Here is a 72,089-nt window from a genome sequence, read left to right as displayed (position 1 = left end):
ATCAGCCACAAATCTCTTAATAATACGATGATGACGCTTACGTTTTCGTGAAATATCTAATGTTTTCATGCCTCGTCCAAGGCATTGAACTATTTAACTCTTTTTGGCAGCAGAGAGATCCTTTTTCTTCCCCATTTTGCATGGAAATGGTGCTCTGCTTAATAATGTGGAACACCCTCTTTTAATAGTTTTTCCTTAAATTGGGCTCACCTGGCAATCTAATTATCACAGGTGTCCGAGATTGTTTTTAGTGATCAAAAGAGCCCTGAGACACCATGAGTGCCATCCATGAGTTAAACTGAAAAACAAAATATTTAATCTTTGTGACACTTAAATAGAATTTGCAGAATAATTTGGAACGGGGTGTACTAGCGTGAGCACTTGCAAAATGTAAAATAATGTTCCTATCAGTAGGTTTGACAAACAAATCCGTTTGCAATGTAGAACCTCTCTTAACCCCTTAAGGACCAAACTTCTGGAATAAAAGGGAATCATGACGTGTCACACACGTCATGTGTCCTTAAGGGGTTAAAGACTGTCTAAGAAATTTTTAGAATTAGTATTAGTAATAAATTAGTATTGTGGTTAGACCATAGAAACTGAATATCCCTGGCAAAGGAATACAAAACTTCAAAAAGGTAAACAAAGACTTGATAGTACCATGCCACACCACCAAAAATGTTAGCTATATATATATATATATCTGAACCAATACATCATAAATGTGCATGAAAAAGCGAGTGAAGATAAATTAACTCTTCCTCAAAATAATTCGTGAAAATATTAAAGTTTGTGGGTGCTGCACTTGATCTCAGTTCTGTCGATCTGGAAATAAAAATTTCCTGAAATTCATTCTGGTGATCCAGCATCAGGGTCATGGGCAACCATGGCTTATTGATGCACATGGGGAACAAAGGTTAGGCCGTCGGGTCCAATCACACAATGCTAGTAGTTAAAATTGCTGAAAAAAATGAATACTGGCCATGAAAGAAAGGTGTCAGTCCCACAGTTCATCGCAGCTTGCAGTGTATGGGTCTACGTAGCTGCAGACCAGTCAGAGTGCCCCTGTCCACTGCGTAAAGCACCTTCATTGGGGAAGTGAGTGTCAGAACTGGACCATAAAGCAATGAAAGAAGGTTGCCTAGTACAATGAATCAGGTTTTTCTTTAGATCAGGTCGATAGCTGGGTGCGTGTGCTTCATATACCTGGAGAAAAGATGGCAGCGGGATGCAATATGGAAAGAAGGCAGTTCGTCGTAGGCAGTGTTATGCTCCGGGCAATATTCTGCTGGGAAACCTTGGGTCCTGGCATTCTTGTGGATTTTACTTTGTCACATACCAACTACTTAGAGACTATAGTAGATTAAGTATCTGCCTTTATGACAATAGTGTTCCCTGATGGCAGTGGCTTCTATTAGCAGGACAATGCACCCTGACACACTGCAACAATTGTTCAGAAATGGTTTGAGGAACACGATTAAGAGTTCAAGGTGTTGCCTTGGCCTTCAATTCCCCAGATCTCCATCTGATTTAGCAACTGTGGCATGTGCTTGTACAATAAATCCGATCCATGGAGGCCCCACCTCACAACCTGACGGATCTGCTGCTAATATCTTGGTGCCAGATACCACAGGACACGTTCAGGGGTCTTGTGGAGTCCATGCCTCAATGCATCAGACCTGTTTAGGCAGCACAAGGAGGGCCTACAAAATGTTAGGCAGGTGGTTTTAATGTTGTGGCTGATCTGTGTATAATGCTTGCAATTGTTCTACATTAATAATAGCCTGCTTTGTATTGCTTTGTAGCACAAAGTGTATGAGCACCAATTTATTGGTGAAAACCGAGATATATATTTTCCTATGGAGGCTGCCTGTGCAGCCCTTTCGATCTCCTTTATTGTACGCAATTGTATATCTGTGGTTAATTTCACTTGCTGTGTTATCCTCTCCCCAGGGTCAAGCACCGACTAATACTAGATATAGAAGTTTCATTTTAAAATTTTGTAGAATTTTTACAAATTGTTTGAGAGTCCTCTTGTGGAAGATCATTTGGGCAAAGACCCCCATTAAATAATTCATCAAGAAAAAAAATATATATATAAATATATATTTCCCACAAATATCCATGGAAGCACTACAGATGGTTATAGATCCTCCTACTCCGAAATTGGACAATAAAAGAGACTCCACACTCTACATTCTCAGTCTTTTTTTCCTTTCCACTTTATTTAGACACAGGAGGTTTTGTACCTACTACTTTTTCCTTTTGTGTCCTACTTGAGTCTATGGTACCCACAGCCCACAGGGAGTTCAACCTCTCTCCCCTCAGAAGCTTCCCAATGCTATTTGGGGTCTCCTTCCTTATTTATGCTTTTTCTGGCACTTTCATTTTGTCACTTGCAGCTTTGGCCTACCAGATCTCTCGAGCCTTTCTGTGGAACGCAACCTCTTTCATGGTTCAGATCATCTTCCGGTATCCATTTAATAGTGTGTTCCAGCTCCTCAAGGTGCTTGTTGTTGCTCTGCATGAGTTCTATTTTTATTGCCCGTGGTTATCTTCCTATTCTCTTGATCTGCTAGAATAGGTTCTGGTATGGATTTATATTAAATTGTGTATGGAGGGTGGGTATGTAAATAGCCACATTAATTTATATTGTTAAACTTTTTGGGTTGGTTTGTTTTCTTTGTTTCTCTTTTTGCATATTGAAGCTAGAAATGTTATTTTCATTTTCTAGCTGCCCATTTCGAGATGGAGTCCCCCAGCCATTCTTACAAAAAAAAAAAAAAAAGGTCACAATCATGAGGTTCTGAGTAAATCCCCCACTTATTCCTGATTTTAATGAAATGCTTAAAAGTGCACATTCCTCCTGACATTTGGCTTCTCGGTTCTGCTCACAGATCATCCATCTCTTAAAAAAAAAAAAAAAGAAGGATAAGACCCCTTGTTTGAATGCTGTGATGATAACGTTATTTCAGGGGAAATACTTTGTATCATCTCTTTAAGAGCAGCTGCTGGTCCTTCAGAACCTGATCCTGATGTTCTATGTGGGGGAGCTCCCTGTACCCGGGTACCTCTGCCAAGTTCGCATCCTAGCTGGAACAGGGAAACCTGAGGCGCTTCTGCCCTAGTTGCCGTAGCTTGACTTGGGCCCTTCTGGAGCTTTTCCACCTAACCTGGTTGCAGCTCTCCTTCTCCAGGAACCTATTGTCCCCTCTACCTATTCCACTGCAGCCCTTCTTCCAGGCAGGTATCCACTTCTGCCTGTAATGTAATTTCTATTGCCTTTACAAAAGCACTTGCTACTCTCAGGTCTAGCTCTCTTGATTTATCCCAGGGCTAGAGGGATCGTGCAGCCAGCAGGTACGACAACTGTGTGGCTGGTATCCCTAAAATCCACACAGGTCACCGTTCCAAAAGGAACTAGCCCATATGTTCGTTAAATCAAACTTGCTGTGACAAACTTAATAAAATACAGTTAACAAAATCATATCAGAAAACATACAGGAACTTATAACATATTTATAAAGGAGGTGGAGAAGACAATAACAAGCACTAAATATCTCTTCTGCCTGCAGAATATGCAATATGCAAATCTACCTGAATATGTAAATCACTAAATCTTGGTATTCAGGTATTGCATACAACAGGTGCAACCAACAGATGGCACTACACAGGCCTACAGCCAACGTAGTCGATAGCAAGCATCAGTAGGACAGTAGAGCAGACAAAACATCCAACAATACACCAATACACTATACACACCCTGCACCTATAATGGGGGGCACAGGGTGACTTTGACATAGGAGAAGTCCAGGGTCCTACATAAAATGTTCGTATGAAACTCCAGGTGATGGTGACTACCATCACATTCTAAATTATAATCGACAAGCGTAATTGGAAGGCTTACACCAGGAAAACCCACAGATTCTTTAGCCCTTATTGGAAGCCAGAATATAGTTTGGATGTAAAGATGCCATCGCCGTCCCCTGTACCTGGTGGTAAAAGGTATTGTTGAAAAGAAAGAAGTTGTGGGTTAGTATAAACCAAAGTAGTGGCATGACAAAGGTGTTCTGTCTCTGATATGGTGACCTTCTGGAGTCCACAAATAATTGTACATTCCCCAATTCCAAATCATGAGAGATAGAGGCCTTCATGTGAAGACTGCAGAGAATAGATCACTGGGACACCTTGAATGATGATAAACATCTCAGAGTGTCTTTGGTGTCCCTTAGGTATTATAGAATTCCCTCCACTTCTCAGAATTTTATCAACATATATGCTACCCTTATAAGTATAAACTATTAGACCAGATACTATGGGTTTACCATTAAGGGTAGTGTATTGTTTATGGACCTTTGGGAGGCAATAGAATGTGGAGATTGTAGGATTTTTTTTTCATACAGATTGTACTCCTCCTTCGAAATTAGTTTTTCATCAAATGCCCCATCAAGCAATATTTTATATTAAATAAAATATTTTTAAGAACTGAAATGTTGAATCCATCTTGAGTATTTTGTACGTACTTTTGTCTCTTAGGATATTCTCTGCAATCTGGACGTAATGAGATCTATTAAGTACAATGACATTACCACCCTTGTCAGCTGGCTTAATGATGACATCCTCATTGTTTCTCAACTCCTGTGAGCCCTTCCACTAGTCCTCTGAGAGATTACCATGTAGAATGTACGATAACTATTCCATAGTGATCAGACAAATCAAATTACTTGATGATTCCATGAACAGATCTATGTTTTTAGATTCTCTACGATGCAGAGTGGCTTTGCTCCTGGGCTTTAGTGTGGTGTATGGTTTCACGGTATCTGTGTCATTACTGTCAAGCAAATTCACCAAATCCTGAGGGCACTCAAACTCGTAACTTAAAACCCAGATCTTTAGCTCTTTCTTTATTATGAAGTTTATGAAAGTTATGATGTACCAGGCATCTTGCAAACAAGTGTTTATCCTTGATCCAATAAAATTGACTAAAACATGGTAGCAGGAAAAATGAAAGTCCCTTAAGAAGGACCCTATTTTGTGCCATAGCAAAAGTTATATTTGAGAGGTTCTTTTATCTAAAACGGTCTGCATTTATGTCTTCTCTGTCTGGTTGAGGGTTTATAACAACTACTGGGGAACGTCCCCCCCCCAAAAAAGAGACTCCTTTCTTTAGCATCCCCCTTGAGTGAAGGGGAACCTATCTCCTTATGTGCCTTTTGTGGAGTTCCTGAAGTTTCATATTCAGATGTCGTGTTATCTGAATCCACCCTGTTTTTTTCCTTTTTTTTTTTAAATTATAGTTCCAATACACTATCCCCAATTTATAGCCATTACTATCTCTAATGAACTTATGATGCTTTCATGCTGATCTGTCACGTATTTATGGAGCACATCCACTCTGTTTCCTCCTTGATGATAGGTCCTTGCTGCCTGCTATGCAAGGACCTATCATCATTTGTGCTCAAAATATCTTAGTATAGAGAAAGTGACACTAGGTCAGAGAGGGGGAACTGAAGAGATTGTCATTGGATCCACAGACTCAATACTTTAGCACCATATGGACTTAGGGGTTTCATATTTACCCCCTGTATTCGTTCATAGCCTTGTTATAATCTATCATTTGATGAATTGTATATATAACATGAGTATTTATTTTCTCTTTCCTTTTTTGTTTGTTTCTTTATTGATATTTGGGACTAGTGATGTACCGAACTGTCCGCCGGCGGACAGTTCCCGGCGAAATTAGCTTGTTCGCGTTCGCCGCGGCGGGCGGACACATGCGCAGTTCGATCCGCCCCCTATTCGTCATCATTGGGCAAACTTTGACCCTGTGCCTCTCGGTCAGCAGACACATTACAGCCAATCAGCAGCACTCCCTCCCTTCCACACCCTCCAACCTCCCTCCCAGCATCCATTTTCGATTCATTCGGAAGATGCATGCTTAGTGAGAGGAGGGAAAGTTTAGCTGCTGCTGATTACATAGGGAAATTGATAGCTAGGCTAGGGTATTCAGTGTCCACTACAATCCTGAAGGACTCATCTGATCTCTGCTGTAAGGACAGCACCCCAAAAAGCCCTTTTTAGGGCTAGAACATCAGGCTGCTTTTTTTTTTTTTCCTGTGTAATGTAATTGCAGATGCCTGCCTGCCAGCCTGTGTGTCAGGCTCACAGCATATACTGTGCCCACTTGCCCAGTGCCACCACTCATATCTGTTTTAACAATCGGTTAAGCTTTAGATTTAAAATAAATAATTTTTTTTCACTGTAATAGAAGAGCAGTTAGTTGTCTGCAAGCATCTGGGTGTCAGGCCTACTTCAGCGTGTGCCCTGCACAACCCTGCCAGCGTGCTTTGACAGTTGCCAATCATATCTGGTGTCTCTTTAGCGTGCTTTTACAAAGAAAAAAGGTTTCCAGTGTAAGCTAATAGCAGCCAGTCAGTGTCCTTCAAGCGGCTCTGTCAGGCCTTCCTTCAGCGTGTGCCCTGCACAACCCTGCCAGCGTGCATTGACAGTTGCCAATCATATCTGCTGTCTCTTTAGCGTGCTTTTACAAAGAAAAAAGGTTTCCAGTGTAAGCTAATAGCAGCCAGTCAGTGTCCTTCAAGCGGCTCTGTCAGGCCTTCCTTCAGCGTGTGCCCTGCACAACCCTGCCAGCGTACTTTGACAGTTGCCAATCATATCTGGTGTCTCTATAGCGTGCTTTTACAAAGAAAAAAGGTTTCCAGTGTAAGCTAATAGCAGCCAGTCAGTGTCCTTCAAGCGGCTCTGTCAGGCCTTCCTTCAGCGTGTGCCCTGCACAACCCTGCCAGCGTGCTTTGACAGTTGCCAATCATATCTTGTGTCTCTTTTTAGCGTGCTTTTACAAAGAAAAAAGGTTTCCAGTGTAAGCTAATAGCAGCCAGTCAGTGTCCTTCAAGCGGCTCTGTCAGGCCTTCCATCAGCGTGTGCCCTGCACAACCCTGCCAGCGTGCTTTGACAGTTGCCAATCATATCTGGTGTCTCTATAGCGTGCTTTTACAAAGAAAAAAGGTTTCCAGTGTAAGCTAATAGCAGCCAGTCAGTGTCCTTCAAGCGGCTCTGTCAGGCCTTCCTTCAGCGTGTGCCCTGCACAACCCTGCCAGCGTGCTTTGACAGTTGCCAATCATATCTGGTGTCTCTTTAGCGTGCTTTTACAAAGAAAAAAGGTTTCCAGTGTAAGCTAATAGCAGCCAGTCAGTGTCCTTCAAGCGGCTCTGTCAGGCCTTCCTTCAGCGTGTGACCTGCACAACCCTGCCAGCGTGCTTTGACAGTTGCCAATCATATCTGCTGTCTCTTTAGCGTGCTTTTACAAAGAAAAAAGGTTTCCAGTGTAAGCTAATAGCAGCCAGTCAGTGTCCTTCAAGCGGCTCTGTCAGGCCTTCCTTCAGCGTGTGCCCTGCACAACACTGCCAGCGTGCTTTGACAGTTGCCAATCATATCTGGTGTCTCTTTAGCGTGCTTTTACAAAGAAAAAAGGTTTCCAGTGTAAGCTAATAGCAGCCAGTCAGTGTCCTTCAAGCGGCTCTGTCAGGCCTTCCTTCAGCGTGTGCCCTGCACAACCCTGCCAGCGTGCTTTGACAGTTGCCAATCATATCTGGTGTCTCTTTAGCGTGCTTTTACAAAGAAAAAAGGTTTCCAGTGTAAGCTAATAGCAGCCAGTCAGTGTCCTTCAAGCGGCTCTGTCAGGCCTTCCATCAGCGTGTGCCCTGCACAACCCTGCCAGCGTGCTTTGACAGTTGCCAATCATATCTGGTGTCTCTATAGCGTGCTTTTACAAAGAAAAAAGGTTTCCAGTGTAAGCTAATAGCAGCCAGTCAGTGTCCTTCAAGCGGCTCTGTCAGGCCTTCCTTCAGCGTGTGCCCTGCACAACCCTGCCAGCGTACTTTGACAGTTGCCACTCATATCTGGTGTCTCTATAGCGTGCTTTTAAAACCAAAACTTTGTTTCCACTGTAATAGAAGAGCAGTTGCCTGCCTGCCAGCTTCTGTGTGAGTTTCACAGTGGATACTGTGCCCTCTTGCCCAGTGCCACCACTCATATCTGTTTTTACAATAGCTTAAGCTTTAGATTTAAAATAAATAATTTTTTTCACTGTAATAGAAGAGCAGTTAGTTGTCTGCAAGCGTCTGGGTGTCAGGCCTACTTCAGCGTGTGCTCTGCAGACCTGTGCCAGTGTGCTTTGACAGTTGCCACTCATATCTTGTGTCTCTATAGCGTGCTTTTACAACCAAAATTTGTTTTTCACTGTTATAGATTGAATAGCAGTTACTTGTCTTCAAGAGGGTGTCTCAGGCCTACTTCAGCGTGTGCTCTGCAGACCTGTGCCAGTGTGCTTTGACAGTTGCCACTCATATCTTGTGTCTCTATAGCGTGCTTTTACAACCAAAATTTGTTTTTCACTGTTATAGATTGAATAGCAGTTACTTGTCTTCAAGCGGGTGTCTCAGGCCTACAGTGTGTGCTCTGCAGAACTGTTACAGTTCACATTGCCAATCATATCTGGTCTCACAGTAGCTTGCACGCATAGTACCACTAATCCCCCAAAAAATGACAGGCAGAGGCAGGCCACCCCGCAGGGGCCGTCGTGGTCGTGGTGCTGTGATTCCCTTTTGCCCTAGAATAATGCCCAGTTTTCAGAAGCCACGTACCCTGAACTTGAAAAGTTCTGAGGACATAGTTGACTGGCTAACACAGGACACCCAATCTTGTACAGCCTCCGCTCGGAACCTTGACGCACCATCCTCCTCCAGCTTAGCTTCAGGCACCTCTCAAGATAGCACTCACCCGCCTGCCGCCACCACCAAAACTAGCACCACAGCCGCTTTACTTGGTATGTCAGAGGAGTTATTCACACACCCGTTTGAAGAAATGAGTGATGCGCAACCATTATTGCTAGAGGATGTAGATAACAGGGATATGTCTCAGGCAGGCAGCATTAAACACATGGAGGTACGGTGTGATGATGATGATGTTGTACCCGCTGCTGCTTCCTTTTCTGAATTGTCAGATACAAGCGAAGCGGTTGATGATGACGATGCGTCCATGGATGTCACGTGGGTGCCCGCTAGAAGAGAAGAAGAACAGGGCGAAAGATCAGATGGGGAGACAGAGAGGAGGAGGAGGAGACCAGTTGGAAGCAGGGGGGGGTCGTCGCAAGGAGCTAGTGGCACAGTCAGACAGCATGCATCGGCACCCGGGGTCAGCCCGACAGCACGCCAATCAACGCATGCTGTGTCCACCACCAGAATGCCGTCATTGCAGAGCTCAGCAGTGTGGCTTTTTTTTTGTGTGTCTGCCTCTGACAACAGCGATGCCATTTGCAACCTGTGCCAAAGGAAACTGAGTCGTGGGAGGTCCAACACCCACCTAGGTACAACTGCTTTGCGTAGGCACATGATCTCACATCACAAACGCCTATGGGATCAACACATGAGTACAAGCAGCACGCCTACTCTAAGCCGCCATCCTCCTCCTGGTCCAGCATCTTCAGCCACGTCAACCACTGCTGTCCTTCTTGCCCCCTCTCAACCATCCGCCACTCCGTCTCCCGCCTTGAGCAGTTCCCGCTCACCTGCCCACAGTCATGTGTCTGTCAAGGACATGTTTGAGCGTAAGAAGCCAATGTCACCAAGTCACCCCCTTGCCCAGCGTCTGACAACTGGCTTGTCCGACCTATTAGCCCGCCAGCTTTTACCATACAATCTGGTTGAGTCTGAGGCGTTCAAAAAATTTGTAGCTATTGGGACACCGCAGTGGAAGGTACCCGGCCGGAATTTCTTTTCACAAAAGGCAATCCCCAACTTGTACTCGATTGTGCAAAAGGAAGTCATGGCATGTCTGGCACACAGTGTTGGGGCAAGGGTCCATCTGACCACTACCTGGTCTGCAAAGCATGGTCAGGGCAGGTATATCACCTACACTGCGCATTGGGTAAACCTGCTGACGGCTGACAAGCAAGGAATGCGTGGCATTGCAGAGGAGTTGGTGACACCGCCACGAATTGCAGGCAGTCCTGCTGCCACCTCCTCTACTCCTCCTACTCCATCCTCTTCCATAACCTCCTCGGCTGAGTCCTCTTGTGCCGCTGCTTCTTGCTCCACATCAACGGCACCCCCCCAGCTCCCCAGGTACTATTCCACATCCCGGATACGGCAGTGTCACGCCGTCTTGGGTTTGACTTGCTTGAAAGCAGATAGTCACACCGGACAAGCACTCCTGTCCGCCCTGAACGCACAGGTGGAAAAGTGGCTGACTCCGCAGCAACTGGATATCGGCAAAGTGGTGTGTGACAACGGAAAAAATTTGATAGCGGCATTGAAGTTGGGCAAGTTGACACATGTGCCGTGCATGGCACAGGTGTGTAATCTGATCGTACAACGCTTTGTGCATAAGTACACAGGCTTACAGGATGTCCTGAAGCAGGCCAGGAAGGTGTGTGGCCATTTCAGGCGTTCCTACACGGCCATGGCTCACTTTGCCGATATCCAGCGGCGAAACAACATGCCAGTGAGGCACTTGATTTGCGACAGCCCTACACGTTGGAATTCAACACTCCTAATGTTCGACCGCCTGCTCCAACAAGAAAAAGCTGTTAATGAATATTTGTATGACCGGGGTGCTAGGACAGCCTCTGGGGAGCTGGGAATTTTTTTGCCACGTTACTGGACGCTCATGCGCAATGCCTGTAGGCTCATGCGTCCTTTTGAGGAGGTGACAAACCTAGTCAGTCGCACCGAAGGCACCATCAGCGACATCATACCATTTGTTTTCTTCATGGAGCGTGCCCTGCGAAGAGTGCTGGATCAGGCTGTAGATGAGCGTGAAGAGGAAGAGTTGTGGTCACCATCACCACCAGAAACAGCCTTATCAGCATCGCTTGCTGGACCTGCGGCAACGCTGGAAGAGGATTGTGAGGAAGAGGAGTCAGAGGAGGATTGTAGCTTTGAGGAGGAGGAGGAGGAGCAAGACCAAACACAACAGGCATCCCAGGGTGCTCGTTGTCACCTATCTGGTACCCGTGGTGTTGTACGTGGCTGGGGGGAAGAACATACCTTCAATGACATCAGTGAGGAGGAGGAACGGGAAAAGAGTAGCTCGGCATCCAACCTTGTGCAAATGGGGTCTTTCATGCTGTCCTGCCTGTTGAGGGACCCTCGTATAAAAAGGCTGAAGGAGGGGGGCGGAGCTTAGCTTCCTAGCAGGGTGGACGTGCTCCACGAGTGCTCCTGCTCACCGACGACTAAAACAGGGGATAAACCCCGATCCATCGCTCACTCACTGCTGGGAAGGAGCTTACTGAGTGGGGGAGGCCCAGGGAATCGTTTTGATGTCAGACACACACCCGTACTCCATCGGGTCCCTACAATCCCGGCCTGAGGCCTAACCGCGACCGAGCCAGGGAGAGGCGGCCGCTCTCCTGGATGGTAACCTCGCAGGTGATACCCACACAGCACTCACCTCCAACCCCCCCCCCTCTGGACCGGCGGGGGTCATCCCGGTCCCGGCTGGGGATGCCCACCCCCACATCACGACCAACACGAGAGATAACGACTGAAACGAGGAGAAGCTCCTAGACCCCTGGTCAAGATGGCGGCACAAGCACGGTCTCACAGAAACCGCATACTCCACACGCCACCCCAGCACATAGGGGTGTTCTTTGACAAGATATGTGCCAGCCTGTGGACTACGCTACACACTCAGAGACCGGCCTACATGAGGGCGATACGGGAGGTGGCAGCGTGGATTCGCCCGGCAACACGACGCCATTTTGGCGGGAATCCCCCTCCACGCAAACACAAGCGAGGTAAAGCCCAATTAAAGCGACGGCTCCAGCACCCGAGCCGATTGTTGCCAGCCAAGCCCCTGAACCAGCAGACCGGCACACCCCGGACCGTCTATCGGTCACCACTCTCATTCCGGCAGGCAGGGGCGGAAAGAAGGCATATGATTAAACTCACAGACCCCCGGGACTCCTACTCCCATAATCACAATTTGGACGCTCTAGGATCCAACAGCCCACAGCATCCTGCCTCACCTCGGGTCCCCATCACAGATGACCGGATTAACAGCACTATGAGCCAGCGGCAAAGCGACTACACTCCCCTCCATAGACTGGGCATCGGTTGAGCGGGAGGAAAGACCCGGACCGCCTGCTGGCCGGCTCCGGTGATGATGCCGACATAGACGACCCTGCAAAACACACTTAACCTGGTGGACGCGTAAAAAGAGCTGACTTTTATAATTTTGCATTAATTTTATAACACTGCAACAGCTTATCATTTTGTTTACACACGAGTCAATTTCAGTCGAGGCCTGCTACCTCACATGTATTATCATAGGCGCTCAACTAGTTCTCGATCTCTCTTGTGGGTGCTGTTTGCGGTCTTAGACTGCCCTTACCACATACCATGGCACTGCAAGCGATGGTTTGGGCATTGAGACCCGTCATATGATGTATAAAGCGAGAGTGCAAGGTTGCACGCAGTATGTATAGTGCAGCCTGGAATACCTGACATAAATAACCATGCATAGTCTACATTATGAGCTTAACCGAATATTAGCTTGTGACAATCCAGTGCCTAGAAAATGGCTAGGGTAGAGTGCACCACCTATTAACTCGCTGCTTTGTCTTTCCTGCAGTCATGTACAAAACACAACGATGAAAACCCTATGATATTGTGTCCATAATTGCAGTACTTCAACTCTGTGTCTCTCCTATGTCTCTGCCTGCTAATGTTAAAAACCAGTTATTCTTCAGTTCAAAAATTCAACTACTAGTATTGTCTAACTACCTAATCTCAATGTCAGTATGTGTCCGGATCCTCAATGCTTTATGTTGCCTGTTACACTGACATAAGCTGTAGTTTAACCCTGAACCAAGCATGACACGTATAACAAAAAATGTGCAGATGTAACCTATGTCGATTAATGGCTGGCACCTGCTGTTGTGGCAGTGCCGGCATGTTTGTAATCACTATGCACGCCAAAATAAAGAATTAAAAAAAAAAAAAAAAAAAAAAAAGGCTGAAGGAGAACGACCTGTACTGGGTGTCCACCCTACTAGACCCCCGGTATAAGCAGAAAGTGGCGGAAATGTTACCCAATTACAACAAGTCGGAAAGGATGCAGCATTTGCAAAATAAATTAAAAAGTATGCTTTACACAGCGTATAAGGGTGATGTCACAGCACAACGGGAATCTAACAGGGGGAGAGGTGGAAGTCATCCTCCTCCTCCTCCTCCCACGACCACGCCGGCAAGGACAGGACGCTTTAAAGACGTCTTGTTGATGGAGGACATGCGGACCTTTTTAAGTCCTATGCATCGCCACAGCCCTTCGGGATCCACCCTCAGAGAGCGACTCGACCGACAGGTAGCAGACTACCTTGCCTTAACTGCAGATATCGACACTCTGAGGAGCGATGAACCCCTTGACTACTGGGTGTGCAGGCTTGACCTGTGGCCTGAGCTATCCCAATTTGCGATAGAACTTCTGGCTTGCCCCGCTTCAAGTGTCCTGTCAGAAAGGACCTTCAGTGCAGCAGGAGGTATTGTCACTGAGAAGAGAAGTCGCCTAGGTCAAAAAAGTCTAGATTACCTCACCTTTATTAAGATGAATGAGGGATGGATCCCGAAGGGACTGACACTGGGCGATACATTCGATTAAAAAAGGCCTGATGAGATGAGCTGCCTTGGGCTAAAAATTGTCCACACGCTGCTGTATTTTAGCTCTGAATGACGTTTGACTTGCGTGACTTATGCGCCACCAACTAGGGTTCAAGCCGCCATGTTTTAGGGCACTTTCTGCCTGTGAAACAAACATCAATTTTTCTGGACGCTGCTACAGCAGCGGCTGCAACAATACCAAATTTTTCAGGCATGTGTACATGCCTCATTTTTAGGCCCACTGGTGCAAGTGGACTGATTACAATTACAGGGCCTCTAAAGAGTTCTGTATTGTTATTTGTCGTCACTACCTTCCCGCGTCGGGAGTGGGTCATTTGCGCCCCTGCTGCCTTCCTTGCATGTGGTAGCTGTTTGTCAGGGATTTGTCAATCCATATCTGCCAAGTGACCCTATGTAGGGGGAACAGTCCCTATTCTGCTCTGTGTCAGTGTGTATCATGGTCTCTGTGGACAAGGAACAGTCTCTATTCTGCTCTGTGTCAGTGTGTATCAGGGGTTTTGAGGACAGGTGTCAATCCATATCTGCCAAGTGACCCTATGTAGGGGGAACAGTCTCTATTCTGCTCTGTGTCAGTGTGTATCCGGGATCATTAGGACAGGTCTCAATCCATATCTGCCAAGTGACCCTATGTAGGAGGAACAGTCTCTATTCTGCTCTGTGTCAGTGTGTATCAGGGATCATTAGGACAGGTGTCAATCCATATCTGCCAAGTGACCCTATGTAGGAGGAACAGTCTCTATTCTGCTCTGTGTCAGTGTGTATCAGGGATCATTAGGACAGGTGTCAATCCATATCTGCCAAGTGACCCTATGTAGGAGGAACAGTCCCTATTCTGCTCTGTGTCAGTGTGTATCAGGGATCATTAGGATAGGTGTCAATCCATATCTGCCAAGTGACCCTATGTAGGGGGAACAGTCTCTATTCTGCTCTGTGTCAGTGTGTATCAGGGATCATTAGGACAGGTGTCAATCCATATCTGCCAAGTGACCCTATGTAGGAGGAACAGTCCCTATTCTGCTCTGTGTCAGTGTGTATCAGGGATCATTAGGACAGGTGTCAATCCATATCTGCCAAGTGACCCTATGTAGGAGGAACAGTCCCTATTCTGCTCTGTGTCAGTGTGTATCAGGGATCATTAGGATAGGTGTCAATCCATATCTGCCAAGTGACCCTATGTAGGGGGAACAGTCTCTATTCTGCTCTGTGTCAGTGTGTATCAGGGATCATTAGGATAGGTGTCAATCCATATCTGCCAAGTGACCCTATGTAGGAGGAACAGTCCCTATTCTGCTCTGTGTCAGTGTGTATCAGGGATCATTAGGATAGGTGTCAATCCATATCTGCCAAGTGACCCTATGTAGGGGGAACAGTCCCTATTCTGCTCTGTGTCAGTGTGTATCAGGGATCATTAGGATAGGTGTCAATCCATATCTGCCAAGTGACCCTATGTAGGGGGAACAGTCCCTATTCTGCTCTGTGTCAGTGTGTATCATGGTCTCTGTGGACAAGGAACAGTCTCTATTCTGCTCTGTGTCAGTGTGTATCAGGGGTTTTGAGGACAGGTGTCAATCTATATCTGCCAAGTGACCCTATGTAGGGGGAACAGTCTCTATTCTGCTCTGTGTCAGTGTGTATCAGGGGTTTTGAGGACAGGTGTCAATCCATATCTGCCAAGTGACCCTATGTAGGGGGAACAGTCTCTATTCTGCTCTGTGTCAGTGTGTATCAGGGGTTTTGAGGACAGGTGTCAATCCATATCTGCCAAGTGACCCTATGTAGGGGGAACAGTCTCTATTCTGCTCTGTGTCAGTGTGTATCAGGGCTGGGCTTTGAGGACAGGTGTCAATGTTAGGTGATGTCTGCCCTTTATGGATTAACCCCTTAAGGACACATGACATGTGTGACATGTCATGATTCCCTTTTATTCCAGAAGTTTGGTCCTTAAGGGGTTAAAAGCAGACTCTGCATCAACTGTGCAATTTTCCATGGGAGTTTTGCCATGGATCCCCCTCTGGCATGCCACAGTCCAGGTGTTAGTCCCCTTGAAACAACTTTTCCATCACTATTGTGGCCAGAAAGAGTCCCTGTTGTTTTTAAAATTCGCCTGCCCATTGAAGTCAATGGCGGTTCGCGAACATTTGCGGAAGTTCGCGTTCGCCGTTCGCGAACCGAAAATTCCGGGTTCGCGACAACACTATTTGGGACTATACACATGTACTTTTTGAACCCGAGTAGCCACTTAATATGATAGAGTGGATTTTGGATCAAGGTTATACCAATAAATTGGTAGTATAGTATACATTAGCTTTGCCTCAATTTCCATATGGTTCTTATATGCATAAAAGGCTAGTTTCCATGACATACCCTTTAAGTGGTTTCTGATCCAATTCTATAGACTAACATTTTTTAGGTTTTTATTCCCCCGAAATATATTTTTGTATTGTTTTGCATTATTTAAATTCTCTGTTAAGGTTTTCTCTGTTTGTAATAGTAAATACTAAATCCTATATACTATATAGTCAGTATCTATGAAATGGAAAGATCAAATTGTGCCTTAACATCTGATTTTGGGAATTGTTCCATTTGCGTGATCAGGCACTTTGCGGCGTGGCTTGGTGCGCGGACAAGATGGGTGCTTGAGACCTCTGCTCCCAACACCGGATCCCTGAGAAAACAGCTGACAGCGAGATACCTGGTCCAAATGGTTCGCACTAAGAGGCCCTGCACTCCCCAGCTAACCCTCCACGTTCCGACAGCGCTCCGGGCCGGACCGATGGACGAGTTCCAGTCAAGCAAAACTGTCTGACACGGCACATGGACGTCTCCTCACAGCCTGAAAGCCCGGGACTCTCCAAGACAGACTCACACTACACGATGGCGCAACTGAGAGCAGACCTGCGGGCAATCTCTCAGGCTATGTTTACCAAGGCAGATGCAAGGGTTATGGAGGCCTCCCTCAAAAGGCACAATCCGGGTCGAACTGGTGGCGATCCGCGAGGAGTGGGCAGGTTGGCTAGGTTGCTTTACCATAAATATTTTAATATCCTTCCCCCCCCTTTTTCCTCTCCATTCCCTTCCTCTCTAGCTACGTGTCACGGACCCACTGTAAATATGCCCTCATTAAACTTAGGAAATGTAATTTGGCAATTATGAAAGATATGCTTCACTTCATGTTCCAATACACTGAAGACACACGTTAAAACAGTGGTTCCCAAACTTTTTAGGTTCAAGGCGCCCTTAATATTTCAGTATTTTTCGAAGTATTATTAGTAGATTACTGGAGAACACTCCACCCAGAGACAAGGGATTACACATATTACTCAGCTGTTCATTATGTCTTACACTTCCTTCCTACCTCTTCCTTCCCCAAGCCTACCTACCATTACTCCAAGACTCGATATGGGGAACATCACTTGGTCGGACTATGCCCCGGTGTCGCTAAGGACGTCCTCCCTCCTCTTAAACTGAGGGAATGCATATGGAGACTGAATGAATCGTTACTGGAAGAGGTACGCACCACTATATAGGAAGCTTTAACAACCTACTTTCATGAAAATACTAATCTGGACTACCATGTGGGAGGCTCATAAGAGTGTGATTCAAGGTGATCTAATCTATTGGAGCAAATAGGAAAAAAGATCCAGAAGATTTTAGATAAAATCTCGACGATGGAACTGTGCCACAAACAAACGTTAGCTGAGACAGACCTACGTTAACTCCTATCGCATTGGAAAGACCTTGCGTCACTTTTCACATAGCAACATTTCTCTATGCTGCAAAAATCTAGGCAATTCTTCTACGAACACTTGAAGAAATGTGGACGCCTATTGGCCAGAATACTTAAAAAACGACAAGAGGTTTCATATCCATAAGCTGCGAATGGGGCCCTTTCGACATTCCGAGCATCCGTCAGAAATGGCAGAGCTATTCCACAACTATTACAAGGGACTTTATAATATCTCTAACGCAACAGACCCACAACATTCGGCCAGGCGCCTTCAGGAGATGGAGACCTACCTCTTGACACACGTTACTAAGACGATATCAACAGAGGCGACAACTTTGCTAGATAGGAAAATAACTGTAGAGGAACCCCAGGGGCCCATCAAGTCCTCCAAAATGGGCAGAACACCGGACCGGATGGCTTCCCCCTACAGTATTACAAGAAATTTGGGGAGGTCTTTCTACCATCACTTGTGGCCTCCTTTAACTCATTGCTCCAAGAGGGCAGATTAGGTAAAGAGTTACTTCTGGCACACATCACCATACTACCTGAGGAGGGCAAAGACCCAGAGCTATGTGCCAGTTACCGACCAATCTATTTACTCAACTCCAACTGCAAGCTACTGGCAAAAATATTAGCGTTGCGACTGAGAGACATCCTCCTGTCCCTGATACATCCACATCAAAGTGGCAACTCTATCAGAGTCCTAAATCTCATGCACTTAGCCACATCCTCTCGCCGTCCCCTAGTCATACTATCGACTGACGTGGAACAGGCTTTTGACAGGGTGGACTTTGCGGTACATGTTACAGAAGATGAGCTTTAGAGATCCCTTCTGTAAGTGGATCCATGCTCTCTATTCTGAACCTGCTGCCAGAGTGCGAGTCAATGGCAGACTGTCAACCCCTGTGCGGATTAACAATGGGACACACCAGGGCTGCTCACTCTGCCCAATCCTTTTTGTCCTCACACTGGAACCTTTCCTAAATGCGATTATATCTAACCCCTCGATCCACGGCCTTAGATTTACAGGAATAGAGCATTAGGTCTCCGCCACACAGATGACCTTCTCTTCTATGTAGAACAACCGTTGGTCTCACTCCCGAACATCATAGTTGAATTCAATGACTACGGGAACATCAGTAACTTCAAACTAAACTTTGACAAGTCGGAGGCGCTGAACGTAACAGTCCCAATTCGGGAAGTGGAACACACAAAGACAGAATATAAATTCCGATGGCGCACAAGTCGCATCAAATACTTAGGGATATTGGTCTTTTGAAATCTACAACTGTACCTACTTAACTTTCAACCCTTACTCTCCCGCCTAAAATTCAGACATGAAAACTTGGACCATGCTTCATTCCTCCTGGACAGGGTGCATCAACTCCATCAAAATGAATGTACTACCCCGGATCTTGTACCTGTTCCAGACAATCCCGACCAGCTTGCCGTCCGCCTATTTACGATCACTTAACTCGGCCTTGATAAAGTTTATATGGAAAGGGCATAGACCGTGTCTACATTTAAGGCACCTGATGAGACCAAAATGCGAGAGCGGACTGGGCCTACCAGGCCTACTGGGTTATTATAGGGCAACACACCTCTCTAGGAGTGTGACGTGGCACGACAAAAACACTCAGAGGATCTGGAAGAATTTGTGAACGGAAGTAGCAAGTGGGAGTATCCCAGGTGTGGTGTGGCTGCCTGAGGATGCAGCCAGAAGATTGAGACGTGAACAACCCTTTATCGGGGCAACCTTGCAGATTTGGAACCAAACCCGTTTTCAGCTCTCCCTCACAGCACTAACCGGCCCAATGTAACCTGTTACAGGCAACCCAGCTTTCCCGACTGGACAAGAGATGCGGAACCTATAGTTTCTGGGGAAGGGACAACACATCCGCCTCTCTGAACTGTGCAGAGGAGACGCACTGATATCTCTCTGGGAACTCTTGTCAGACTGCGAGCCTGCTATGATCGAATGCTTCAGGTACCACCAACTAAATCCCTTCCACAAGTCAGTAGCCCGCAAACTGCAACTAGCGAGACCCCTGCTCCTATTTGAGGACATTGCTCTAAAGGAGAGGGCCTCCACCGTAGTATCTCAGCCCTATATGCCCTTCTGCACATGGCATAAAAAACTCCACCTATGAAGTTCCAATCTAACTGGGAAGAAACCTTATGCACCTCATTCACTCCCCAGGAATGGGACAAGATGGCCTTGTGCAAAACTCACAACTCTAGATGTGCGAGATACCAAGAAATGAATGATAAAATATTCATCCAGTGGTATGATACACCACAGAAGATCCATAGGTATCTCCCTGAGGCTTCTGAAGTCTGTTGGAGGTGTGAGGAAGGGTGAGGTATCTCCTTTACATAATCTGGTCCTGCCCACGCATAAAGCCGTACTGGGAAAGAATCTATGAGGCGCTACGGAAGGTAGCTGATGAGGAGGTGGCTTTTGATCTGGCACATATCCTACTTAACAAATCGGCCCCGCCCATTTTGAAATACAAGAAGACGGTATTGCGTAATTTACTCATGGCAGCTAAATCGCTGATTCCGGTTCTGTGGCGTTGGACAGAACAGCCAACGTTTAAAACGTGGCTCCAAAGAGTGGAGATCATCAGGCAAGTGGAAGCGGAAATTGCAGCAGTAAATGGAAGACTGGAGAAACATGAGATCTGGAGGACGTGGACGTTCTACCTGTGCACAAGGGACGAACCCGGTGATCAACCCACAAGGTGATGTCACTTCCTGGAGATGCTGGCCCTGAAAACACGTGAGACAGGGTGGACTGGCACGGCGTACGGGACAGGGGCCACATACTTCGCCCTATCCCCTTTCATCCTGACCCCACAACCCTTCTATTTTTCCTGTCCCCCCCCTTTTTTTTCCCTCTCTCCTCCTTATACCCTCTGCCCTTCTTTCGCCTCCTTACCTTTCCCACAAGGTGGCGACCTTCCCTCCCTACTTACCCCCCCTTATTTATCTCTCTACCTCAACTATCATATCATACTTAACTAATTTGGAACATTCCCCATACACATCTAGTCAGCCAAAGCAGACACAACAAGGTAGACAGGTGGTTCCATGAATCTAGCACAATTCTTCACTCTTCCCTCAAGCGCTCAGACTATCGAAGAACTAAGTGGCACACGACTTGGACCCACACTAGAATCTGTCCTCGAAAACCCACAGGTTAGAGTTACACAAAAACACGTCCAACAGCAGTACACGAAACACCCCTGGGGACATATCAAGGGACAACCTAAACCATGAAGGCTAAGCTCCCTAGACCAAAGCTGAGCAGACAAGAAGACACAATATAAGCTCACATCAGAGATCTTCTGAGAACAAAAATGGACGGTTTCTATATAATCCCCTCATATGCCATACTCTCACACAAAAAAAAAAATACCAACCTGTTTTATGACGCAAATTATGCCTATTGTACTATTGACGCCCAATGAGAGTGTATTTCCTAGAAACTATGTAACAAAACCCCTCTGTGATTGCAGTAGTTATGGTGTTTTTCCCTCCCCTGCAGTTAATATGGTGGTTCTCCTTTCTGACATTTTATTGCAACAAAGGACAAGTCCCTGGACCTCGTTTTCCCCTTGTCATTTCTTGGATTTTATTAAAAGGCACTGGTTCTGCCACTTTAAATTATATTGCAACAGTTCTACACCTTTGCAGTGGCACTTCGGATACAGCCGAAGTAGTCGCCATTCGACATACGAACACGTGGCAGCGGCCAGTTTAATTCAGTTGAACACGTTCAGTGGTCTTTGGTCGTCGAGTTCATGGAACTCAAATCGGACACGCAACAGCACGAACACCGCTGAACTTTACCTTCTTCAAAGCATCGACGGGAGTTGAACGGTGTTCGACAATTCGAACGCCACTTTAACTTTGACTATTTGCACGAACAGTCCCCATTCGTGCATTCAAACGGAAGTTAGTAATGGAAATAGACCGGCCGCACAGCCTAATTCTCTGGAACTGTTTTGGGCATGAGAATGTGCGTGCGGTCAGTAAAACGTGACTTCCACAACATTTTTGAACCCTTGCTCTGATCTGGGTGATTTTTGGATAGGTTGTTCACCCAGATCAGGGCTATCCAGGGATGGGTTTGTTGGGATTTGTGGTGTTTTCTGTGTTTAAGGTAAAAATTTATATTTTCTGCCTGTGGATAATTACCGTATATACTCGAGTATAAGTTGACCCGAAGTCGAGACCACTAATTTTACCAAAAAAAACCTGGGAAAACTCATTGACTCGAGTATAAGACTAGGGTGGGAAATGCAGCAGCTACTGGTAAATTTCTAAATAAAATTATATCCCAAAAAATTTATTTTAATTGAATATTTATTTACAGTGTGTGTGTGTGTGTGTGTATATAATGCAATGTGTGTGTGTGTCATGCAGAGCCTTGGTGGGGGGTGGGCATTTTTATTATTATTTTAATATATATTTTTTTGATATTATTAATATTTTATAGTATTTTTTATACTATTTTTATATATATTTTTTATATATTATTTTATTTAAATTTTTATTTTATTTTTTTCGTCCCCCCTCTCTGCTTTTTAGCTGGCCAAGGAGGGGGGCTCTCATTCCCTGGTGGTCCAGTGGATAGGCTGTGTAGGAGGGGGGCTGGCAGAGAGCTGTATCTTACCTTTCTTGCAGCTCCTGTGCAAGTCTCGCGGTGTGACTGCCGCAGGGAGCGTTGCCACGGCTCTGACCCCGCGGCTCTTGCGAGACTTGCAGTGGGGAGCTGACCGGAACGGAGGAGAGAGAAGGGAGCTGACAGGAAAGGTAAGTTACAGCTCTCTGCCAGCCCCCAACAGGACCGCTGGGCTTGTTATGAGCCCGGCGGTCCTTGTCTGTATTATGGCAATGTAAGTTGCCATAATACAGACATTGACTCGAGTATAAGTCGAGTTGGGGTTTTTCAGCACAAAAAATGTGCTGAAAAACTTGGTTATACTTGAGTATATCCGGTAAGTTATCCCATTAACAATCTTAATGATATCACAGGCAGAGGGGAGGGCTTGATGACTGCATGTGGGAGTGTTACTGCGTTAATTATTGCTCCTATTGGTTTGTGTCCCTTTGTTGCATCAGGTCCAGGGGGTGTGCCTCTGGCCTGAAAATGTGTATAGAAGAAATGCCTTTGTGCTCATTAAACAGACCTTCTTACCCTCAACTCACAGCCTCATCTCGTGTTTTAGGGAATAGCTATACCTGCTACATCACTGCTTAATAACCATATTTGGGCAGGCAGTGGGGGTAGTTGATTTTATTTATATATATATATATATTTATTTTTGAAGTGACAATGAGATTCACTGCATATATATTCCTGTAGGGAGTTACCTATTTATCAATATTTTGTTCCTTTTCTCTCAGACGTTTGGAATACAGCAGAAGACATTCTAGAGGTTACTTAAACAGGTCTGTGCTTATATATTTTTTATTCAGTATTATTTCCACTTGGATATCACTTGAAGGGGTGTCTCAGGATTTAGAATGCATCTTGTACTAGATTATAAGATACACTTTGTATCTCTTTGCAGCCCAAGGGGTAACCCATAGTGGGCTCAAGTGAATTGCTCCTCCTGTGAAATGATTTTATACCATTCTTTGCAAGCAGCACTTTTCCTATCTAGAGAGGACTCCATTGATGGTTTTACTCTGTATGATTTCCACTTAGGTAGCACTTAAAGAGCTGTCTAACTAATTTGTGTACAATTTGTTAAAGATTATAAAATACACTTTGAAGCTCAAAGGGTAACCTGTAGTGGGCTCAAGTGAATTGCTCCTCGTGTGAAATTATTTAATACCATATTTAGTTAACATTCTATGCAATAAGCACTTTTCCTGTATAGAGGACCTATAAAGTTTAATTGTATATACACACATCAGTTATCTGCATGCATTTGCTCCTTCCAGTTTGTGTTGCAGCCCAATTTCAACAGTTTGTTCTTTCAATAAACTATTTGATGTTTCTTCATTAGAGGAACTTATTGTCTGACATGCCAAGTTTGGCATTTATTTGAATAGCAAAAAGATAGAAGCTTTGATTAAAGCAGTCCGTGATACCCTTGATCTCAGAGCCAAGAGCTTCCAGGAAGCATTACAGACTTAAGAAAATGAAATCAAACTTTCCCCTTTCATGAAGACATTGAAGAATTAATTAAGAAGGAATGACAAGACTGGAAAAAAAAAAGTGGTCTCAGTTAAGGGTCGGTTTTCTAAGCTTCACCCTTTTAAATCCAGAGACAGAGCTCCTTGGGACAGAATGAGTAATTTGCCTTCCAGTTCCTCTGGAAGAAAGAGGATTGCGATTGAGGTAGTATTGAAGGCAATTCTTGACCCCAGGCATAGGGGAATGGAGACCAATCTTGGTTCTTCACGAGTTTAACAAGCTATTGTCTGTAACAAAATTCAAGATAGAATCAGTCAGTTTCATTATAAAAAGTAATCTCTCCAGGGGCCTGGATGGTTTCCATAATCTTTTAGATATTCTCATGCTCAGATTGTCATTCCTCATCATAAGTTTCTCAGGATTGCAGTGGACATCAGCATTTCCAGTTCACAGCTCTTCCATTTGGTCTGAGCATTGCTCCCAGAGGCTTCTTAAAAAAAAAAAAAAAAGTTTGGTATATAAAAGTATATCCACCTGCCATTATCTGGAAGATATTCTAATCCTGTCTATCAGTAAATGTCAACTCCTTACTCAGCGAGATCAAGTCCTTCACCTTTTGTTTGGAGTTTCACCTTCAAGAAGAGTCAGCTCTCCCAATCTCAAGTGAGGATATATCTGGGTGCAAGTTTCAACATACACAGATCTCAAGAGATTACCGGAACCAAAAGATCTTCATTTCCTCCAAGGTCAAAAAAAGATCTAAATTTGGTGGCTGGACAATTACCTTTATTTGGATTTCCCACTGGGCCAGGTTCAATGGTTGACAGTAATAACAGACATCCGTCGAATCAGTTGGGGAACACACCTGGGTTCTGATATCCTCCATGGCCTATGAAATCAAAGATTGTCTCAACAATCCCGGAATTGCAAGCAGTTATTCAATCTTTCTCCAGTTCCCCTCTCCAAGACATCGCTCCAGACAACATCTCGGTAGTTGCTTACCTCAACTATCAGGTATAGTGGGTCGACAAAAAGATTCTTTCTCCTCTGATGACCTGAATGGAGAAGAATTTAGAAAGACTGAAAGCAGTGAATCTTCCAGGCAAAGTCAACCTCTTGGCAGACTTTTTGATCAGAGTAACATTGGATCCAACAGAATGGTCTCTCTCTCCTCTCAGGCATTCCAATACATAGTCTAGCAATGGGGCCTTTTTCAGGTAGACCCGATAGACCGCTCACATTCCCTCTGTTGTAGAGACTTCAGCAAGAACAAGTAATCACCCTTGCAGTCACTTCACATTGGACCAGACGACCATGCCCTTCTGCATAAGTTATCCAGGGACCCTCCATTAGAACTCTTGGGTCATCACCAATTATTACATCAAGGCCCAGTAGTTCATCCTGCACCCTAAATGTTATTGAGATTGACAGAGGCAGCGCTTCTTAAATAAGGGCTTTCTGACTTGGTCACGGATTCTTTGCTAAAGCAGAGAAAGATTCTTCCTCCCATTATCATAGATTATTTTCCATGACTGTTGCGTTTTTTATGAGGATCCCTCTCCCCCCTGGAATTTTCCCCTAGTGTTACAGGCCTGATCTTGTCCTCCCTTTAAGGCTTTGACAACTTAATTACATTAATTACTTTTAAGTCTATTCTTCTGGTGGCCCTTACTTAAGGCAGAAGGATTTCGGAGCATCAGGCTCTTTAATGTGAATCTCCATTTCTGATTCTTCAGGAAGATAGGGCCATATTATGGACTGTTCCATCTTTTTCGCCCCAAAGTGGTGTTCTCCTTCCCTGTCAATCAAGACATTATTTTACCATCCCCCCCCCCCCCATCTTCATCAGAAGAGGAGTGCCATTGTCTTGACACGGTCTGTGGTTTATCAATTTTCTTAGAGCGCACCTCTCACATCAGAAAGACCTTGTCTATTATTCCATCTGGACAAAAGTATGACCAGACTCCTTCGACGTCTTCTGTTGGTCGATGGATCATTTCAGTAATTTCTTAGGCTTATCAGACATCTGGAGTTCTGGTCCCATTGGGTTTTCGTGCTCTTTCCACAAGATCCTTGGTTCTTCATGGGCAGCTGCAACTAATGTTTTTCCTGACCACATTTGTTCAACTGCAACTTGGCTGTCCTTTAACACCTTTATAAATATTTATCGTTTGGATGTAGTCAGATCAGCTAGCAGTGTATTTGGCAGGAATGTTCTTTCAGTTACATTATAATTAATTTTCTAATAATTAATTTCATTTTGCATAATTCTTATTGTTAGTTTCCTTATTTCTCCCTCCCTTATGTCTTTAGCTTGGGTATTAACCACCTGTAGTACAGCCATGGATATATTCAGGAAAACAGAATATTACATACTTACCTATAGGTTTCTTTCCCAGATAAAGGCCATGGCAGCACTACACACCCGCCTTTACTTTGTTTCTAGTTGGTGGCTTTTGACTACGACTGAGAATGTAGTGGATGGAGACGCTTTTATGTGTTCCTGTCCAATTTAGGAGTGGAAGGAGGTAATCCATCTGTAGTGCTACCATGGACTAAAAATATCAGTAAGCATTGAATTAATTTTCTGTCTTACATTGCCTTGCTCCTGTAAGCTTTGTTTTGGTGCATTTGCACGTGTTGTCAGTCATCCCAGGAGACAGGTTTTGGAGGCTGAACAGCTTTCACTCATGCAAGACTTTACAGGCAGGTTCCCATGACATGTAAAACTCTCAGCTTTATATTTTATACAGAACTAAAAAAAAATGTTTTATTTTTTTTTAAGTTGTAATCTGTTCATTCTTACTATACGTCCACTGATACAAGGGCTGGATTTTCCAACATGCAGTGTAAAGAGCAGCCTAGAGGGCTTTGAAAAAGGGGACCTACCAGTAGTAGTACAACAAATGGCATAGGCAACCTTCTGCACCCCAGATAATATGGACTACATTTCCCCTGATGCTTTGCCAGCATTATGGCTATAGGGGCACTAAGGAGATACAGCCCACAAGTGATCTGGAGTGCCAGAGGTTGCCAGCCCTAGACTCACTGCTTGCAGCTTCTGACTCCAGATTTCTCAATGCTCTCTTTATTTTATTTACTCCTCAACTTCCTGTGATACTGGACATTGCATAGAGAATATCGAACGGGGCGTGCCTACACTTTCTGTCTTGTTTGTTTTAATCCCCGAACACCAGGAGTTAGAAGTCTCCCTTGCAGTGTCCCCGCCTCACTCAGCGCCCTTCCTACTCTCAGTAACCATTGCCCCCGTGCGGCGCCATGCTCCCTGTGGGAGCGCTCCGATTGGAGTAATACCGAGTGTTCGACCTGTCACAGCCCGGGCTCCTCTCCTGCACTCTGACCAGGCCGCGCCGTACCCCGCCCTCTGTACACAGTAACCTTCTGCCCTCGGTTACACAGGGAGGATCCTCGGCAAACAGCCCCGACCGCTCACGTCACGAGCCGCCTACGCCTCTTTCCTCACGCACCCACTGTGGCTGCAAAAATCCCTTTCGCGCCGCTCGCCCAGCCAATCCCGAATCGCTCTCTCCGCTCAGCCAATCGCGTCGCGCACCGCCCTCCTGCCTAACGGGGAGACTTGGCCGAAGCTCGCAGCCAATCAGAGATCCGCCCTGTGTTTGAGTGACAGGGATACCCTGGCAGGAGTCAGGAAGTGGCTGCTTGGATGCTGTCAGTTGTCCTGTGTCTGCTGGGAGGAACGCACTGCCTGCACCATGGCCAGCGGGGATAAGACCACCTACTACACCCTGGAGGAGATACAGAAACACAACCACAGCAAGAGCACCTGGATCATCATCCACAACAAGGTGTACGACGTCACCAAGTTCCTGGAAGAGGTAGGTATGACTGTCTGGCAGTGATGGTATGTTGTTGGTGCTTTCACTGGGATCAGGTGTAGCTAGCCCTTTAAATCATAGACAACGTTCTTTATTTATAGAGTGCATTGAGAGAGAATACTATTATAAGTACACCCTATCTGATACACCTATACTGTATATATTTATAAAATTCATGTATTGCATTGGTATCAAAACTATTTGCATGATGGACTACATATCTCACAATGCTCAGCCATCCACACACAGTAATGGTTTATACAGGTTTGTGTGTATCTGTGTTGCAGCTCTTTAACTCGCCACCCACTGTTGATCAATGTGTTGGGTCACTTGTAAACACAAACAGAGAATGTGAGACTCTTTAAAACCAGTTCCAGGATGGCATCTCTGTGATACAGGGGTTGAGAGATGTAACCGACCAAAGTAGCTGAATTGAAAGTAAAGCTGATATATATATATAATTTTATTTATTTATTATTTTTTTTGTAAAGAGATACTATTGGCATCCACACCACTTCATCTTAATAAAGTGATCTGGGTGCGGTGCTCCTGTCATTTCAGACTTGCAGTGTAAACCATTGTTGTTCAGTAAATGTGGCAGTGCTTTTCTTCCTGACAGCCACTAGAGGTTATTCGGCTGTAAGAACATGCACACACTTGCATGCATGCACACCAGCGTGTGCACACGCTTGCACGTCTGGTCTTAGGTCTGTGAGCGAGGGGGATGCATTTCTCATAAAAATCAGCACTTTTATAAACTGTGGCTAAACTATGATACTCCACATCCATAAAGCACTTCAGCAAGATGAATTGCTTTTGGGGTGTAGAGTGGTCCTTTAATTTGCCTTGCCAGATCCTACAGCAGGCACCTTTTGTGTGATTACATTTCAATCAACCTAGCAGAGGATAATAACTTCTAAAGTAATCACACTGTACTATTAAAAAAAAAAAAATGAAATCTCTTATTTTCATGGAGGCTGTGTGAGTTTAGCAGCGAGGGTAATAAAAGCATTTAATTCCTAAATTGCAGAGAATTGAGTAGTGAGACTTACATGACACATTTTCATCTGTACTATAAGACAACCTAAACAAACAACACTATGAAAACCATAACTACAGCTTTTATATAGTGGTTTTGCTAAGAGCCTGTCTCTGTAATCTGACAAATATAAACACTTCCATTTCCCTAAGGACATTTCTAGTGACTTTTTTTTTCTTAGAATATTACATTTAATAAATTGTTTGTGGGCTTTTTTTTTATTGTTTTTTTTTTTTTTGAGAAAATGTCACTTTTAATCAACCTAACTTTGCTGCTGTTGCAGGTTCACACGGCAATCATAGCAGCAGGCAAGTTAGGTTGAGCAGCAGTACTAAAAAAACGAGAAGTGAACAAAGTGTATTCCTGACCCTATAGTGCTAGAAACACTATTTAGGTGGCCGTCCCCCTCTTTTTCTTAATAGGGTTAAATCTTACTTTTATTCCAGCACCGCACCAGTCCAATTTCAACCAATCTTATGTTTTCCTATGGGAAAGCATTGGACTGGTTGATAAAGCAATATAACAAAGTGGCGGGTGCAACATACAAATAAGAAATACAGAATAAATATACTTAGTAGTAACCGTTTCTTGGGCTTAATCTGTAAAATATAAAAGTCCATACATAGTGTAAAACTGTAAATAGTAGAAGAGATAAAAGCAAAGGTAATGGGTCACTCACAATGTATAGAGCCTAAAATAGCAGGCTCTGGTTTAATCGCATGTGGAAAATCAGCTTTTCCTAGCTATTCAGAATGTCCCCACGATCTTCCTATGGACACTGATGTCTAGTCCTAGATGCAGGAAAGATAGATGGTAGACCAAAATATTGTAACTTTAAAAAGTATTTACTTGAAATAAAATAACAATATAAATAAAATCTAAAAGATAATATACGAAAAAAACAACGCGTTTCGACAGTTCGTCTTTTTCAAGTGTATAAAGTCCTCTTCTTCCGGCGTCCTTTTTAAATCTATGTTTCCGGAAGTAAAATTTCCCGCCAGATTTTACTTCCGGTATAACGTCATGACGCACGTTCCGTCGTTGCGTCATGATACATGGACCATCATTACGTCATTTCTTATGCGTCCGTTCGGCAACCCGGAAGTGACCGGAGGAATTCCATTTTGTAAAAGGGCAAACAGTTCTTATAATTAGAAAACAGCTAATAATCTTGCAATTATACAATTAGTGCATCTATCAAACATAATACAATGTAACAATAAGAGGCAATTCTCATGCTATTAATACATTGAACACATTTAAATATAATAAATAAGTCAACTTGTTATACATTATAATAAAAAGCATAGTGAAAAACATAATAAAAATGCCCATATAATAGACAATATATAGCTGCATATATGGACAAATACAAGGATATAATTAAAACAGGGAAACAATACCTCTAAAAATATAAGAAAGGAGAAAAAGAAAACAAAGTTAAAATAAATATAATATAATATATATATTAAAAATCATATTAACGCTGCCATTTCGAAATCCACGTTGAGACCATTGGGAGACAAGGTGTCCAAATTAAAGATCCACCTCATCTCAAAACGGCTCAACGTCGATTCCACATGACCACCCCTCCAATGGGGTCTAATATGTTGAATGCCATAAAAACTAAGTCCTGTGGGGTCTCCTCCATGATTTTTCAAAAAATGTAAGGAAACATTGTGTTTCAAAAAACCTTTTTTTTATATTATAGATATGCTCTCGTATTCTTATTTTTAATGTCCTTGATGTCTTCCCAACATATTGGAGTCCACAAGGACATACGAGAACATATATAATATTTTTTGAATGACACGTAATAAGTGAATCAATTTTATAATTAGGTGTTCCTACTCGTGACTTAAAACTGTCTAGTTTTTTGGGTTTATTTTTATAAGTGTTGCATCCCATGCAGTCACAACAATAATGAAAACCTTTATTATTATCCTTTTAACTACTCAAAAAGTTATTATTCTTAGGTTTATCTAGATAACTTGTTGTTAAAATTTGTCCAAGGTTTTTTGCTCCCCTAAACACAATTTTAGGTTTATTTTCAATATAAGGTAAAATATCTGTGTCCTGTTGTAGGATATGCCCGTTTTTGTTGAGCACTCTTTTTAGGGTTTTATGTTCCTTACTATAATTAAAAATCATAGGGATCGTGTCATCCCTTTTCTTATCCCTAGATTTATATACTAAAAGAGATTCTCTATTCATCTCTTTTACAGTCCTAATTTCATCTTCTAATTTTTCTGAGTCATAGCCCCTATCTATAAATTGTTCCTTAAGAATATTAGCTTGATCTTCAAAGGAATTTAGGTCTGTACAATTACGTCTTACCCGAATAAATTGTCTCCTAGGGATATTATCCAGCCACGGTAAGGAATGGCAACTATCCATGTGGATATAACTATTGACATCCACAGATTTAAAAAACGTGCGAGTACTAATTTTGTGATCTTGTATAAAAATTTCTAGTTCTAAAAAATGGATACAATCGGATCTTTATGGATACAATCTTTATTAATTAAAATTATCGGTGAAATCCGTACAAAACTAGAACCGTTTATCGGTACAGGTGATTTTAAATCTATCTCAAATACAATTATGGTAAGAGTGGATAAATTGGAATCTTCGATTATTACTTCAAAGAAAAATAAGTATCAGAGAGATACTAATGATTACGCTACAAATAATATTCGTAAGAAACCTAGGACTAATTCCAATCAAAATAAATCTAGACCTAATATGACCAACCATAAATATGAAACTAAAAACGCCATATATGATCAGACTCTAGAAAGAAGATCGAGATATGACAATTCAGCCCAGGAATGGACTGAAGTCAAAAGAAATCACCATAAACGTAGGGACAGCAATAACATAATAGAAACAAAATATAATAGACCGACGAACAAAAAATATAGTCAGAAAGCAAATGAATTTGGCCATAAACAGAAACATGTCCCAGTTAAATATGATAGTTTTCCCCTAAGATATAGGAGGGAAAACAGTCCACCATTGAGATCAAGGAGAGAAATTGAGATATCTAATCGATTTGAACCGATTAGAGATTTGGATAACCATAGAACGACTCCTTTTTTAGAGAGGAGATGGAGGGAACCTCCTATTCGGACTCCTATACCCCAAAAAAGACGATACAGGGACATAGAGGAGGAAAGAGATTGGAGAGACCGAAAAGAAAAAATCATGAGGAAATAAGAATTTTTAATTTATCTAAAAAGGTCCTTAATTTAAATGAAAGAAATGTTTTAAATAAAGGTTTTAAGTTTGCACCTAGCGGCATTATGGACAAATTTGAGGCATATACTGACATTAACAGATTTATGAGGAGATTATGTTTAAAAAAAATTTTTGATCGGAATCCCCCGAAAGAGGAAAGTATTAATGTAGAAGTGTCTCGTTTTAATCATACAGATTTAAAACCACAGTCATCCTTCTATCCTATACATTTAAAATCCAATTCTATGAAAGTCTTTGAAAGGGCATGTGTTAATGACATTAAGCAAATTAAAATGAATAAGAAAGATAATCTGACAAGAAAAGAAAGACAGGCCATGCAAAATCTAGGTAAAGATTCCCAAATAGTAATTAAGCCAGCAGACAAGGGGGGTGGTGTGGTTCTGATGGATAGAGATAAATACATCTAAGAAATTGAACGTCAATTAGAAGACTGTAACACTTATAAGAAATTGGAAAAAAATCCACAAGCAGATATTAACGAGAAATTCAGGAAATACTTGGAGAAAGGTTTCTCTAAAGGTATTATAAATTAAAAAGAATATACCTTTTTAAACATTAAATCACCTAAAATTCCTGTAATCTATACTTTACCAAAATTGCATAAGGATGTATCCAACCCCCCTAGTAGACCTATCGCCTCAGGGGTTGGATCTCTTTTATCTACTTTATCGAAGTATGTAGACATACACCTTCAACCATTGGTTAAAAAGAGTCCATCTTACTTAAAAGACTCTGAGTCTATTACAGATTTTGAAAAACTTTATATGGAAAGAGGACTTTTTATTTATTACGTGTGATGTTACTAGCTTGTACACCTGTATTGATCATGAGAGAGGGTGTCAAGCTACACGTTTTTTCTTAGAATCCTCCACATTGTATCCTGCCGAACAGGTGGACTTTGTTATGGAAGGGATATCCCTTATCCTCCGTATCAACTTGTTCTGGTTTGAGGATGACTTTTTCTTACAATGTAGGGGGACAGCTATGGGGACCAGGTTCGCACCCAGTTATGCGAATCTGATTGGAGTGCGAACCTGGTCCTATACTAAAGGTACATCGATGATATTTTTTTAATTTGGAAAGGTGACCAAGACTCTGCTCTAGATTTTATTACAATTTTAAATTCGAATCAGTGGAATATACAGATTAATAAAGATTGTATCCATTTTTTTAGATCTAGAAATTTTTATACAAGATCACAAAATTAGTACTCGCACGTTTTTTAAATCTGTGGATGTCAATAGTTATATCCACATGGATAGTTGCTATTCCTTACCGTGGCTGGATAATATCCCTAGGAGACAATTTATTCGGGTAAGACGTAATTGTACAAACCTAAATTCCTTTGAAGATCAAGCTAATATTCTTAAGGAACAATTTATAGATAGGGGCTATGACTCCACGCGCGCTCTGCATTCATCTACGCGCGCGCGCTCTGCATTCATATACACACACTACGCACGCACACGCTCTGCATTCATATGCACGCACACGCTCTGCATTCATATGCACACACACGCTCTGCATTCATATGCACACGCACGCTCTGCATTCATATGCACACGCACGCTCTGCATTCATATGCACACACACGCTCTGCATTCATATGCACACACACGCCCTGCATTCATATGCACACACACGCCCTGCATTCATATGCACACACACGCCCTGCATTCATATGCACACACACGCCCTGCATTCATATGCACACACACGCCCTGCATTCATATGCACACACACGCCCTGCATTCATATGCACACACACGCCCTGCATTCATATGCACACACTACGCACACACGCTCTGCATTCATATACACACACTATACAAACACACATACACTCTGCATTCGTAAACACATACACATTACACAAACACACACTAGTTTAGTGAGGCAAAGAAGGTCAGGGGGCTAGATTGTGTTTTTAACATTATAGGGTCAGGAAAACCATGTTTGTGTTCCTGGCCCTATAGTGTTCCTTTAAGTGGAGTCCTCTTAAATCTCTTATAGAAGAAGAGGGCCGGCAGTACAATCTCTTTCTGCAGCCCTTACTGCTTGGATCCCATATGCCTTACCAGGGGTAACTCTAGTCTTCCTTCCATTTAAGATTTATGTCTAAAGCAGAAATGATACTTCTACAATACTTCCATTCATATTTGGAGGAAATTTGTTGACTGAGAAGATCAGCTATTGTGGCAGGATGTTTAAATGCAGTAGTGCATATGTGTTGCCAGGCTGTGTATTTGCATACAGGGCAGCAGTATGGGGGTGAGAGAGAGAATAGTGATGTTTTTGGTTTGTGTGTAGTTAAATTGTAAACATAGGGTCTGTAATTTTTGTGCACCAATTGCAAATTCTGTATGTATAACGTGATAGCAAATGTTAAAAAATATTAATTCAATGTATGTATATCTCAAAGATAACTTCCTCCTCATCACACTACCTATACCAGTGATGGCGAACCTATGGCACGCGTGCCACAGGTGGCACGCCGGGCCCTCTCTGTGGGCACGCGGCCATACGTTTACAATCACTGCAGAGTAGGCACCTGCCTGCCCAAAACGGGAGCTGTGTGGAGCGTTGCCGCGCGTTACCATGGCAACGCTCCACACAGCATCGCGCGGGAGGACAGGAGAGCTGCAGGACCTGTCCTCCTGTCCTGCATACCACCACCAGACCACCAGGGATGGCTGTGTCCCCCCCCCCCTCCCCTTCACCAAAGGTAATAAGAAGGGAAGGGGGGGATACTGATTTTTTTAACCCACCCACAGCATCCCTACCCACAGCACCCCTACCCCCCTACCCACAGCACCCCTACCCACAGCACCCCTACCCACAGCACCCCTACCCCCACTAACCACAGCACCCCTACCCCCACTAACCACAGCACTCCTACCCACAGCACCCCTACCCCCTACCCACAGCACCCCTACCCCCTACCCACAGCACCCCTACCCCCCCTACCCACATCACCCCCTACCCACATCACCCCCTACCCACAGCACCCCCTACCCACAGCACCCCCTACCCACAGCACCCCCTACCCACAGCACCCCTACCCACAGCACCCCTACCCACAGCACCCCTACCCACAGCACCCCTACCCACAGCACCCCTACCCACAGCACCCCTAACCACAGCACCCCTACCCCCCTACCCACAGCACCCCTACCCCTTCTACACACAGCACCCCTACCCCCTCTACACACAGCACCCCCTCTACACACAGCACCCCTACCCACAGCACCCCTACCCACAGCACCCTTTCCCCCCCACACACAGCACCCCTACCCCCCCACACACAAAGCACCCCTACCCCCCCACACACACAGCACCCCTACCCCACACACACACAGCACCCCTACCCCCCACACACACAGCACCCCTACCCCCCACACACACAGCACCCCTACCCCCCCCACACACAGCACCCCTACCCCCCACACACACAGCACCCCTACCCCCACACACAGCACCCCTACCCCCACACACAGCACCCCTACCCCCACACACAGCACCCCTACCCCCACACACAGCACCCCTACCCCCACACACACAGCACCCCTACCCCCACACACACAGCACCCCTACCCCCCCCACACACAGCACCCCTACCCCCCCCCACACACAGCACCCCTACCCCCCCCCCACACACAGCACCCCTACCCCCCCCCCACACAGCACCCCTACCCCCCCCCACACAGCACCCCTACCCCCCCCCCCACACAGCACCCCTACCCCCCACACACACAGCACCCCTACCCCCCACACACACAGCACCCCTACCCCCCACACACAGCACCCTTTCCCCCCCACACACAGCACCCTTTCCCCCCCCACACAGCACCCTTTCCCCCCCACACACACAGCACCCCTACCCCCCCACACACACAGCACCCTTCCCCCCCCACACGCACAGCACCCTTTCCCCCCCCCACACACAGCACCCTTTCCCCCCCCACACACAGCACCCTTTCCCCCCCCACACACAGCACCCTTTCCCCCCCCCACACACAGCACCCTTTCCCCCCCCCACACACAGCACCCTTTCCCCCCCCCCCACACACAGCACCCTTTCCCCCCCACACACAGCACCCTTTCCCCCCCCACACACAGCACCCTTTCCCCCCCCACACACAGCACCCTTTCCCCCCCCCACACACAGCACCCTTTCCCCCACACACACAGCACCCTTTCCCCAAAAAACACACACAGCACCCTTTCCCCAAAAAACACACACAGCACCCTTTCCCCAAAAAACACACACAGCACCCTTTCCCCAAAAAACACACACAGCACCCTTTCCCCAAAAAACACACACAGCACCCTTTCCCCAAAAAACACACACAGCACCCTTTCCCCAAAAAAACACACACAGCACCCTTTCCCCAAAAAAACACACACAGCACCCTTTCCCCAAAAAAACACACACAGCACCCTTTCCCCAAAAAAACACACACAGCACCCTTTACCCAAAAAACACACACAGCACCCTTTCCCCCCCCACACACACAGCACCCTTCCCCCCCCCACACAGCACCCTACCCCCCCACACACAGCACCCTACCCCCCCACACACAGCACCCTACCCCCCACACACAGCACCCTACCCCCCCACACACAGCACCCTACCCCCCCACACACAGCACCCTACCCCCCCACACACAGCACCCTACCCCCCCACACACAGCACCCTACCCCCCCACACACAGCACCCTACCCCCCCACACACAGCACCCTACCCCCCCACACACAGCACCCTACCCCCCCACACACAGCACCCTACCCCCCCACACACAGCACCCTACCCCCCCACACACAGCACCCTACCCCCCCCACCCACACAGCACCCTATCCCCCCCACCCACACAGCACCCTACCCCCCCCCACACACAGCACCCTACCCCCCCCACACACAGCACCCTACCCCCCCCACACACAGCACCCTACCCCCCCACACACAACACCCCAACCCCCCACACACAGCATTGCACACAGACACATACACTGCACCCCTCAATGCAGTATATGTGTGTGTGTGTGTGTGTTCAGCAGTCTTTATTTATTAAGCAGTGTGTGTGTGTGTGTGTGTGTGTGTGTGTGTATTCAGCAGTGTGTGTGTGTATTCAGCAGACTGCGTGCGTGTATTCAGCAGACTGTACTTAGCAGTGTGCGTGTATTTAGCGGACTGTGTACTCAGCAGTGTGCGTGTATTTAGCTGACTGTGTGTGTATTTAGCAGTCTGTCTGTGTCTCGGTGTGTGTATGTATTAAGCAGTTGGTGTGTGAATGTGTTCAGCAGTCTGTGTGTATGTATTGCATTTGTTGGAGATACTAATAAATATAAGCGTAATTTATATCATTATTTAAAATTTGTATAATTTAACTCCCTGTTGTGTTCTTCTTTTAAAACAAAAGTTGTTAACTGTACGAATAGTTTTTTCTAAACGTAAACCTCAGTATTCAGGTTTAATTGCCATGTTGGCACTTTGAGGGGAAAAAAATTGGCATGTATTGCGGTTTGGGCACTCGGGCTCAAAAAGGTTCGCCATCACTGACCTATACCAATCTGTTACCCCTCCAAATGAAGAATGGCAGCCGAATTCTTATCCTAATGTTGCACTCCATATTTTGTATACTTTCCGAAAATTACTAATTAAAGTGCTCTGGGTGCAGTATACCTGTCCCTTTACCGTGTAATTTTAAAAAAATACATTTTTTTTATAGAAACTGCATTGTTTACATTGCAGAGTCAAAGCTGCATCTAGTGGCTGTCTACCAAACCGCCACTAGAGGCGTTTCCTGCAGTTCAGAGTTTAACTCTGTGAAACAACGCTGGGCGTCCTCACGCTTTGCATGAGGATGTCCAACGTTTTACAAATCCCCATAGGAAAGCATTGAATCTATGCTTTCCTTTATGGAGAAGACCTGATACATGCATGGCGCGTTGGAGGAGAAGACCAAGCCAGCGTCCAGGTACCTCTGCGTTGGAAACAGGTAAGTGGTAAACAAACCAAAAAGGAAATAATCTTTGATACCCTTTTAAGACAGAATTTAAAATAAGCTTGTTTATCTAATCTCTTGGTTACATCAGTTTGATTGCAGGCTTTATGTAAACTTTAAACTGAGTACAGAAGTGTAGCCAAAGGTAAAGCAAGTTTATGCTCCAAGGACATTTCGGGTTTTGTCTTCTGAATGCTGCCAATATACACGGTCTTTGTAGTACTACTACTACACAAGTATCCACAATTATGCCCTAATCAAGCACATATTGATTCATTTTATACATGGTTTATAGTGTTGGACATAGAACTACTTTTAATATTGTTAAATGGCTTATGTGCTTATTTTTACAGTACATATATTTTTAGCCTGGATTTAATATGACTTTTTTATTATGCCATTTTAATTTGGGTGACAAATATTTTAAACATTGCTAATAGTTCTTTTGAGCACCTTTTCCTAGTGTGATGATTAATTTTTTTTTTAATTTCTATTAAAAAAACAAAACAAAAAAAGAAAGCTAATAAGTCAATTTAGAGATCTTTGTTAATACAGTGCTTTGCAGTTATAGTCTGAATTCCTGTTATTGTAAGGATAGCATTAAGTACAGTGGTAGAATTTATTATTTTCTTTTTTTGCATTTTCCATTTTATTTTGGGTCTGTTTTTCTCTGCCCCCTCTACATCTGCTTTGTCAAAACTGGAGCCAAGGAGAGCCGTTGGGCAGGGTTGCTCCCAGGCTTCTGTTCTAACGATTTTGGCAAAGCAGATGTGGAGGAGGCAGAGAGATATGGCACAGGAGAGGAGACTTTGGGGTGGTACCATTTGTGAATGGTTTGACCCCTTAAGGTAAACCAGCACCTGTGATCTCCTGGCACCATAACAACTTCCTTTTTGTTGTTTTGGTGCCCAAACTGTTCTTTTTAATATATTAATATACACATAATGTATGATTGTATAAACATGTTTTTAAGGAGTTTACATTCTCTAGCAACTAGGAGGTAAAAAAAGTCTGTAAATTTCTTTACTTCAGTGGTTTACCGAATTAGCAGGGTATACGTGTGTAAGTAGTGCTGCTTTGTTTTGGAGCACTCAAAGTAAAAACACATTTATTCTGTGGATAAAAAAAAAAAAAAAATGTTCAAAAAACCTCAGGTGGCATGACATTTTCAGCAGTTGTTTTGGGGGGATTGTGTGAAAGAAGATATACTTGTCTGAAGCATTTCCTCTCTGCCACATCTGTTCATTCATCCATCACAAGAGTTCAGTGGCGTCCAATCCAAGGCTTTCTTGATTGAAGCCTCTAACATCCATAGGAAGTGGAGGGGCAGGGCAATCAGGTGACATCGTCCAGATTCTATAATAGAATGAAGATGGACCTTTTCAGTTCATTTTTAGGTTGTCTTTATTATGAAAGTGACACTATAGGTGTCAGGATCGGGACAGGGATCCAACACGCAGAGTACAAACAGGACAGGATACGTATACCGGACCTTAAAATGGCCGGACTAACGTACAGAGAATATAGAGAATGGTCAGAGACAAGCCGAGGTCGAGGGAACGAGAGGACAGGTAAGCGAGGAACAAGCCGGGTCAAGGATAACAGAGGTAAACAGAGTAAGTCAAACAAGCCGGGTCGGAACCAAAGGGATAACAGAAAATACCAGAGCACTGTGTGACTAGGCAGGCTAGAACCACAACAGGGCAATGAGCAAATGAGAGAAGCACTGTTAAATACCCTGGCTCAGAGGGGTAGACACGCCTCCGACGAGTCCTGATTAGTCTCCAAACAATTGAGTGACAGGTCGTTCCGGGTTGGCGTCTTGACGTCGACTTCCGGACGTCATGCTACAAAAGGAAGTGACTCCCTCGCGGCCGGCGTTTATGTGACCGGGTGGACCACGAGGAACATGGGAAACAGACCGTCCGGATGGATAGACGTCTAAGTCTCTACCTCTCCCAGAGGTAGAGACCTCAGGTACCCTGACAATAGGTACCCACATCAGGGGTTCAGAGAGGCACTACGGTCCTAACACTTTAGCGTTGCTTTTAAAGGAAACTATTCAGGATGTTGTGGGGGTTTTTTTTGTGTTTTTTTTTTTTTTGTCAATTGAAAATGTACACTGTAATGTTGCATTTGACAATTTCTGTCCAGTAAGGTGTATATAGTTCAGCTCTTTAGTACTACTCAGCACAACTGACTTACCTCTCCATACACCATTTTGTTGTGAACAGAGCTGTGAACACAACGCTCATACTCGCTGCCTAGATATAACACCGTAAGCTGTGAAGCAGCCCATTAAAGGAAAAACATTGGCACCCAGACCACTTCAGCTCATTGAAGTAGTCTGGGTGCACGGTCCCTGTCAGTTTAACCCTGCAATGGTAATTATTGCAGTTATTGAGAAACTGCAATAATTACCTCTACCTCTAGTGGCTGCCTACCAGACAGCAACTACAAGCGCTTTTGGTCGCCTAACTGATGCTGGACGTCCTTTACACTATGCATGAGTACATTCAGCGTCGGCTAAAACCCCACAGGAAAGCAGTGATCCAATGCTTTTCTATGAGGTTGTCCTAATGCATTCCCGGCTCTTGACGCACTTGTGGATTAGGTCCCTGAAATCTGGTTGGAGGGGCAAAGGCAGAGGGAAATCTGTGCTGGATTCAGGTAAGTGACAAAAGGATTTTTAAACCTTTCTGTGCTGAGGGCGGATATAGACTAGGAATACAATGGTTTCCCTTTTTTGGTAAGGGAAGGTGTGAACTTCTGCTACAGCAATTAAATAAAAATAAAAAACAAGAGACACACTTTGCAGCTGGGGCGATCTACTTGAAGGGTCCAGAGTCCAAAGCCCACACGCTGGTCCACCGGCCTCTCCCCCCGCCTCCCTGTGGATGGGAAGGGGGGAAGAGGAGGCCGACGCAGCCCTTAGAGCCAATCCTTATCCTGAAGTTATACACAACTTATAAGGGAAGATGGGTACGTCTTTGAGCCTTTGAAAGGAGCACATGTTATGGTTTTTTATTTTTATTTATTTTAGCAAATGCAGATTTTTCTTTTTGCCACAATTTATTAAATGCACTTTTGGACAACATTTTTATTTTGAGTTACTTTTATTTGTTTAAAGCAGCACTTTTTCTCATAGATCTACATGCGTCCTTCATAAATGTTTTATCTTTTTATACTTGTGGAATTACAGCTGTCTATAGAATTAGATATTTCTTCACTTTGATGAATATCTGCGTGATACTATAGTGCAAGGTTGCTACATGTTGTCCTTGTTCAGATTAATGGATGAAACCAACTCCAAGAAACTAGTCTCTGTAAGATATTGTGCATTCTGATAGAAAAAACAAAGTAATGTCTCTTGCCCAAAGAAAAAATGATTTAGTCTTTATGTTTAAGTCATGATTTAAATAGTCTTACTGACTAGGGATTTATATAGTGATTTAAAAAGACCTGGTGCTTGCAAAAAGCTGCACATACAGACTTGAGGCACCATGACCACTTCAAATCAATTAAATGGTTATCATGCTTAGAGTAACCCATTAATTAGGTGTTTCATTCTCTTTAAAGCTGCTGATGGTTGACTTTTTATTGAACGTATTGTGGCAGTTTCTGAGTTGCCAGTGAATTTTCAACTGGCAAGTTGCCCAAATACAGGTTTGCTAAGTGATGTGTTCAAAAAGGACTTTGGGCTGTTTGAAAGTTCAAAATTCTGAGTTTGGAATATGTATTGATCATTTCACAACCTCCTCTTTAGTACTACATGTTGCCTTCAGCCTTATAATGTGTTATGCACCAAACCAAAAACCTGAGTTAGAAGAATAGTGGGCAAGTACACACCGTATACAAACAAGATCTGTATTGTGCTGAATAAAATGAATTACCCACCCCACCCATCAACTGATTCCACGTTTATAGCACATAATCCCTTACACCTTACTAAACCGGATTATTCAGTACCGTGTGGTTTGTGATTTAACATTTTTAATTCACTTTGAATGCACAGTAATTCACTCTTGTGGATACACTGTAAAGTGATATTTTGTAATAGTTAAAGATTACAAAATCTTTAGCAGATACAATGTCTGATCTACTTTATATGTGTATGCATGCATTTATATATCTCATTGTATGTACAGGATTTCATATTGAAATACTGCACACAGACACTCCTTGCACCATGACCACGTCCTAAAGTAGTTATGGTGCTTGGAATAGCATAGGTGTGTTTTGTGTGTATGTATGTACATGTTAAAAGGCCCTTTAGGCCTGTATTTGTGGGAGGAGTTATGTCCTCCACTTAAACTCTCAGCCCCTACTGACCTCTGCCGTTCATGCTGATTGACTCACCATAGCAACCAGCACTTCCAGTCCGAGATTCCCGCAAAACAGTTCCTGTCGCCTGCCGTGTCCACTGCCTCCGACCTCCGGTCCTTCCACCCGGCTTCTCCTCAGACGCGGTACCCGGCTTCCGCACACTCGACCGGCACGTACACGTAAGCACCACGGGGCAAATAACGTTTGGTTATTTCCCACGTTCAGGCCTAAAAACTCGTGGATAGGCTCCCTTCTTACTGTATATTGACCGTTCGTGTATTTTTCTGTTCTGTGAATCTGCCATTGCCACTCCAGGTGACTTACCAGGCCCTTCAGGTCCTCCCCTGGTAATCCCTAACATGCCGAGTAGCACCCCACTCCCTCCCCCCCACCCCCTCCCCCCCACCTACACTGTTCAGTGTATCTGCATAGAAGGAAGGGACTGGACTTATACATGCACAAAGTGGTTGACTTAGGCATCAAGTACGGGGGTTCCTCATTCTATGATTACCACAAATCAGTGTCGACCAAGAAAGCAACTCATCTGGCCCAATTTAACATCAGGATAGATGGGTGCCAGATGGACACAGAGTTGTTCTGCCGACACCTTTCCGGATTGAGGCCCCGGTCCTGCGCTGCTTGTAGTTCTACATCTCATTCCACAGACTTGTGCCCCTGTGAGGCAGACCCTTCCTCTTCCCACCACTCCTTCAGCTCACACACTTGGCAAGAAAGCAGGCAGAGGGACAAGTTGGGCAGACCCATTGCGTTTTTCGTCAAGGCGCAGGTGTGCAACAATTTTAATGCTGGCGTCTGGGCTAATTCTCCCATACATGTAGCTGGCAATACCCTAGATCTTATTTTTGCAAATGCATACTCAGTCTCCAATCTCTGTAATACTCCATTTCCTCTATCGGACCACCACCTTTATCATTTGTTCTCGAGTTCCCTCCACACCCAATACCCTCAACCTAACTCCCCCCCGCCCCCTGCAACTCAGGAGGGGAATTCTCTTGCCCTCCAGCAACTCTCAGCTGATCTCCATTCCAAACTCTCATCCATCCCTACCTTCTCATTTCACTCTCTGGCTACCTCCTCATATAATGCTACCCTCCCCTCTGCCCTTGATGTTGAAGCCCCACTCCAAGCACGCTCCTCAAGGAGGGCACGCATCCAACTGTGGCACACTAAGTCAACCCACTACCTGCAGAGATGCTCCCATTCAGCTGAACGCTGCTGAAGGAAGTCTCGCACCTTGTCAGACTTTCTACACTAGTGGTTCCCAAAATTTTTAGGTTCAAAGCACCCTTAATATTTCAATATTTTTCCAAGGCACCGCTGCGGCATTTACTGGGCCCCTAATTTTGGGAGTGGCACTGGTAGATTATTTAAAGCAACTATCCTTGCACAATAACCACTACATTATGTTGTAGTGGTTATGGTGCCAGTAGTGCCCTCCCAGGGTAAGTAGTCAAACTGTTTAAGAACAGTTTGACAACATACCTGGGGTCTTCCGGGATAGGGGCTGTATTGTGTGTGTGTGTGTGTGTACAGGGGTGCATTGTGTTTGTGAAGGATGCAGTTTGTATGTGTGTGGGGGGGTACAGTGTGCGTGTGTATGGGGGGGGGGGCAGTGTGTGGTGTGGGGGTAGGAGGGCAAATTATATATATATATATATATATATATATATGTATATGTATTTTTTATTATTATTAATAATAATAAATATATATATATTTTTTTTTTTTTTTTTGGTTTTAAATTAAAAATAAAAATGATGTCCTCCCCTCCCTGCTTACCTTTGCCTGGGTGGGGGACATTTCCTGCAATGCCTGGTGGTGACTGTGAACTCTAGCAGCCTTAACTGCTGCTAGAGTTCACTCTCGTGAGATTCTGAGTGTTGCCGTGGTAACCGTGAAAACTCTGAGCTCGCGAGAGGAGAACCTGGCGGAGCTGCAGATTAGAGTTCCCCCTGGTCTTCTCTCCCTCCCTCCCTGCCGGCTGTCAGCAAAGTGCTAACGGGCCGGAGAGGGAGATCTCTGATCTCTCCTCCGGTCCTGCAAAGCTGGCAGGGGAGAGGAAGGCACATTTCCCGATGCTATCATCATAGCACCGGGAAAATAACTTGCGGCTCCCCTGTGTTCTACACTATAAATTTGTCTTGCGCTCATATAGTGCAGCCCTCACCCTTGCCAGACAGTCCTACTTTTCTTTTCTCATTAATTCATGCTCCTGCAATCCTAGGCATCTCTTTAAAACTTTTAACTCTACTCTTCACCCTGCTGTAGCCACCCTACAAACATAGTTTTGCACCTTACTTTACTGACAAGACTAAACGGTTAAGGAATTAATTCTCCCCTCTCTATCTTAACCTCACTTGGACCATACCATCCCTACCCTCCAAGACTTCCCTCCAGCTACTGAACAGGAGGTGTTTGCACTTCTCCTCTCCTTCATCCAGTACCTTCCCACCTCATCAGCGCTCTCACCCCTTGTCTTGCACCCTTCTTAACACACATCCTAAACTGCTCTCTTTTATCTGGTGTTGTCCCTGCTCCCCGTAAGCATGCTACTGTTGTACCCATCCTAAAAAAGTCATCCCTAGACCCGTCTTCCATTTCTAACTATCCCTATATCCTTGCTTTCTTTTTCCTCAGAGCTTCTCGAAAGACATGTCTTTAATCGTATGACTCACTAGCTAAATTCCAACTCCCTCCTCAATCCTCTTCAATCTGGTTTATGCCCCCTCCACTCTACTGAGACTGCTTTTATTAAAGTTACAAATGACCTAATCGCAGCCAAATCCAAAAGCCCCTACTCCATACTAATTGTTCTTGACCTCTCTGCTGCCTTTGACACTGTTGATCATGGCCTCCTTCTCCTAACTCTTCAATCTCTTGGTCTCTAACACCGCTCTCTCATGGTTCTCCGCCTATCTCTCCCAACGCTCCTTTAGTGTCTCTTTTTCCAACAGCACCTCCTCTCCTCGTCCTGTCTCAGTCAGAGTCCCTCAAGGTTAATTTCTTGGTCCCCTTTTGTTCTCTCTATAATGCTTCTCTTGGCAAACTCATTAATTCATTTGGATTCCACTACCACCTGTACCCTGACGACACCCAGATATATCCCTCCTCCCCTGACCTCTCCCCTGCTGTCCTACAACGTGTCACCAATTGCCTTTCTTCTATCTCTAATTGGATGTCCTCCTGCTTTCTGAAACTTAATTTCTCTAAAACTGAGTTTCTTACTTTTCCTCCTCATAACACTGATCCTCCTCCTTCACTATCTCTGCAGGTTGATGGTACCTGCCTCACCCCATCCTTTCAAGCTTCGCTGTCTTGGTGTCACTTTTCATCCTGGCCTCACCTTTGCACCTCATGTCCAGTCTGCTGCTAAAAACTGTTGATTCCAACTTAAAACCATTGCCCGCATTCCCCCATTTCTTACGCAAGATGCTGCCAAGGAGCTTGTTTCATGTTCTAGTAATGTCTTGCATCGATTACTGTTATTCTCTCCTAATTGGTCTCCCCAGAAGCCATACTGCCCCCCTACAATCTGCGGTGAATGCTGCTGCCAGGCTGATCTTCCTATCCTGTCGCTACTCACACCTCACCCCTCTGTCGATCCTTACACTGGCTTCCTGTCCCCTACAGGTGTCAATTTTAAATACCTACCTATAAAGCTCTAGCCCCTCTTAAATTTCTTCACTGATTCATAGGTATGCCTCCTTTTGGTCTCTCCGCTCTACTGGTGATCTATCCCGTTTCGGCACAGACACTCTTTCAAAGAGAGCCGAAAGAGTGGGAGGGGCTTCTGCATCATCATGTGACTCAAGCGCACCGTATCCAAAGCTGCTTTGGCGTGAGCCAGCAGGGTTGAAGGCTGTGCAGAGGGTACGGTCAGGAGAATCCAGTGTCTGTGGCACCAGCCAGCACCATGCCAGTGGAATAGTTAGACACCGGCAGCGGTGAGCGGAACAGAAAGCACTCTGGCTGCTGTGGACTCCACTTCCCATGGTACTCAGTCACAGATCACTTCTTTGGTTGGCTGATCGTGATGGTTAGCGCAGTCCTATAGAGATTTGCTAGGAATGCCAGTCCTCTATTGCAGCCAGCTCCCTATTTAGACTTCCGAGGGGCCCTAAGTTATCCCATAGCTGCAAGGAGAGTGTGTGTGATTAGTTCTGGGCTGGGAGGCATTTTACTCCAATGTCTAATATTGTGTATTTAGTGCAGGAATCGCCCTTCTCTAACAACCATATTCATTAAGGGACAACACATGCTATTTACCATGGTAACAGACTGGGGGTTCTGTAAAAAAAAATGATTCTGAGGCAAACGTCTAAAGATGAAAAATCAGTATCAGGGACATTAATTTTAAATTAAATAGCTCCATTTTCTAAACTCTGCCCTGGAATTGCTTTTCCACAACTCCCAGTGTCCATAGAACATTCTGCCTCAGAATATTCGTAACATTGTGTGAAGTTCTATGTCAGAATGTTCAACATGTGTGCCTGTTGAATGCACCTATAGACAGAGCATGTGCCATGTATATTGAATGAGAAATGCATTTTGTTTAATGACTTGTGGGAAGGCAGTAATAATACATGCCTGTTGCATTTTCTAATAGATTTTCATGTTATGTGTATAAAACGTGTGTCTATTGAGGGAGTTTTGTATTTAATTGTAATGTGACGTTATATACAGTTTGACATGTGCTCTTATTGCAATCAGTAATTTTGTGATTTATACCCTTATACCTTTTTATGCTAAACTCATAAGTATATTATTACTGTGTGTTATGTTTTTATTTTGTTATAAAATAATTCATTAAAAAGTCTAATATAAATAAAATTTATAGAAAAAAAAAACTCTTTTAAAATCATTAGGGGAAAAGTCATTTTTGTTTTTGGCCAGGGGCATCCTGAATTTTCATTTCGGTGCATCCTTAAAATGCAGAAATGCCTCCTTTCCTCTCAATTGAACAGTGAGTTAATCTTCCATATCCTGCTTGCTTCATCCACAAGTCATAGTGTGTCTCTGCACCAGGCAAATTTTACCGGTGCATCCCTGGCTATTTCCTGCATCTTTCCTACCTGTAGAGGTTATGGTGCCCCGAATGCCTTAGCACCTCCCCACCTCCAATATTTTGTGTTGTAATTTCCAAAGCCGAACTTCTGTTGGCTCTCCTGAGCTAAGCCCTGCATTACCGTGAACTGTAGTGGTTATGGTACTTAAAGGGATTCTCTATTTTTTTTTTAGAAAATATAAGATAGATATGGAAAGGAGTGAATTTTCATTTTAAAACTAAACTTTTTCCAAATTTGGCAGACTACAGAATTGTTGCACAAAAGTAAATGATGGTCAAAGTTAAACTTATCAGCAGTGGTGCGACTACCACTGGTGCAGCTCCACCAGGGCCTGCTTTCTGGGGGAGGCATCGGGTGTAATATATTATAAGATAATTAAAGTATTTTATTAATGTATTATACATATGTCATTTCATTATAAGTGTATTTTGATATAGATGTATATACAGTACCTCACAAAAGTGAGTACACGCCCCACATTTGAAAAATATTTTATTATATCTTTTCATGTGACAACTCTGAAGAAATGACCGTCTGCTACAATGTAAATTAATAAGTGTACAGCCTGTATAACAGTGTAAATTTGCTGTCCACTCAAAATAACTCAACACAAAGCCATTAATGTCTAAACCGTTGGCAACAAAAGTGAGTACACCCCTTAGTGGAAATGTCCTAATTATGCCCAATTAGCCATTTTTCCTCCCCAGTGTCATGTGACTTGTTAGTGTTACATGGTCTCAGGTGTGAATGGGGAGCAAGTTGCTCTCACACTCTCTCATACTGGTCACTGGAAGTTCAACATGGCACCTCATGGCAAAAAACTCTCTGAGGATCTGAAAAAAAGATTTGTTGCTCTACATAAAGATGGCCTAGGCTACAAGAAGTTTGCCAAGACCCTGAAACTGAGCTGAGACCATACAGCGGTTTCACAGGACAGGTACCACTCAGAACTGGCCTTGCCATGGTCGACCAAAGAAGTTGAGTGCACGTGCCCAGCGTCATATCCAGAGGTTGTTTTTGGGAAGTAGACGTATGAGTGCTGCCAGAAGGGGTTAAGGGGGGTGGGTCAACCTGTCAGTGCTCAGATCATACGCCGCACACTGCTTCAAATTGGTCTGCATGGTTGTCATCCCAGAAGGATGTATCTTCTAAAGATGATGCACAAGAAAACATGCAAACAGTTTGCATGCAGACTAAGGACATGTGTATGTATATATAATGGTAATAGTATGTATAATGTATTCTAAAATGCTTTAATTGCTTTATAATCCCTGTATAATGTATTTGTTTGATGCCTTGATTCTAACTTTGAAACTTTTTTAGGAGTCTGGGGAACTGCCTGATAGCACAGGCAGTCCCCCTGCAAGCAGAGGACGGCAGGACGTGCTATGCCGCCCTCCAGCTTTTAAGCCCATACTTTTAAGGACGTCATAACACGCCCGCCATCCTTTAGGAGTTAAGACCATGACCGGGCCCCTGTAGTAATAACAGCGCTGGGAGGACGTGACAGTTGGTCACTTCCTCCCAGCTATAAGGGGAGAGCGTGGCTAGGAAGGAGGAGGCGGCGGCACAAGAAGCAGCATTGGGGAGAGAGGCTGGAGTCCGCTGCCTCCACACACTCACTCCCCTCATACAGCAGCAGGAAGCAAACCACCCTCCTGGAAACCAAAGGTATGCTAACAGGTGGGTGGCTGTAAATATAAGAAATATGACATTTTCATGCGTGTGTGTGTGTGTGTGTGTTTGTGCGCATCTGTGATTCAAGGAATGTATATGTCACTGTGTAGATCTGTCAGGTTGTGCATCTGTGTGTGCGTTTGTGTGTCAGGGTGTGCATATGTGTGTTTATATGTCAAGGTGTGTATCTGTGTGTCATGGTGTGTGTTTGTGTCAGTGTCTGTATGTCTTTGTTTATATGTGTGTTAATGTGTGTGTGTGTGTGTGTACATATGTATGTGCATACATCCAAACACCCGCTGTGTTCAAACTCCAAAATTATATACAAATACACCAACACTACACAACTGTACATCTGCATTTAAAAGCCAACATTACAAACAAACACAACCTTGCACTCAACCGCCAACATAACAACATACAAGCACACCGCTGTATTAAAACACTAAAATAATTTACAAGCACCCCCTTCAATCAAACACCAACACTACACACAAACACACCCCTGCAATCAAATGCAAAGACTACACACAAGTATACCACTGCAATCAATGGCAACAGTATATACAAACATACATGCACCCATATACTCAATACAAAAACATGCTTACATTCAAATGCACAAACACTGCTCACAAATACAACCCTGCAATAATGGGCAACTGTTTTTTCCCCAGCTGGCATAGCATTGTTGGAGTTGTATGACAGGTGGGATCTGCTTTTTTGCAACTCTTGCACTAGAGGGGGTAAGGGAGGCAAAAAACTTTCTTGCACAAGCTCTCTCTCTACATTCGTTCCACCACTGCATATCAGGGTATTTCATTACAAGGCTTTTGATAGATTTTAAGGATTTCATCACCTACCTACCAAAACTGCTATTCAATTTTATTTTTTATTTTATTTTTTTTTGGTGCCTTTCAAATGCATGTTTCTTTTTCAATAAATATTGTTAGATTGATATATTTTTCCACATATATGTTGAAATGTAACCACGAATTCCACATGCCGTGTGTGTGCAACTAGTTCACAGATGCCAGATGTGTATGTATTATGCTTTATCTTCTAAGTCCAGATATACCCACATATATACCTTTTTTGTCACGTTTTGAGAGGAATTTACATGGTCACATCTGATAAGTCCTAATGTTGACATGTCTCCTTGCATACATAACCATAACAAATGAGTAAAGCTTCTTTAATTTAAAAATATATCTAATTATTTTTGATGTATTCCTTTTATATTAGCTTTACTAACAAGTGTCATATTTTGCCATGTGATTTGATTGATATTTTTGGTTTATATTTCATTGTTGACTGTTTTAATCAAATCTGCTAAAGATAGTTTTCATTTTATTTTTTTATTTTAAGGAACTGCCCTTTTTGGATTTTTTCTATATGCCTCAAACTTTGCTTTATGTATTTTGTAAAAGAGATTTTATCTCTATGGTTCAAGGATGAAGCACAACATGTTCCTGATCCAATTGTGTAATCCCTACTTCACAGAATGATTTTTATTTGCTGAGTCATGCTGCTTTGCTTTTTTGATATTTTTAGTTGAGCATTTCGAACAAAAGTTTAACAACTAGTTTTTGTATGTGTATTTTTGTCTATTTTTGTTTTGTTTTTCTTCCTCATAATACCCAAATTACTCTTTTTACACCTTGGAAAGGGAAGGGGTGCTTTATAAAGAGCATAATTAATGTTTAGAAATTCTACTTCTAGCATTCCTATTTACAAGTACATAAATAAATCCAGAATGCGTCCTGCACTATAATCTGATTTGGTGTATGTTATTATACTAATCAAAAGTAATCCTTTCTATTCAGTGAAATGAACAATTACGCCAGGTTTTATATTTTCTGATGTATGCTGATGGATTTATTACCTGATTACGTGTTGTATCAAATATCTTATTCTTTGTTGCCAGCTGGGGATTTTATTGTGGACTCAGAATATTTACCCAATGTAAAGCAATATGCATATTCCCTAGACCTTGCTATCATAGTTCACCAAAACAATACCTGTAACTTAAAGGACCACTCTAGTGCCAGGAAAACATACTCGTTTTCCTGGCACTAGAGTGCCCTGAGGGTGCCCCCACCCTCAGGGACCCCCTCCCGCCCGGCTCTGGAAAGGGGAAAGTGTTTAAAACTTACCTTTTTCCAGCGGTGGGCGGAGAGCTCTCCTCCACCGATCCTCCTCTTCTCCTCCCCGTCGGCTGAATGCGCACGCGCGGCAAGAGCTGCGCGTGCATTCAGCCGGTCACATAGGAAAGCATTCATAATGCTTTCCTATGGACGCTTGCGTGCTCTCACTGTGATTTTCACAGTGAGAATCATGCAAGCGCCTCTAGCGGCTGTCAGTGAGACAGCCACTAGAGGAAATAGGGGGAAGGCTTAACCCATTCACAAACATAGCAGTTTCTCTGAAACTGCTATGTTTATGAAAAAATTGGTTAACCCTAGAAGGACCTGGCACCTAGACCACTTCATTAAGCTGAAGTGGTCTGGGTGCCTAGAGTGGTCCTTTTAAAAACTCCAGGCATCGTAATAAGTACAGTCTGCAGTGGAGTGCCCTGTTGCCCTCACAGACTAATGCGTAAAGCTATTTAAACAATTTGACATTACATGTCTACTGCCAGCTACCGACTCCTCCAACCCCTGCTTTCAAATTTTCCTGCAAGGTTAATCTAGTTGACTTCACTGCACTTAACCCCTTAAGACCGCAGTCAAATGTACAAGTTGTGAACGAAACAAAATGTAAACAAAACCTGTCATTTGCGCTATATGTCTGTCCAACCGTAATTCACCTCTTTCATATTAAATGCACCCCCCTTATTATATATCATTTTATTCAGGGGAAACAGGGCTTTCATTTAATATAAAATATTTAGCTATGAAACCTAATTTAATATGAAAAAAATGGGAGAAAATAGGATTTCTTTTATTCTTTTAGTTCTACATGACATTTTAACTGTCAATGTCATAATACTGTTTGCTTTTACTGCAATAAAATACACATATTTGTATTCAGCAAAGTCTCACATGTAAAACAGTACCCCCTATGTACAGGTTTTATGGTGTTTTGGGAAGTTATAGGGTCAAATATAGCGTGTTACATTTTAAATTGAAATTTGCCAGATTGGTTACGTTGCCTTTGAGACTGTATAGTAGCCCAGGAAATAAATTTACACCCATAATGGCATACCATTTGCAATCGTAGACGACCCAAGGTATTGCAAATGGGGTATGTCCAGTCTTTTTTAGTAGCCATTTGGTCACAAACACTGGCCAAAGTTAGCGTTAGTATTTGTTTGTGTGTGAAAAATGCAAAAAACTGCAATTTTGGCCAGTGTTTGTGACTAAGTGGCTACTAAAAAAGACTGGACATACCCCATTTGCAATACCTTGGGCTGTCTACTATTGCAAATAGTATGCCATCATAGGGGTAATTTTCATTCTTGGGCTACCATAGGGTCATAAAGGCAACGTAAGCAATCTGGCGAATTTTAAAGTGAAAAAAATGGCGCTGTAATTTTTGAAAACACCATAAAACCTGTACATGAGGGGTACTGTTGTACTCGGGAGACTTCGCTGAACACAAATATTTGTGTTTCAAAACAGTAAAAAGTATTGCAGCAATAATATTGTCCATGTAAGTGCTGTTTGTGCGTGAAAATGCAAAAAACGTCACTTTTACTGGCGATATCATCATTGTAATACATTTTACTGTTTTGAAACACTAATATTTGTGTTCAGCGAAGTCTCCCGAGTAAATCAGTACACCCCATGTACAGGTTTTATGGTGTCTTGGAAAGTTATAGGGTTAAATATAGTGCTAGCAAATTAAATTCCTTTTACTTTCGGCATGGGTTGTCAGGCAGGTCCCGCTAATTGTAATTAATTAGGATACCTAATTATGTAAAATTATTACATAAATATATGTGTAGAATTAATAAATGTGTGTATATGTGTGTGTATATATATATATATATATATATATTTATTTATTTTTTTTAAATATTTTTATTTATATATAGGTGTATATATATAGTGATATATACATATATATTTATGTATATAGATATATATATTATTTCGTTCTACATGTATTTTGATATAAATATATATATATTAATATCACGATACAGTTAGAACAAAATAAAACACATCTATATATTTTTTAATATTTTATTTTTAATTATTTTTTTTTATTTTCATTTTTTACGTATTTACATATTTTTTTTATATTATTTATAAATATATATATAACAATTATATATATATATATATATATATATATATATATATTTAATCCGTATCAGTCTACGTGTAATTTGATATTAATATATATATAATTCTATATATATATTAATATTAAAATACACCTAGACCGTGTATATGTGTGTATGTATATGTGTGTGTGTGTGTGTATATATATATATATATATATATATATATATATATATATATATATATACTTAGATCATATATATAAATATATATATATATATATATATATATTTTTTTTTTTTTACACTTATTTAACTTATTTGATTTTATTTTCAGCCAGCAGGGGGACCAACTGTCATTACAGTTAGTCCCCCTGCTGGCATTGCTGCAGCCAGCAATCCCGGCCATGTGATTGTGAGGTCCTCTCTCACATGACCGGGAGGGACCGGAGGAGGAAGATCTGCCGTGGGGGGGCTCCCTGGGAGTCCCCCCAACCGCGATCGCCGGCGTGGGACCGCCGGCGACCGGGTAAGTAAAAAAAAAACCGGAGGGCGTACATTTACGCCCTGCGGCGTTTAGAGCCGCTTTTAAAAGGACGTAAATGTACGCCCTACGGACTTAAAGGGTTAAGCATGGCTGTGCAGGACCACTCTTGTGCGGGAGTTTCGACCTATATTGGGCTTACCTCGTTCTGTAAAGACATTCGTGGGAAACAGACTTCTTACAATGAGGGGGCACCAAGCTGTTTGAAGTGGTTCTTTAATTTTGACATGAAGGGTGGCATCCCATACCTCTTGGCATGCACTGGTGTTTTTTTTTTTGTTTTTAATCCCGATCATATTATTTGCTTCATACACCTATGCACCAAGGCTCCATGCTTACTCACATGTATATCTATACTTGAATGTGTTTCATGAGTGATGGTTTCAATTTAACATAGAAAATATTTCTAATTTTAGTTGTTTCTATTTTAGCATCCAGGTGGGGAGGAGGTTCTTCGGGAACAAGCTGGAGGAGATGCAACCGAGACCTTTGAAGACATTGGACACTCTACAGATGCCAGAAATATGTCTAAAGATTTTATTATAGGAGAACTTCATCCAGTAAGTATGTCTTAGATTGTCTGCAGTTAGTTTTGTAATCCTTACCAGCACATTTAAGTTACAATAAAATATATTTAAATTAACACTCTTACTCTTATAGTTTATAATGTGCTGCACACGTGCTTTAATCCTGTAAAAACTCTAGGACGTTCCATGCCATCCTAAAAATACTGGCCTTTAGCACACTTTGGACAGCATGGACGTCATTTAGTTCGAGTGTGAGTTTAATATTTTAATACTTTAGTGGAAAGTATGTTTTTTCTGTCTATTTTCTTTGGTAATATATGAAAAAAAAAACTATGTGGAAAAAGCTACAGAACTGCTTTTGGCATCCTTTGCCAAAACCCTTTTCTGTACATAGGCTTTTATTGAGAAGCCTCTGTGCTGGAGCCACAAGCGCGCATGTAATTGTGGCTTTTCTATGCTTCTCAATGAACAATAGAACAACTAATTGGAAAGGGCAAAGCAGGCACATGCTAGTCCAGCACGTCTGTGGATTACGTTACCACAGTTTTGTAAAAGTCCTTGTTTGAATGGAAATCATCACTTTTTATAAACTATCACAAATACAATACGGCAGACTCCAGACGCAAGCTGAAGTGCTTTGTGTCTGGACGGTTTCCTTTAAAATGCACAATTAAAAGGACGCCATAATTGCACATGTTGAGTAACACATCTGAAAATTTGTTACGGGCAAAAAGAAGTGAAGTGCCAAACTGTTGCTCAAAGAGAAAATTAGCATTTTATGAAAGAAAAAAAAAAAAAAGTGCAATGTATTTTCACACCTGAATGTGGACAAGCAATCTGCTTTGCAAAACAGCTGCATTTGAAAGTTGTCATTTATTTCCAAAAAACTTGTTTGTTTTTTACAATCATTTTTTATTTTATTTTATTGTGGCCATAAAATATATGTGGGGGGAAAAAAACATTTGCATAAATAAAATACAACTGATACTCTGTGTAACATCTAATATTCTCCAGCCTGTTGATTAAAATGTGAGGCTTGAATACTTTCCAGTTGTCTAAGTACCATCTAGTTGGCTAACCATTGCAATTCCAACACATGCCCAACAGGCCCCCAATCCTTCTCTATGAGTAACATTGGATTGGGCAAAGGATTGCCTGAACAGATAATCTCAGAAGAGTGTGAGTGGCTGTTTATAATCTAAACGCAAGGAACATGATTATTAAAAATAAATATAAATTTTTAGTGTTAGAGTTAATTTAACCAACACAAAATTATCACCAATTTTATTTTTCCATTATTTCCTGTACTCATGTGAATCTTCCTTCTTGATCCATAGGATGACCGATCAAAGCTCCAGAAACCCGCAGTAAGTTTTGTTTTCTTTGGTTTTTATGTGCAGTTAAACATTTTATGCTTCACTAGATTTTTTTATTTTTTTTCCCTTTTCATTTTTATTGAGTAGTTCAGTGGATAACCATACATGTGTACAATGGTAAGAGGCTAGGAACAACACGTTTCAATATTGTATGGCTTGCTTTTTCCTATATAAAAGTATAGTAAGCAGTACAGAGTACAGTGAGATGTTATTACTATAACAGGATAAATATAGAGGATGCCATTCTTATATGTAAATGTAGCCACATACGAAAACCTTATTCTTACTTGTACTACAGCATAAGAGATCAGGATGTATATAGTGTTAACTACCGCAGCTCCTACTAATGGGTATGCTGATAGCAAACTACTGGCACTCCAGCTGTTTCTATGTCAGTTTGTTTGTTTTTTGCTTTTTTTCGTCTTTATTTTTGATGTGCAGCAAGATATCATGGATAGTGTACATATTCAAGATAATAAACCACATATAAGGTTATCCCGCAAACAATACGAAGAAACTGCACTTTTTAAGGGAACGTTTTGACAAAAGTTACTCAATTTCTGGAAATTGCCATATAGATAGGAAGTAGGTTAGAATATATGCATTGCATTATTAGACATGCTAGTTAAGCACAGTGAGAGAGTAGGAGTACACCCTTCAATGGGCAGCCCCCCAAGCAAATAAGATGTTAGATGGAGGACAGAAAAGCAAGAGAAAAGGTCAAAATAGGTAGCTTAAAACATAAGTAAACGTAACATATGACATGAAAGTCTCTGGGCAATGGTGAGTCTGCCATCAGGAGTCTCCGTCTCATGCCCCTCTAGGGAAGGCTGCAGCCAAGTGTTGGTAAAGTGGTTGCCAGGTGCAAGGTCCCTTCCTGCAGAAAGTGTATCGGGCATCAAAAGTCATGGTGAGTCGATCCAGCATGTCCCAATCTCTACTGCCGGGGTCAGAGGATCCCGCAGCAGTCGCCATGTGCCTTCAGCTTCCAATGGGACATCCAATATACGGACCAGGATAACCCCTGCCGGTCCAAGGAGGGGAAACAGGGCACTAGTTGCTCAACCTCCTGGCCCAGGCTGTTTTAAATGGGAGATCGACCGACTCTCCTGTTCCTAATGCGCACCAGGCCGCAAGATGCCAGGAGCTCCCTTGTGGCAGAGCTGACTACGGGCACTGCTTGTCGTATCTTCTGTACTGATTTAGCTTGCTTTAGGGTCCAGTAGTGGCCCCAAGTATCACGATTTGGCCTGTATTGACCCAGAGCTCTCGTGGCACACGTCCTGCAGGCATGACAGTTGTCAAAGTTTTGGAGCAGTTTGACACGGTACTGCAGATGTACACATGGAGGGATAGCAAAATAAAAGAGGAGAGAGAGAGACAAACTAATGAACCCCATTTGATATATGCATTAAAGAGACACTATGGTCACCCAGGCAACTAAGCTTAATGTAGTTGTTCTGGTGTCTACAGCCTGTCCCTGCAGGCATTTTATTGTAAACCCTCCCTCCACGCGCCGCCCACGACCTTCTGCTTCTCAGCACGTCACTTGTCTCTTCCATCCACTTCAGGGCCCGAGGGTGGGTTGGTCTCCCTGTGATCCGTTTATCTGGTGCCCAAGGTCTTGTCTCTAGTTCCCTCTTCTGGAGATGAAGTCAATCCACGGCGCCCATGTCTGGGGGCATCGTTCGGTGGTCCCCTTCAGGGTCGCTGTGAGTGTTTCCATCCCGTGGATCTCTTCCACCTTATCCATCCATTGTTGGAGGTCAGGGATCTGCGGAGTGCGCCATCTGGCCGGGATGAGTAATTTAGCTGCGTTTAGTAGGTGTTTCGTGAGTGACCGTTTATATCTCGAAATGGGCATCTCCGTATGGTGGAGGAGCATCTGAAGCGGTTGTAGTTGGAGGTCAGTGTCTAGGATTGCTTTGATCTGCGTATGGATCTGGGTCCAGTACTGAGTTATTTTCCTACAGGACCACCAAATGTGTAGGTCCGACCCAACTGCTTCTCCACACCTCCAACATAGATCAGTGGCGTCTTGGTGCATCCTGTGTAACCGCATAGGGGTTCTATACCAGTTAGTCAACAATTTGTAGCTGATCTCTTGGTGTTTGGAACACATAGAGCTTTGGTGCGTGAGTATATGGATTTTCGTCCACTGTTGTTCCGTGAGCATGACTCCCGTGGCTTCCTCCCAGCGTGCCATATATCTCGCAGGTTCTGGGCAGGCCGCCGTTTGGAGTAGAGCGTATAGTGTGGAGACCCCCTTGCTCAGGTGCGTGCGTGCCCTGCAGAGTACTTCGAACTCCGTCAAGCTCCTGTGGAACAGGCGTCTTCCACTATGCGAGGTGTAGCATGTTTTTATTTGAAAATAGCGGAATCTCTCCAGGCTCGTTGGAGGTCTATCTGGTATGAGGTCTGGGAGTTGTTTGAGGGTGTCTGTCGCACACCATTGTTGCATGTACGTGAAATCCGTAGCTCCAAACGTCCTGAGTTCTTGTGGTTTGAGGCCCCCAGCCACATTGGGATTGTGGGTGATTGGGGTCAGCGGTCCTGGGGTCGTGGTGAGCGAGAGTCTGGTTCGTATGGAGTACCTGTTCTGCAGGGTCGCTCCTATAAGAGGGTGAGTCCGCGTCTGTTCGCTCCTCGCATGTTCATCCAGCCATACAGCCGCCAAGAGTGTTTCCTCTGCCAGCGCCCCCTCCATGCAGATCCATATTTTGTCCGTTTTCAGCGCATGCCAATATGCGGTGTAGGTGCGTTGCCCTGTAATAGGTTAAGATTGAGGGGAGCCCGACTCCACCTTGTGCTTTCGTCTGCTGCAGTTGAGTCCTCTTCAGTCTGGGGGGTTTAGCTTGCCAGACGAATCCGGAAATAGCCATATCTATTGTGCGGGATTCGTATAGGAAGTGTCTGGAATAGGAACAGCAGACGCGGCAGGAGGTTCATTTTAATGGCATTCATTCTGCCAAACCACGATACACATAGGCCGGCCCATCTCGTAAGGTCTTGTTTCAGCGTGAGTAGTATTGGGGCAAAGTTATGCGTGTAGATTTGGGCAAGGTCCGCAGTGAGCCAGATCCCCAGGTATTTAAGTTTCGTTCTGCACCACGTGAAGCTAAATTGGGATTGGAAGTGAGCGACTTCCGGGTCAGTCAGCGAGATGGGCAAGGCCTCCGACTTATCCGCGTTCAATTTCATGTTAGATATGAGCCCGTACTCCTTGAAGGCTCGCGGGAGGTTCGGGATGGAGACCAAGGGGTTGCTGTGGAAGAACAGCATGTCATCTGCGTATACTGCTACCTTGTGCACCGTGCCCTTTAGGGTATACCCCCCTATTCCCCCGTCCCGTCTGACCGCCCCCAGGAATGGTTCCAGGGAGAGGGCAAACAGAAGGGGGGAGAGCGGGCATCCCTGCCTCGTCCCGTTCTGAATCGATACAGGGGCGGATAAGGCGCCATTGACTCGCACCCTTGCGGTTGGGGTCGTGTATAAGGATAGAATCCAGGTCATCAGATGCGGCCCAAATCCCATGGCCCGTAACGTGGCCTCCATGTACCTCCAGTCCACTCGATCAAAGGCCTTCTCCGCGTCAGTGGAAAGGAGTACAAGTTTGTGCGCGGAGCGTCCGGCCGCATGCATGATGTTTAATGCCCTTATGGTGTTGTCCCTGGCCTCTCGGCCCGGAATGAAGCCAACTTGGTCAGGGTCCACTAGTTCTGGAAGCGCATTACTGATGCGGGTGGCCAGTATCTTAGTGAAGAGCTTTAGGTCCGCGTTCAGAAGGGAGATCGGCCTATAGCTGGAGCAGTAGCTGGATCTTTGCCGTCCTTCGTGATGATAGCTATCGTCGCTGCTAGGGAGTCTCGTGGGCTGTCATTCTCCTTTAATGCACTGTTCACTTTTATGTGTCATATATGTAACATGTACGTGTGTTTGTATGTATAATCTCATTCTATTAAACAATGATGTTCCTTTTTTTTTTTTTTATTGCTAGTGAATTGTCTCTTAGAAACCGACTGTCCGTTAAGTGACAGATATTGGTTAAGTGAAAGTTTACATAAAGGAACAGTTTATTATTTACTAACAAATTAAGTTGTTATGGAAGTCCCTGTCTCTTGCAGAATCGGGCATCGATTACGCTAAAGGTTCTGAGATCCGCCCGTGAATCCCAATTCATAAAATTGGCTTAAAATTAAACGTACCTTTTTAACCCCTTAAGGACACACGACGTGTGTGACACGTCATGATTCCCTTTTATTCCAGAAGTTTGGTCCTTAAGGGGTTAAAGTCAGTGCTATGAATGGAGATTCACTGAGCCGCTGCCCGATTCTTATGGTCTAGAGATTTTTGGAAAACAGTTAAACCCCTTAAGGTGAGCCAGCGCTTAAGACCTCCTGACACAATCACAACTTTATTTTGATTGTTATTATGGTGCCCAGAGTGTTAAATCAATGTGGCCATTGTCTTCAAATACAATTACAATGGAACACTAATCACTGTAATTGTTTTCTAGTGAGAAAGAAAAGATGCTACTGTGGATTAAACAGTTGCCTATTTCCAGGAGACCTGTCTTCTTGCTATGTTTCCTGTTCCCATATTTAAAAAAAATTTAAAAAAATCATTCATGTCTGTATACCAGCATGTTGGCTTTCATGATTCCTGAAAGAGGGTTTGGAGTGTGGGGATACATTTAATGTGATGCCATCAGATGACCACTTACCATCATTGTCTAGGTGTAATCCTAGTGAAATTCGTATACAGGCTGTATTTTCATGATCACAAAAGGTAGAGTAGTGCACATGGAAGAAAACTCTATGAAGAACAGCTTAAAACCAGGTTAACTGAATGCACTTGCATACCAAGAAGTTTAGAAAACAATGGAATTTTGGCCGCTTGATATATTTTCACAGCAAATTGTGCTTTAACATTTAAAACCATGCTTATTAAAAAAAAAAAAAAAATATATAATCCAACACATTAAATCTCTGTGTCAACTCAGTTAGCCCGAGACCGGGTTGCATTCTGGGAAATCAAACAAAGAATGAACTGTAATACTAAAGTCCAGAATGACATCAGCACTTTTTCATGAAGTTTTTGCTTCTCCATTCTGCCCTGTGTGTTTTGTCACGTCCAGTTTAGTGTCTTCTGAATAAACACTTCCTAATCCCTATTGAAGAATAATGGAGAGACTATACTTATTATAGAAGCCCCAGGTGTGTGCTACTCTACCCACTTGCAGTTGATGGATGGCTTGTTTCTCATAAGAACAAATAAGATATTGCTTGAATCCATTCCCTCAGACATGGAAATCTGCTGATCATTGTACACTGTGGCTAGATAGCAATTCCTTACTTTCCTAGAATAAAGGCAGTATGCAGATCAGAGTAGAGAATCCTTGCAGCAGTGTTTACTGTTTTAAAGCAGATTTTATTTAATAGAGTTATTTTATTAGTGGAGTTATGCTTTTATTAACTTATGTTTCATATTTGTATAATATCAATGTTTTTCAGGACACGTTTATTACTACTGCGGAGTCTGAATCCAGGTATGTATTGATTTCCTAGTGTTGGTTGGACAGATGCATACTGATAATCTAAATGTGTAATTTCCACACGCTCAGTTCAGCTACAGTCGGTGGGACGTTTTTAACTATAATTTATTTTCTTGTCAAACCACTCCAAAATGGCCAAACAAATTTTAGCGAAAAAACTTGAGGGCAGTGCAATTATGTCTTTATATCATTTTCACTACAGTAAGTACAATAAATTGTAATTGGTATGGTTCTTAAAATGCTCTTTAGTCGTTCCTTTCAACTAGCATTGACTTTTAAATACTACTTTACTACTTTTAAATACTACTTTATGGCATTTTATAGTTTTTGATCTCTATTAATTTGCTGTATTTTTTGCTTTCTCAAATATTTACAGATTTGTGTAAAATAAACAAATGTTTTGCAGAATTCTGCACCATAAGCCCGCCTCTTTAGCCACACCCCCTCATACACAAAAGTTCCTTATCAATGTATGCACACAGTTTAGCCTCTGACAGTACTGATTGACCTGAACAATAAAACCACCTGCATTAGTAGAAGAGCACAGCCAGGGAGGCACATAGTGAATAAATCACTACCAGTATGTAGTTTCTCTGACTCTGCAGCCAGGTTGTGAATTAAAAGCCGCTCACTCAGTGCTGTTGGAGCTGAGACTTTGTGCATACATTTGCTAAAGAAGTCTTTCTGGCTTGAGGGAGATGGCTAAGGAGGCAGGGTTCTGGTTTCAGAATTCTTCAAAACATTTTTTGTGCAATAACTATAAAGATTACAGCATATTAATACATTAAAATTGTATTGATGGCCAGAGTTTCCGTCTGAGTATGTTGTGAGTGATTTATTTCTCCCCGTCTGATGCACCAATTGACTGTTGTTCATGTTATTCTAGTTGGTGGAGCAATTGGATTATTCCAGCTTTGTCTGCTGTCATTGTTGCCTTGATGTACCGTTTCTACATGGCAGAGGAATAAGCTCTGTCTAACAGAAATCTAGGGAAGGAAATCGCAAAACTCTGGACCAGAAAGAACTTCCACGTTTTACAATGGCAAAATCAGTTTAATGCAAGAGCAAATACGTTGTGCCACAGAACTGTATCTTTTTACTGACTGATTCATTCACATCCCACTTCACCTTTCATTGAATTGAAATGGCAGTCTTGTCCTGTTAACATTTTTTTTTGGTTAATATACAGGAAATTGTTCAACCCCACCAGCCTCAACTTATCTATAAATACCACATATACCGTGAATAAATTATGTAAAATATTGACATATTGGTAAGGTTCACATAGCTTGTCATCTAAAGATGTTATGATCTACGCTATACTTCTAACTATATATAATTATGCTAGTTGGTAAACTCGTATAGAATAAAATCTATATTCTATATATACATTTTTTTTACTTTGTGTTTCCTCTATACCAGAATATTTTCTTGTGGTAATAGCTGGTGCTGTTTTCATGTTATAATATCTACCCCAAGCTATTAACAATAATGATTGTGTTTTAATTGTTGTACGTGAATGTTTTTACACTACTTATAACATTCTAAATAATCCAGTGGATTTGTTACTTTTGTTCCAACACTAAATAAATTGAACACAATTATTTCAGATCATTAATCTACTTAATGAACCAGGATTTACAATTAAACAAAACCACTCGATTTGTTTTCCGTCCTTTTGAGCACTCTTCCTGATCTCACATCACCTAGTATATATATAAAAAAAAAAGCCTTAAATGTGGAAACCAATTGTAAATGCAGAACTTGTACTTGTGATCTTATTACAATGATTTGTTAGTAATTTTATGATCTTGGGACTTGGAAAGTCACTTGCTCTATCTATATGCTGCATAAAAACTTATCAAATATCTGACACACCTGATGAAATGTGAGTTTAAGAAAAGACCCAGCATACCATGTCAACCATTTGATTTGGTCTTAATAAAATAAAAAAAATAACCATTTTTATATTTGTGCACTGTTTTTCTTGGAAATGCGTTGGACATTTGCAGACCTTCACTCTTTCATTTTATCCTTTACCCAATTATGCAACGGGTTGGTAAATTGGGGAATGGGGAAATTCCCCTTTATTTTTATTTATTTGGGTTCACAGATACTCTAGCTTATATATAATATATATTACACAAGTTCCAGGGCACTCACTCATCCACTAAACATCAACTTCAAAGCTCACAGATTTTATTAGTAATTTATTATTTTTTTTTTTTTAAACCCTAATCTAGGCAATAATAATAGGGATTTAGTTACAGTATATGATCATACATTGCATAGCCTTGAGTGCAGCCCCCTGATTTTATATTTATATAAAGAATCTTAATCTTTAATGGCAAGAATCTTGGCAATGGCAAGATCACGCTAGTAGCATAGGACTAGAAATTTAAGGTGCTTATATACATATACACCCACATCTTGGAAAATACTTGACTGGGTCGAAATATTTACAAAAATCAGTTTGTAATATATATATATTACAAACTGATTTTTGTAAATATTTCGACCCAGTCAAGTATTTTCCAAGATGTGGGTGTATATGTATATAAGCACCTTAAATTTCTAGTCCTATGCTACTAGCGTGATCTTGCCATTGCCAAGATTCTTGCCATTACAGGCATGGATGATCCAGGGCATATACACCAGGGTTGATTTTTTTTTTTTTTTTTTTCCAGGGTTACATTTTCACTCGCCAATGACTAGTGAAAATTATGAGACCTATAGACAGATCCTGTTCCTTTCATTTAATCGTATTATAGGCTACAAAGTTAAATTGGCAGTTATCAGCACAATTCAGGCTAATTTTATTTAATTTGGTTTGCAATATTTCTGCAAGAGTTGACAATGGTAATATAATAAGGTAAAATGTTTGCCATATTTACCGTAAGTTTGTTTTTCTGGAAATATCCATGGCAGCATGTCATTTCTCACTAATTGTTTTTGTAAGCACATGGAACTTACACTGGAGAACTTGACACAAGGGGTATTTATAGCTTTAATTTCCTGTCCTAAACTGCTAAGTGGGCAGAGCTAACTCCCATTGTGATGATGCCATGGATATATCCAGAAAAAAAATAAACCGGTAAGTATGGCTAAATTTTACTTATGGCCAACAAAGTTTTGTTGAAAGTGATAATTCTATAACAAGAGCATAGACAATAGAACTTTTAGTTGTGAACCTCTCAAGCCATGTGATCCTCTCAGGACCAACAATATCCAATGTGTCCTAAAATAAATGGGATTTATCAAACCCTTGCATATAAAGAGTCCAACCTCTCTCAGGACAAACACATAGATAGATCATCACCGATCTCGTACCTCAGCAGTCATAAGGGGGCTAAAAAAACGAAAGTATCAAATCCTCAGAATTCCCAGATACAGTTATTCCCAAGTTGCTGAAGGGGTTAAAACCCCATTCAGTGACTTGGCTGTATCCAGCGCCGATGTCCCTCGGCGCTGGTTCAGGGTCTGCCCACGCTCCTCCCCCGCCAACATCATCCGGCAGGGGAGACCTATTGCGCATGCAAAGCCGCCGGTAGGGGAGACCTAATGTTATTTTCACAGTGTGAAGACGCCAGCGTCCATAGGAAAGCATTGAGAAATGCTTTCCTATGGACTGACTGGTCCATAATCCCTTGTGAACAATGTCAAGGAATTCCCCAAATAATTTAGAAATGTAAAACATTCACATAATTTCCCAGGTACTTGTTATTTGTATATCAATAAACACCGGACAAAACATTTTTTGAAGTGACATACTACAAACATGGAAAAATAGGATATACCTAGACCAATAAAATAAAGAGAGAATACGCTCATAGGGGATTAACGTAAATTCACAAGTGGCCCCTTATTTATATGTCACACTCACAAAATGGAAGTGATTTTCAGGCTCATCAATTTAGTGGATTCTCACGAATTCCTCATGGTTGATATTGCATGTAAAAGATAAAAAATATCATAGTACAGTACTGTCATGAAGTATAAATCAGCTTTAATAGTTGCACTTACAATATAAAAGAAGTAAAAAGGCCCATCAATACAATTCTGTATGTCCCATCAGTGTTGAATAGGATGATTCTTGCAGAAATGTAGGCAGAAAAAATAAAAAATGAAATAAAATCAATAGATGAATACCTTAAACTCTACGTGTTTTGTCTGTGCTCTACGACTTCCTCAGGAGTAATAAGGTGCTTCAAATCTTCTGGGAACTGTGGCTTCCTTTTAAAGACCCTCCTGCCGGTTCTTCCTTTGATTCCTCCAATCAGCTGCTTTCAAACAGCTGTACTTCGATTGCTCGTTTTCAAATTCCTTATATGGAGTTCCGGAAAAACGTACATTCTTTAAACAGTACTTCCAATCTATATTTCTTAAACATACAATCATTAATGTAAAAAAAACGTTTTTAAAACATAACAAAGAGTGGAATGTATATGTACATCATTCTTATAATCCTTAAAGAGACCCAAATCTATATTAATTTCACATTAATAATGTAATATATTATACATCATTGAGAAGATATATAAAAATTGTGACAAAATATGACAAAAGGGGGGGGGGAGTGAGGAAGGGAAAGCAGAGGGAGGGGTTCTGGATTCACTAGACCTTATACAAAAAAAAATAATTAATAATTAATAAATCAATAAAGAATTAATTAGTAATTTATAAAAAAAAAAAAAAAATTAAATCAAAATCTACATTCAACCCTAATGGTTGGAGTGTTTTAAGTCTGTGTATCCAGAATCCCTCCCTTTGTCTAAGTTCGTGGTGATGTGCCCTCCTCTTACATCCAAATTCACCTGTTCAATAATTATCCAAGATAGACCATGAGTTTTAAACATAGGACATTGATTACAGTGTGTGGGGACTGAATGGTTCTGGACCCCTTTTTTGATATTGTTCAAATGTTCTAAAAAGCGTATTTTTGCTTTTCTTCCTGTTCTCCCCACATACTGTGCCCCACAGCCACACGTAAGTAAATATTCTACGTTAGTGGAAAGATATGTGACACCTCCTTTGATTTTTAATTCCTCTCCAGTTGTTGTACTATTAAAGCCATGGACATGACGTGGTAAAGATCTACAGGCTTTACATTTTCCGCAGGTATAGAAACCCTTTCTACCATCTCTAATCCCCGTTCTGTTCGATGGTTGGAACAGACTGGGTGTAAGATATGTTGAAAGGTTTCTCCCTTTCCTATAGATAACTTTGGGAACATCTGGTAATTGTCGTCCCAGGAATTCATCATGTTGTAAGATCGACCAATGTTTTTTGAAAATGTTATTAATTGAAAAGGCTTTAGAGTTGTACTGTGTATTAAATGAATATTCGAAAGGATTCCTTGGATTAGACACTACTTTAGATTTATCAATCAAGAGATCTCCTCTATTGGTGTTTCTAATCTTTGTGCCTCTGTTTGTAACTGATCCCTCTTATAGCCCTTTTCTATACATTTCTTAGTCAAGAAATCTGCTTGTTCTGCGTATAATTTTACATCAGAACAGTTCCGCCTCAGTCTCGTGTACTGACTCTTTGGGACTCCTGCAAGCCATTTAGGATGGTGTCCACTGTCAGACTGGATGAAGCTGTTCATATCTGTAGGCTTAAAAAAGGTCTTTGTTCTAATTTTTGAATCTTCAATAAAGATTGTCAAGTCCAAAAAATCAATGGTCATTGTATTAAAAACGGGTGTAAATACAAATGAAAGTGTGTTATTGTTTAAGTATGAGATAAAGTCATCTAGTTGTTCATCAGACCCTTTCCGGATTACAAAGATATCATCAATATACCGACGCCAGAGCACCAGGTTTGCCCCAAATGGACTGTCTGCCCAGATGAATGCCCGTTCCCAGCAGTCCATGAAGATGTTAGCATAACTGGGGGCAAACCTGGTGCCCATTGACGTACCCTTGATTTGCAGAAAAAAAAACTCATCATTGAACATAAAAAAATTGTGTGTCAATATAAACCTAATTGCCTCAAGTAAAAAAGACCTAAAATTAGTCTCCAAAGTCTCATCTCCCTCAAGATTCTTTCTCACAGCCTCCAATCCTTGATTGTGATCTATCACTGAATATAAAGAACTTACATCAAGTGTTATCCAGATGTAGTCTTTATGCCATTCGATCGAGTCTAATTCTTGTAATAAGTGTTTAGTGTCTTTTAGATAAGACTTCGCCGCTTGGGCATATTTTTGCAGTGAATGGTCTATAAATTGGGATAATTTGGATGTGAGGGAGTCAATCCCACTTATTATCGGTCTTCCGGGTGGGTTCGTTTTTGACTTGTGTACTTTCAGGAGAAAGTAAAAGGTCGGGATTCTGGGATGTTCTTGAAAAAGGAACTTATAGATGTTAATGTCAATTACATTATTGGACAAAGCTTGTTCTAATAGGGTTTTTTATTATAATTCTTTATTAATTTTTTATTAATTCTTTATTGATTTTTTATTAATTATTAATTAATTTTTTTGTATAAGGTCTAGTGAATCCAGAACCTCTCCCTCTGCTTTCCCTTCCTCACCCCACCCCCCCCCTTTGTCATATTTTGTCACAATTTTTCTATATCTTCTCAATGATGTATAATATATTACATTATTAATGTGAAATTAATATATATTTGGGTCTCTTTAACGATCATAAGAATGATGTACATATGCATTCCACTCTTTATGTTATGTTTTAAAAACTTTTTTTATATTAATGATTGTATGTTTAAGAAATATAGATTGGAAGTACTGTTTAAAAAATGTAATGAATAAGCTATGAATAAGTTGTTAACACAATGCTATTTTATTCATTTCATATCACTGTGATCATCTAACCCTTATGGGGACCGTATGAGAATGAAGTGGAACGCATACGCGTTCCAGCTATGCGTATCACTTCCGCATAACCGATAAGGACGCAGGCACTTCCGGGTTGATGGAACGCACGTGCGTTCCACGGACGTTTTTATGGAACTCCATATAAGGAATTTGAAAACGAGCAATCGAAGTACAGCTGTTTGAAAGCAGCTGATTGGAGGAATCAAAGGAAGAACCGGCGGGAGGGTCTTTAAAAGGAAGCCACAGTTCCCAGAAGATTTGAAGCACCTTATTACTCCTGAGGAAGTCTGAGAGCACAGACAAAACGCGTAGAGTTTAAGATATTCATCTATTGATTTTATTTCATTTTTTTATTTTTTCTGCCTACATTTCTGCAAGAATCATCCTATTCAACACTGATGGGACATGCAGAATTGTATTGATGGGCCTTTTTACTTCTTTTATATTGTAAGTGCAACTATTAAAGCTGATTTATACTTCATGACAGTACTATGATATTTTTTTATCTTTTACATGCAATATCAACCATGAGGAATTCGTGAGAATCCACTAAATTGATGAGCCTGAAAATCACTTCCATTTTCTTAGTGTGACATAAATAAGGGGCCACTTGTGAATTTACGTTAATCCCCTATGAGCGTATTCTTTCTTTATTTTATAGGTCTAGGTATATCCTATTTTTCCATATATATTGAGGATTGAGAGGAATCCCTTGTTATACCTGACTAAAAAGGAAGTAATTATTCTTTTTTGTTTATTTGCACTGCACCTGGGTGGTCTAAATCTGTATTTTTGTATTACATACTACAAACATGCTGGCAAATGTTTCACAAATCCATTTAACACAGAATATGTGGAGTATTCAGCTAAACCATAGCATAATGCAAAAGGTACTCATATGTTTGCATTTATGCCCAACAGACAGTAGCTTAATATCACCTTGAATTAGTCTAAATCATGTTACACAACTTTCTGATCTGTGAGGAGACTTTACATGACAGGTTAACTTTGATAGTGTCTTCATGCAAATACTGTGCAGAAAAGTCACCCTCTTTTTGTTATACTTTTACACATCAAGGGACACTCCACTGCCCAAATAAAAAAAAAAAAATCACTATTTAGTAAATCTACTAATGATGAAAATATGCATGCATTAAATTAGCTAAAACGGCTTGCAAAAGCTGCACATTTTTTGTCTGAAGCCTTTGCAAACCCTCCCTATCTAACCAGCCTAGACTTTCTGTAGCTGTCCAATTATTTTTTTTATTTTATTTTTTATCGCTTTTTTTTTTTCTTCAGGTAGAGGTATTTGGGGTACAGAAAGAAATGGTGGTAATCAAAGGGTGACATAGTAGGCTTCCACCGTTAAATGTACATTCCATAGTAGCATCAATTTACATTTTTCAGGTGTCTGGTACCAGTTGAGAACTGCTTTCTAGGTTATGCACACGATACCTCAACATAAATTACATCCTGTATCTATGACTTTCCTTGAGTGTATGGGTAGCATTGCACTCATCGGGTATCACAGTAGGTTTGGGCAACCTCAGCTCTGCATGTTCAATTGGCTATTGTGGTGTGTCTGTCCTGGTTCTACGGCCAGGACGAATAAAAGGGGTGAGAGGGGGAATCCCTGGCGTGTGCCGTTGCTTATCTGAAAAGGGGTGTGCTGTCCAATTATTGACCTCTCAATGAGAAGTCTGTGCAAGTCAAGAGCACAAGGAAACAAGCATTTAAAGAGAATTTTAAAAGATTGTTTAATTTCCCTCCTTAAATCCCTGCTCACACTACTAAGCCCAGGTATCAATGGATACATTGCTCTTTGTGGTGTGCTGGGCCCATTTAGTGGCCCCAAAAGACTTTAGGCTGAGCAGCTTGTAGCGCTAGAAGCCAGCGCTGCAAGCAGCTCTTTAGGCTGAGCAGGGTTAAATTCCTTCTCACACCACTATCAATGGATTCCTTGGGCTCCAGTTAGTCTGCTGTGACTATTCTAGTGGCCCCAGACTTATTGGTGAACTCTGTGCAGCTTGTGAAGTAAGCACTTTAAATTAATTCGTGAAACTGCACCGGAACATTTCTTTTGGGGGGCGGGGGTGGGGGGTAACTACAGGCTGCTCGGTGGAAGCCTGATCCCAGCCAATTGTGATCGATGCTGGGCTTTGCCAGCTGACCAGCATCAATCTCTGTATAATCGGCTGGAAACCAGGCTTCATTCAGAATTATAATTTGTAATTCTGAAATCAGACGGTAGATTGTGGCAACATACCACTATCCACTGTGTTAAATAGTAAAAGTCATTTCTAATATTTGAATTGGTATTAGCAGTAGGTTACTGGTCTGGTTAGATTTAGGGGTATGAGTTGGGTATGGTTAGCTGTAGGGTTAGAGTAAAGCAAGAGTTGATGCTGGGTATTATGTTTTAAGATTAAAGATAGTGTTGGGTTGAATTTAAGAGTAAGATTGGGAGAGACATACTTGTAGATTTTGTGTAAGCTTTGGATAAGTGGTATAGTTGGTTTAGCGTTAGTTCGGTGGTAGGTATAAAGTTAGCGTTAACTATAAAAAAATGTATTCAGATCCCAAATATATCAGGCATTTAGCAATCAAGTATATATATATGGGTGGAAAAATCTACCCTGGATGAATGGAGAAAATAGTAAAGTGAATTGGTGTCTTGAAAAACAGAATAAATAAAAATAGTAATATATAGTAGGAAGAAGTTTTCAACTGGTAAAAGAGCTTCCCATTAGAGCTCTGGAACAATGAAACTGTATATAAGGGGAATTAACCCTAAACGTACCAGGAGATCTTCTAACTATAAAGAGAAAAACAGCAGTACTAGCCCAGAATGTATCCAATACGTAAAAAACACACTGGTAAATATAAAATATCTAAACGTCTCCCAATTTAAAAATTGTAGTCTCTGTAATTAGTAGATAGGTCCAAAAAAATAGCTAAAGATCCTTAAAATATAAAGATGCCAAGTGGACAAAAAATCCTTTGAAAGGTGAGATAAAATCGGTATAAATAAATGTAACAGTGGATACAGACTGCCAGTAACGAAATATGAATACGTCCCAGCTACACTGTATCACTATCTGTAATAATATATCTGTATGATAACAGACAAACATAAAAATGCAATCATATGTCATGCAACAAGGGCTTCTGATCACACACTAGGTCACTGGCATAGATCTAGAGTGATATAAAATGAATGTCCTCTAGTACTTGGTAATAACAGCAAACACCCATCTTTTGAATAAAAGATATATATATTAAATTTATTTGCACAGCATCATCAATAATAAAAAATGAAAACGTAATAAATAGTATGAAAAATCAAAAAGTCAAGTGGATATATTTACAAAGTCCTTTGGAATAAGCAGAGTCCAGGTTAAGCGGTTACTCACTAAACCTCTGGCCGGTCAAGAGGTAGCAGTAAAAAGAAAAGCCGGGAAGTTAGTTGTCAAAGTCTTCGCGTGCGTCTCACTTAGTCTCGATCTGCGTTCCACTGGATCTCGGTGAAATTGCGGCTGAAATTGCCTAGTTAAAAAACCTAGTTAAAACCTGCCTTTCACGTCCCAGACCGATGCTTTATCAACACAAGTAAAATGGAACACCCATAGTGCATTTAAAAGACTTGAGGGAGGAGAGAGAGAAACGAATGCAAGAGATTTAAACTACCAAACTCTCACATACCACAAAAATTCATCAGAAATGTCATACATTGTCTATAAACATGTGTGTCAAAGACTAAAGGGCTACGTTACAACGTTGTCTTTTCCTAATTACATCTCCATATATCAGTTTGGGGAATATTAGTTAAATTGCTGTCAGGGTCAATGTTTAAACTCTGTCCGCAAAGAAGGAAACATTGGCTTACATCTACACTTGACCTGATAAAACATACGTGTAAAGCAGAAAATGCTATCGTATTGAATACTTGCATAATTCTTGGGCATGAACCCAAACATGGGTTAATTATCACCAAAAAAGGTCCAAATGTTAAATCCAGATTAGAAATTCACTGCAGAGCACACCAAAGACAAGCTGGGGGATATCAACCAAACATTGTTATGTGCCTATAGAGCTTTCCACCTCTTAATCCAAAGAATATTTGTTATCTTCTCATTTGTTTAATCCCTTAAGGACCAAACTTCTGGAATAAAAGGGAATCATG

The 72,089-nt window shown here is 42.4% G+C and overlaps 1 protein-coding gene across 1 annotated transcript; it reads left to right on the top strand.

The window, feature by feature from the left end:
- Positions 1 to 27,211: 27,211 nt before the first annotated feature.
- LOC134608633 (cytochrome b5) lies at positions 27,212 to 63,033 on the top strand. The gene is made up of 5 exons (XM_063451617.1): positions 27,212 to 27,438; positions 54,040 to 54,168; positions 55,473 to 55,502; positions 61,025 to 61,059; positions 61,952 to 63,033. The coding sequence occupies exons 1-5, from the start codon at positions 27,316 to 27,318 to the stop codon at positions 62,031 to 62,033; spliced, it is 399 nt and encodes a 132-aa protein (XP_063307687.1). The 5' UTR covers positions 27,212 to 27,315; the 3' UTR covers positions 62,034 to 63,033.
- The last annotated feature ends 9,056 nt before the right edge of the window (positions 63,034 to 72,089 follow it).

Source organism: Pelobates fuscus, chromosome 4 (assembly GCF_036172605.1).
Source record: "Pelobates fuscus isolate aPelFus1 chromosome 4, aPelFus1.pri, whole genome shotgun sequence".
Classification (NCBI taxonomy): Eukaryota; Metazoa; Chordata; class Amphibia; order Anura; family Pelobatidae; genus Pelobates; species Pelobates fuscus.
The sequence above is the reverse complement of the archived record's forward strand: the minus strand, read 5'-3'. Positions and strand labels throughout refer to the sequence as shown.

Bases quoted from the DNA above. Each gene is read 5' to 3' on its own strand.
- LOC134608633 (XM_063451617.1), top strand. From the start codon at position 27,316: ATGGCCAGCGGGGATAAGACCACCTACTACACCCTGGAGGAGATACAG. The intron at 27,439-54,039 runs GTAGGTATGACT...TTTCTATTTTAG, and splicing joins TCACCAAGTTCCTGGAAGAG to CATCCAGGTGGGGAGGAGGT. The intron at 55,503-61,024 runs GTAAGTTTTGTT...AATGTTTTTCAG, and splicing joins CAAAGCTCCAGAAACCCGCA to GACACGTTTATTACTACTGC.